At 42.5% G+C, this 72,089-nt stretch overlaps 6 pseudogenes; all 6 read right to left on the bottom strand.

The window, feature by feature from the left end:
- Positions 1-7,912: 7,912 nt before the first annotated feature.
- LOC147982414 (pathogenesis-related protein 1 pseudogene) lies at positions 7,913-8,764 on the bottom strand (annotated as a pseudogene).
- Positions 8,765-16,844: 8,080 nt separating this feature from the next.
- On the bottom strand, positions 16,845-17,694 carry LOC147982415 (pathogenesis-related protein 1 pseudogene; annotated as a pseudogene).
- Positions 17,695-25,820: 8,126 nt separating this feature from the next.
- On the bottom strand, positions 25,821-26,630 carry LOC147982416 (pathogenesis-related protein 1 pseudogene; annotated as a pseudogene).
- Positions 26,631-34,709: 8,079 nt separating this feature from the next.
- LOC147982417 (pathogenesis-related protein 1 pseudogene) lies at positions 34,710-35,561 on the bottom strand (annotated as a pseudogene).
- Positions 35,562-43,640: 8,079 nt separating this feature from the next.
- Positions 43,641-44,492, bottom strand: LOC147982418 (pathogenesis-related protein 1 pseudogene; annotated as a pseudogene).
- Positions 44,493-52,565: 8,073 nt separating this feature from the next.
- Positions 52,566-53,353, bottom strand: LOC147982419 (pathogenesis-related protein 1 pseudogene; annotated as a pseudogene).
- Between the last annotated feature and the right edge of the window lie 18,736 nt (positions 53,354-72,089).

Raw genomic sequence — 72,089 nt, forward strand, 5'->3', positions numbered from 1 at the left:
AAAATTCAAGCCACTCAGGAAGCGGAGACCTCATCAATTCGAACAAAAAAAATAAACGGACGCCTCATCGGTTTGAAAAAAGTAACCAACCTGTTGTTGGCTAATTTGGTCTGGCGGGCGGTAGGTATGGAAAAAAAAAAGAATATCCACTTGCCCGGTTGAAAACTTGAAGCCAATCAGTAAACGTAGACCTCGCCGGTTTGTAAAAAATAAGCCAAGACCGCACCGGGTCATAAAAAATAAGCGCATACCTCATTAATTTGAAAAAAGTAACCAACATGCTATGTCGCCTTGAACGCCGCGTCAGGCCCTGCACTAGTAAAAGCATCGATTCATGGATGCATACAAAAGCAAAGCAATGCATATTACACACGATACGCCACACACAACGACATTCCGAGGAGATGTGGATTAGCTTCTCAAGAGGCAGCCTGTGTAGCAGCAAATCGTGCCCTCTATTTGAAGCAGCAATACGTACGAGATTGAATATACCTATCATGTATGCATCCAATTGAATTAGTTAACGATTTCTCTCAAGTGGAAGAGAAACTGGAGAAACAGAGTTGGGGCCGCTAAACATGATGGGGCAATCCTAGCTTTAGTGATACTAGATGACTTGTTGTGCCAGTTGACGAAAATGGCGGAGTTACTCCAGAAGAAATGTATGGTAATCTATTCCCAAGGTTATCGACTTCAAAAGTAAGAAAGTTAGATCATCACAATATACATTTTAGGTGGTGAATTATCGACATATTTATTCCAGGTAAGAATTGAAGCGAATCAGTAAGTGGGTGAGGTCGTACAAAATAAGCGGAGACCTCACGGCGGAGTTACGCCAGAAGAAATGTATGTTAATCTATTCCCAAGATCATTGACGTCAAAAATAAGAAAGATAGATGATGTAATAGACGTTTTAGGTGGTGAATTATGGGCTTATTTAATCCAGGTAACAATTGCAGCCAATCAATAAGCAGAGACCTCACTGGGTCATAAAAATAAATAAGCGGAGACCTCACCGGGTCGTAAAAAATAGGTGGGGACCTCATCGGTTTGAAAAAATTAACCAACATGTTTTGTCACCGTGGATGTCTCGTCAGGCCTTGCTATAGAAAATGCATTGATTCATGGATGCATACGAAAGCAAGGCAATGCCTATTACACACGATACGCCACACAATGATTTTCCGAGCAGATGTGGATTAGCTTCTCAAGAGCAGCCTGTGTCATGTAGATCGTGCCCTCTATTTAGCTTCTCAAGAGCAGCCTGTGTCGTAGAAGATCGTGCTCTCTATTTGAAGCAGCAGTATGTACTAGAGTGAATATACCCATCATTTATGCATCCAATTGAATTAATTTACGATTTCGCTCAAGTGGAAGTGATAAGGGAGAAAGAGAGTGGTGGTCGCCAAATATGATGGGTGATCCAATCTTTTGTAATACTAGGTGACCCGTTGCGCCAATTGGCGCAAATGATGTAGTTATGCCATAAGGAATGTATGGTAATCGATTCCCAAGATCATTGCCTTAAAAAATTAGAAAGCGAGATCATCATAATATATGTTTTAGGAGGTAAAATGTCCACATATTTATTCCATGCAAAAAGTAATAAAAATATTGTGTCACGTTACATGCCTTGAAGTTTGAACACATAGCCATTGTCTATCAATTTCTCTATAGAGGAAGAGGATCACAATAAAAACATATGTGATAATAAAAATGAGAGACATAGGGAATTTGAAAGGATCAAAATAACACTGAGATACTAACATCACTAAGTCCATGGTCGGCAACAACACCTGACATGGAATCTAGTACATAACTTAGACATGTGATATGTTTGTAAGATGCTATGGCATGGCTCCCCGAGAAGCCAAAGTTTATAGTGTTAAAAGCATGCTCCCGAATCAGCATTAACTTGTACAAAATATAGGTATTGTCACAACCAGCATGCTCCCAAATCAGCATTAACTTGTAAAAAAATATAGGTATTGTCACAACCAGCATGTTGTCGAATCAGCATTAACTTGTACAAAATATAGGTATTGTCGCAACCAGCACCACAGGTCAGAACATCACGGATTCCGAGTGTCAAAACACGGATATTCGATAAAGAGGAATGCATATTGAGTCTTTTAAAATATGCTTAGAAAGCAAGAAGATACTTGGTGAAAGCCAGTGTATGCCAAGTATTCCTAGAACACACTTGGCAAAGATCATATACTCGTCAATGAACCTAAAAAACACTCAGGAAACCTCCAAACATGCCAAAGACGATGGCCACTTCCATGTATTCTGCCGAGAGAGAACAGAAGAATCTTTGACACCAAAAGCAAGAAAAAAATATCGTATCAAAATATCCATATGCGAGGCACACCTCAACGAGAAAGGGGCAAACTTCAGCACAAAGTACTATAATGACATTCTTCCCACTCGGTATAATCCCGTGGCTCGTTACAGTGCCGTCAACCCTGAAGAACTACCCCAGCTTAGCATTTTCACATGGCTGGGTGGAAGATCAAGTGGTCCAAATTTCAAGTCAATCCAACATATGAAGATGGAAGATATTATGTCGTATATACTGAAGAACATGACAGATATAACACCATACATAAATTAAGTGCTCACCATTTTTTTTTGCACACATTCCTACCCCAGTTTTTGTAACTCTTGTTCTTCTCATTGCCATAGATTCTAGCGTAAAACCTGAAAATGGAGAAGGCACCTTACCGACAAAGAATCTTAGGACCTTTTTAAAGAGGGTGGGGAAGTAGGCGGCGGTTGCATTTGCTAGTTCTCCACAAAATTACTTATCTATCTGTCATGGCTCCTAGTGAAAGCCATTTCAAGTTGACCTTACATTGAACTAATACACAAAGCTTTTCCTGTTAAACATGTAGGCAAGAACCGACATGGAAGCGAGTCGTGAATTGAGGCAAGTTTCCAAAGGCTATAACTATTCTGTCAAGACATTTGATTCTTATGGTGTGAATGGATATTGCTTACATAAAGATTTCATGATGAATCATTTATAATCTTCGTTGGCATGGTTCTTCTTTGGTTCTTTCCATCTACCCATCATCAAGATTCAACCCCAAGCCTCACTTGTACTATTGTACATGGTATTCGCTATATGTGTTGTTTAACAAAAATCGATTCAGACATACTCAATGTAAACATATAAGAAGACAATCTAGGACTCGTCAAGGTTATGTACCTAGCCTTATTTATACATGATTTTTATAAATAAATATTTATGGATTCAACTATAGCAATTGTAAAATATGAAAAAAATGCATGGGAAAAGAGAGGCAAAAGAGATAAACCAGATGACTCCAAATATAGTTTTACGAATTTATCCTTCTTAGAATAAGAAATAGGAACTAAGAATAAATCATCTTGCAAGTAGAATAGAGCTGAACAGGAAACAAACTGGAAGTTACTCTAGGGATGAAAGCACTTGAGTTAAACTAAAGAAGGTATAAAATTGGAGATGGTTCGTCGTGATGTTTTGGTTGATAACAAGAAATTATGGAAGCTCAAAATTCCTCTAAGAGTGAAGATTTTCCTCGCATTTTTAACACAGGGCTCATCTTGACTAGAGATAATCTGGCATGACGTAATTGGCAAGGTAGCAAGACATGTGTCTTCTGCCTTACGAGTCGATTGAACACTTACTTTTTAGTATAAATTCGCTCTGCGGTCTAGGCCATAGTTAAAGTAGTTTCAAATCTATACCCCCACATTGAGTACGTAACATGTTCGGCCATTTTTTGTGGGGCATTGATAAAAATTTGATGCACATATTATTGTGGGGCGGCTGCCTTTTGTCGGGCATTGTGGCTTATGATGTCTACTACACAACCTTCTTCTTGTAGACGTTGTTGGGCCTCCAAGTGTAGAGGTTTGTAGGACAGTAGCAAATTTCTCTCAAGTGGATGACCTAAGGTTTATCAATCCGTGGGAGGCGTAGGATGAAGATGGTCTCTCTCAAGCAACCCTGCAACCAAATAACAAAGAGTCTCTTGTGTCCCCAACACACCCAATACAATGGTAAATTGTATAGATGCACTAGTTCGGCGAAGAGATGGTGATACAAGTGGTATATGGATAATATATAAAGGTATTTGTAATCTGAAATTATAAAAACAGCAAGGTAACTAATGATAAAAGTGAGCGTAAACGGTATTGCAATGATAGGAAATAAGGCCTAGGGTTCATACTTTCACTAGTGTAAGTTCCCTCAACAATACTAACATAATTGGATCACATAACTATCCCTCAACATGCAACAAAGAGTCACTCCAAAGTCACTAATAGCGGAGAACAAACGAAGAGATTATGGTAGGGTACAAAACCACCTCAAAGTTATTCTTTCCAATCAATCCGTTGGGCTATTCCTATAAGTGTCACAAACAGCCCTAGAGTTCGTACTAGAATAACACCTTAAGACACAAATCAACCAAAACCCTAATGTCACCTAGATACTCCAATGTCACCTCAATTATCCGTGGGTATGATTATACGATATGCGTCACGCAATCTTAGATTCATCTATTCAACCAACACAAAGGACCTCAAAGAGTGCCCCAAAGTTCTACCGGAGAATCACAACGAAAACGTGTGCCAACCCCTATGCATAGGTTCATGGGCGGAACCCGCAAGTTGATCACCAAAACATACATCAAGTGAATCACGTGGTATCCCATTGTTCCCACAGATACGCACGACAAGACATACATCAAGTGTTCTCAAATCTTTAAAGACTCAATCCGATAAGATAACTTCAAAGGGGAAACACAATCCATTACAAGAGAGTAGAGGGGGAGGAGAAACATAAGATCCAACTATAATAGTAAAGCTCGCGATACATCAAGATCGTGCCAAACCAAGAACACGAGAGAGAGATCAAACACATAGCTATTGGTACATACCCTCAGCCCCGAGGGAGAACTACTCCCTCCTCATCATGGAGAGCACCAGGATGATGAAGATGGCCACCGGAGAGAGATTGCCCCCTCCGGCAGGGTGCCGGAACGGGTCTAGATTGGTTTTCGGTGGCTATGGAGGCTTCTGGCGGCGGAACTCCCGATCTAATATCTGTTCTGGAAGTTTTAGGGTACGTGAGTATATATGGGTGCAGGAAGTACGTCAGTGGAGCTTCGGGGGCCCCACGAGGCAGGGGCGCGTCGGGGGGGGGGGGGGAGGGCGCCCCCACCCTCGTGAGCACCTTCCTTGGCTCCTAACGTGGGGTCCAAGTCCATCCGGTAGCTTTCCTTCCAAAAATAACTTCTCCAGTTGATTTCGTTCCGTTTCGACTCCGTTTGATATTCCTTTTCTTCAAAACACTGAAATAGGCAAAAAACAGCAATTCTGGGCTGGGCCTCCGGTTAATAGGTTAGTCCCAAAAATAATATAAAAGTGGATAATAAAGCCCAATATTGCCCAAAACAGTAGATAACATAGCATGGAGCAATCAAAAATTATAGATACGTTGGAGACGTATCAGCTTACTAGGAACGATGTGGGTTTTTTAAATAAAGAGCTCCAGTGAGCTAGGGCTCCAATAGGACTTTTGGACTCTTTGAACTACTATATTTGTTTACCTTTTCATTCCTTTTTTCCCGAGCCAACTAATCAAGAAATACATCCACAACAAAGCCAAGATACAATGACAATAACATGATCAAATACAAGTGTTGCCGTGGTTTTGTCACGGCAGATGTCCTAGTGAAAGGACTTAGTCGTGAGGCCATCGCTGCCAGGTGATTGCTTGAACGGGGTTGATCGAAATCGAGAGACAAGGGTTTACCTAGGTTCGGCCCCTCGCGGTGGAGGTAAAAGCATACTCCTGCTTGATTGATATTGATGATGATGATGATATCGATTACAAAGGTGCGACTTGGCTAACCTAGTACTCGAGAGCTTGTAGCTTAATATTTTCGCGTCGGGGGCTCCTCTTTATATATAGGTTGAGACCCTGGGCTTACAACAGAGTCCGGGTTGCATTGTGATCCGTGATATAGTATGCTTCCTAGCTGTCTTGCTTCCTAAGTAAAGAAACTTTATATGGCAACTTGTACTTCTAGATGATGAGCGGGCGCCTACTGGTACTGGCCCATGAGTCTGCCCACTCCTTAAGCCGCCCTGTAGGCCTTAAGGTCTTGAACATCTTCAGCCCATCTTATGTCCTGCTCCGCAAGTCGCCAACAACATAACTAGGCCCAATTATGGCGGGTCATATCACGGGCTTATATCCCCAACAAGTGTCGTCACAAGACACATCACAAATAGAAAAACAATCAAAGCTCGGAACGATACAAGAATGAAATTGAGGAGGGATCTGACTCTCTCTCTCTCTCTCTCTCTCTGACACACACACGCACACACATGTTGGTGACATTAGTCGGCCCAGAATGAAATGAGTTCTCGGTCAGCCGAGCCCTAGGAGTATGCTTTAGTTGTTTATTTATGCAACACACTTCTATGTGTTATTCATTCTATGAGTCTTACTGTATGCAGGAGGTGACACGGGATGAGGCATTGCATACGGACATGGTTCTTGGCCATAATTTTGAGGGATATGGAACCTATCAGTTCAGGGGTCACTCTCTTGCCGATCCAAATGAGCTCATGAGGCTTGGTAAGATGACCTTCCTGCTAATAGTTTTTAGTTGACTTTTTGAGTGCCAATAGTAGCACTGCTTGCCAGTTCCTCTTTGCTAACTGTATAAACTAAAAATGGATGAAACATAATTTAATCATGATGACAAGTTCCAGTTGTCAATCGTAGCATGGCTATCTCTCCCTTGAGAGCCATCTATATACTAAATTCACCGAGGATTCCAAATTTAATTGTTCAAATTGAACCTCATATTATCTAATCAGCTTGAATTTTTATGTGGTTCGCTGAAACTAATTGTAATATTTCAAATCATGGGTAGACATGAAGATTCAATACATAAATTCATCTATACTTCCTGAGAGTCCATTGCTAATCAGCTTATGATATTAAATGTATTCATATTAAATTGTTTGAATGCCTAATGGCTAGCCTTGGGGATGCACTTAATTTTTTTTTCCTTTGTAGCCTGACATGTGCAAGGCATAGTAAGGCCATATTAGCTTCTCGTTTTTTTTGGAATATATGGTATAGTTACCTAATGCCTGGCCAGGTATCCATTGTATGGTAGGCATGATTTGGCTCATCAGTGCATTTGCTGTCGTTTGTGTATTCACAGTTGCTAACATGCACAGACACAAATGTTCCGGTGATAGAAGACATTGCCATTACTGGCAAGAATGCAGATATAATGTATGTGGTTTTTGAGTTGTTATCGTGAAAATAAAATATATTCTTCTGATATCTGCAAGTTCCGGTAATTATTGTGTAGGAAGGAGAAGATGATATAGGTCAGCGTGGAGGACGACAAGGACAGCTAGTGCGGCCGTGGTCATTCTGGTGTTTGAGTTGTTGTAGTATTCAGGGATGGAATTATTTTCTTGTCCCAAGCAGAACCTGTAATAGTGTAACCGTCTCATTTTGGAATCTTGGATCTTTAACTTGCATCTTGATTAAGTAGACCTTGTCATAAGAGCTGTGCTCTATTAATAAAGTAGTATATTATTATTTGCTCTGCTATCCAAATTAATGCCCATAAATCAGCGCATGTCATGTGAAAAAGTTTCATGCATTGTTGCTAAATAACCTTCGATAAGCTGCCACTAAAAACTTTTCTTTGTTCCCTAGAAGAAATTTTCTTATTTCATTTTTAAAATACATTGCTGAAATCAGATTATCTAAAGTATAAGAAAAATGTAAGTTTTGCTCTCTAGCAACACAACTTAAGATAAACGTGATATTGTGTTGGCTTTTATCTGGTTCCTACTAAACTAGAGACCCATCCACAGCAAATTAAGCCCGGATACAACCGGAATAATAAGCTCAAATACAAACAAATACAAGCCCAATCACAACTTGCGGGAAAAATACAATAACAATCAAAGCCCGGAACGATACAGGAGTGAAGGGAGGAGGGATTCTGGTCACACACACACACACACACACACACACACATATCGGTGACATCAATCGACCGAGAATTAGTGCCCAGCCCTAGGAGTATCCCTTAATTATTTATTTAAGCAACATGGTGCTACGTGCATGCATGCATAGCCGCATGCATATATACTTGGTACGTAGCCTAGTATGGAATCTGCCCGAGCACGGGGGGCGGGCTATAGCTGCAGATGACAAACACGCCAGCGTTGCCGTCACAGAGGACAGCGCCGCAGCCGATGGTCTTGGTGTCCCTCCACACCAACTGCAGGTATCCCATGCACGACTCACCCGTAGGTGCGGAGCAGGTGTTGGTGGCGTGGTCGTAGTACTGCTTCCCGGACGCCCAATAAATCACTGCGTCCACCGCATTCCATTCGGCCCCAGCGGCCCGAAAAAGGTTCTCTCCGTATGGGCGCACCTCCGGAGAGAGTAGTAGCTGGCAGTCGGCGCGGCGCTTCTCCGCGTACGACTGCGCGTACGCCGCCACTATGGGGTCCCACATCACTGGCCCCACACCGACGGTGGCGCGCACTTCATTGTGGGCGTTCAGCATGTCATCGGCCCCGTTCTGGGCGGTGACGATCATGGCGGACGCGAGAGCTAAGAGCAGTGCCGCCGCTAGCTTTGGCGAGTACTCCATCGTTAATGATGCCTTAGGAAATGGAGGAAAGATGTGCGTGTGTGTAATGATGGATGAGATTTGTTGTGTCAGCGTGAGTTGTGTATTTATACTAGTGCACAAGCTAGCTCGATGGGTTGCTTCTCTAAACACCTAATCTTAGAGTCATTATTATTCTCCTTTCAATAGGTAAACAAGAATATCCACTTTTACGTACTGGGCAAATTCCCATACATGTGCCTGGTCCAAAAATTCAAGCCACTCAGGAAGCGGAGACCTCATCAATTCGAACAAAAAAAATAAACGGACGCCTCATCGGTTTGAAAAAAGTAACCAACCTGTTGTTGGCTAATTTGGTCTGGCGGGCGGTAGGTATGGAAAAAAAAAGAATATCCACTTGCCCGGTTGAAAACTTGAAGCCAATCAGTAAACGTAGACCTCGCCGGTTTGTAAAAAATAAGCCAAGACCGCACCGGGTCATAAAAAATAAGCGCATACCTCATTAATTTGAAAAAAGTAACCAACATGCTATGTCGCCTTGAACGCCGCGTCAGGCCCTGCACTAGTAAAAGCATCGATTCATGGATGCATACAAAAGCAAAGCAATGCATATTACACACGATACGCCACACACAACGACATTCCGAGGAGATGTGGATTAGCTTCTCAAGAGGCAGCCTGTGTAGCAGCAAATCGTGCCCTCTATTTGAAGCAGCAATACATACGAGATTGAATATACCTATCATGTATGCATCCAATTGAATTAGTTAACGATTTCTCTCAAGTGGAAGAGAAACTGGAGAAACAGAGTTGGGGTCGCTAAACATGATGGGGCGATCCTAGCTTTAGTGATACTAGATGACTTGTTGTGCCAATTGACGAAAATGGCGGAGTTACTCCAGAAGAAATGTATGGTAATCTATTCCCAAGGTTATCGACTTCAAAAGTAAGAAAGTTAGATCATCACAATATACATTTTAGGTGGTGAATTATCGACATATTTATTCCAGGTAAGAATTGAAGCGAATCAGTAAGTGGGTGAGGTCGCACAAAATAAGCGGAGACCTCACAGCGGAGTTACGCCAGAAGAAATGTATGGTAATCTATTCCCAAGATCATTGACGTCAAAAATAAGAAAGATAGATGATGTAATAGACGTTTTAGGTGGTGAATTATGGGCTTATTTAATCCAGGTAACAATTGCAGCCAATCAATAAGCGGAGACCTCACTGGGTCATAAAAATAAATAAGCGGAGACCTCACCGGGTCGTAAAAAATAGGTGGGGACCTCATCGGTTTGAAAAAATTAACCAACATGTTTTGTCACCGTGGATGTCTCGTCAGGCCTTGCTATAGAAAATGCATTGATTCATGGATGCATACGAAAGCAAGGCAATGCCTATTACACACGATACGCCACACAATGATTTTCCGAGCAGATGTGGATTAGCTTCTCAAGAGCAGCCTGTGTCATGTAGATCGTGCCCTCTATTTAGCTTCTCAAGAGCAGCCTGTGTCGTAGAAGATCGTGCTCTCTATTTGAAGCAGCAGTATGTACTAGAGTGAATATACCCATCATTTATGCATCCAATTGAATTAATTTACGATTTCGCTCAAGTGGAAGTGATAAGGGAGAAAGAGAGTGGTGGTCGCCAAATATGATGGGTGATCCAATCTTTTGTAATACTAGGTGACCCGTTGCGCCAATTGGCGCAAATGATGTAGTTATGCCATAAGGAATGTATGGTAATCGATTCCCAAGATCATTGCCTTAAAAAATTAGAAAGCGAGATCATCATAATATATGTTTTAGGAGGTAAAATGTCCACATATTTATTCCATGCAAAAAGTAATAAAAATATTGTGTCACGTTACATGCCTTGAAGTTTGAACACATAGCCATTGTCTATCAATTTCTCTATAGAGGAAGAGGATCACAATAAAAACATATGTGATAATAAAAATGAGAGACATAGGGAATTTGAAAGGATCAAAATAACACTGAGATACTAACATCACTAAGTCCATGGTCGGCAACAACACCTGACATGGAATCTAGTACATAACTTAGACATGTGATATGTTTGTAAGATGCTATGGCATGGCTCCCCGAGAAGCCAAAGTTTATAGTGTTAAAAGCATGCTCCCGAATCAGCATTAACTTGTACAAAATATAGGTATTGTCACAACCAGCATGCTCCCAAATCAGCATTAACTTGTAAAAAAATATAGGTATTGTCACAACCAGCATGTTGTCGAATCAGCATTAACTTGTACAAAATATAGGTATTGTCGCAACCAGCACCACAGGTCAGAACATCACGGATTCCGAGTGTCAAAACACGGATATTCGATAAAGAGGAATGCATATTGAGTCTTTTAAAATATGCTTAGAAAGCAAGAAGATACTTGGTGAAAGCCAGTGTATGCCAAGTATTCCTAGAACACACTTGGCAAAGATCATATACTCGTCAATGAACCTAAAAAACACTCAGGAAACCTCCAAACATGCCAAAGACGATGGCCACTTCCATGTATTCTGCCGAGAGAGAACAGAAGAATCTTTGACACCAAAAGCAAGAAAAAAATATCGTATCAAAATATCCATATGCGAGGCACACCTCAACGAGAAAGGGGCAAACTTCAGCACAAAGTACTATAATGACATTCTTCCCACTCGGTATAATCCCGTGGCTCGTTACAGTGCCGTCAACCCTGAAGAACTACCCCAGCTTAGCATTTTCACATGGCTGGGTGGAAGATCAAGTGGTCCAAATTTCAAGTCAATCCAACATATGAAGATGGAAGATATTATGTCGTATATACTGAAGAACATGACAGATATAACACCATACATAAATTAAGTGCTCATCATTTTTTTTTGCACACATTCCTACCCCAGTTTTTGTAACTCTTGTTCTTCTCATTGCCATAGATTCTAGCGTAAAACCTGAAAATGGAGAAGGCACCTTACCGACAAAGAATCTTAGGACCTTTTTAAAGAGGGTGGGGAAGTAGGCGGCGGTTGCATTTGCTAGTTCTCCACAAAATTACTTATCTATCTGTCATGGCTCCTAGTGAAAGCCATTTCAAGTTGACCTTACATTGAACTAATACACAAAGCTTTTCCTGTTAAACATGTAGGCAAGAACCGACATGGAAGCGAGTCGTGAATTGAGGCAAGTTTCCAAAGGCTATAACTATTCTGTCAAGACATTTGATTCTTATGGTGTGAATGGATATTGCTTACATAAAGATTTCATGATGAATCATTTATAATCTTCGTTGGCATGGTTCTTCTTTGGTTCTTTCCATCTACCCATCATCAAGATTCAACCCCAAGCCTCACTTGTACTATTGTACATGGTATTCGCTATATGTGTTGTTTAACAAAAATCGATTCAGACATACTCAATGTAAACATATAAGAAGACAATCTAGGACTCGTCAAGGTTATGTACCTAGCCTTATTTATACATGATTTTTATAAATAAATATTTATGGATTCAACTATAGCAATTGTAAAATATGAAAAAAATGCATGGGAAAAGAGAGGCAAAAGAGATAAACCAGATGACTCCAAATATAGTTTTACGAATTTATCCTTCTTAGAATAAGAAATAGGAACTAAGAATAAATCATCTTGCAAGTAGAATAGAGCTGAACAGGAAACAAACTGGAAGTTACTCTAGGGATGAAAGCACTTGAGTTAAACTAAAGAAGGTATAAAATTGGAGATGGTTCGTCGTGATGTTTTGGTTGATAACAAGAAATTATGGAAGCTCAAAATTCCTCTAAGAGTGAAGATTTTCCTCGCATTTTTAACACAGGGCTCATCTTGACTAGAGATAATCTGGCATGACGTAATTGGCAAGGTAGCAAGACATGTGTCTTCTGCCTTACGAGTCGATTGAACACTTACTTTTTAGTATAAATTCGCTCTGCGGTCTAGGCCATAGTTAAAGTAGTTTCAAATCTATACCCCCACATTGAGTACGTAACATGTTCGGCCATTTTTTGTGGGGCATTGATAAAAATTTGATGCACATATTATTGTGGGGCGGCTGCCTTTTGTCGGGCATTGTGGCTTATGATGTCTACTACACAACCTTCTTCTTGTAGACGTTGTTGGGCCTCCAAGTGTAGAGGTTTGTAGGACAGTAGCAAATTTCTCTCAAGTGGATGACCTAAGGTTTATCAATCCGTGGGAGGCGTAGGATGAAGATGGTCTCTCTCAAGCAACCCTGCAACCAAATAACAAAGAGTCTCTTGTGTCCCCAACACACCCAATACAATGGTAAATTGTATAGATGCACTAGTTCGGCGAAGAGATGGTGATACAAGTGGTATATGGATAATATATAAAGGTATTTGTAATCTGAAATTATAAAAACAGCAAGGTAACTAATGATAAAAGTGAGCGTAAACGGTATTGCAATGATAGGAAATAAGGCCTAGGGTTCATACTTTCACTAGTGTAAGTTCCCTCAACAATACTAACATAATTGGATCACATAACTATCCCTCAACATGCAACAAAGAGTCACTCCAAAGTCACTAATAGCGGAGAACAAACGAAGAGATTATGGTAGGGTACAAAACCACCTCAAAGTTATTCTTTCCAATCAATCCGTTGGGCTATTCCTATAAGTGTCACAAACAGCCCTAGAGTTCGTACTAGAATAACACCTTAAGACACAAATCAACCAAAACCCTAATGTCACCTAGATACTCCAATGTCACCTCAATTATCCGTGGGTATGATTATACGATATGCGTCACGCAATCTTAGATTCATCTATTCAACCAACACAAAGGACCTCAAAGAGTGCCCCAAAGTTCTACCGGAGAATCACAACGAAAACGTGTGCCAACCCCTATGCATAGGTTCATGGGCGGAACCCGCAAGTTGATCACCAAAACATACATCAAGTGAATCACGTGGTATCCCATTGTCCCCACAGATACGCACGACAAGACATACATCAAGTGTTCTCAAATCTTTAAAGACTCAATCCGATAAGATAACTTCAAAGGGGAAACACAATCCATTACAAGAGAGTAGAGGGGGAGGAGAAACATAAGATCCAACTATAATAGTAAAGCTCGCGATACATCAAGATCGTGCCAAACCAAGAACACGAGAGAGAGATCAAACACATAGCTATTGGTACATACCCTCAGCCCCGAGGGAGAACTACTCCCTCCTCATCATGGAGAGCACCAGGATGATGAAGATGGCCACCGGAGAGAGATTGCCCCCTCCGGCAGGGTGCCGGAACGGGTCTAGATTGGTTTTCGGTGGCTATGGAGGCTTCTGGCGGCGGAACTCCCGATCTAATATCTGTTCTGGAAGTTTTAGGGTACGTGAGTATATATGGGTGCAGGAAGTACGTCAGTGGAGCTTCGGGGGCCCCACGAGGCAGGGGCGCGTCGGGGGGGGGGGGGGGGGGGAGGGCGCCCCCACCCTCGTGAGCACCTTCCTTGGCTCCTAACGTGGGGTCCAAGTCCATCCGGTAGCTTTCCTTCCAAAAATAACTTCTCCAGTTGATTTCGTTCCGTTTCGACTCCGTTTGATATTCCTTTTCTTCAAAACACTGAAATAGGCAAAAAACAGCAATTCTGGGCTGGGCCTCCGGTTAATAGGTTAGTCCCAAAAATAATATAAAAGTGGATAATAAAGCCCAATATTGCCCAAAACAGTAGATAACATAGCATGGAGCAATCAAAAATTATAGATACGTTGGAGACGTATCAGCTTACTAGGAACGATGTGGGTTTTTTAAATAAAGAGCTCCAGTGAGCTAGGGCTCCAATAGGACTTTTGGACTCTTTGAACTACTATATTTGTTTACCTTTTCATTCCTTTTTTCCCGAGCCAACTAATCAAGAAATACATCCACAACAAAGCCAAGATACAATGACAATAACATGATCAAATACAAGTGTTGCCGTGGTTTTGTCACGGCAGATGTCCTAGTGAAAGGACTTAGTCGTGAGGCCATCGCTGCCAGGTGATTGCTTGAACGGGGTTGATCGAAATCGAGAGACAAGGGTTTACCTAGGTTCGGCCCCTCGCGGTGGAGGTAAAAGCATACTCCTGCTTGATTGATATTGATGATGATGATGATATCGATTACAAAGGTGCGACTTGGCTAACCTAGTACTCGAGAGCTTGTAGCTTAATATTTTCGCGTCGGGGGCTCCTCTTTATATATAGGTTGAGACCCTGGGCTTACAACAGAGTCCGGGTTGCATTGTGATCCGTGATATAGTATGCTTCCTAGCTGTCTTGCTTCCTAAGTAAAGAAACTTTATATGGCAACTTGTACTTCTAGATGATGAGCGGGCGCCTACTGGTACTGGCCCATGAGTCTGCCCACTCCTTAAGCCGCCCTGTAGGCCTTAAGGTCTTGAACATCTTCAGCCCATCTTATGTCCTGCTCCGCAAGTCGCCAACAACATAACTCGGCCCAATTATGGCGGGTCATATCACGGGCTTATATCCCCAACAAGTGTCGTCACAAGACACATCACAAATAGAAAAACAATCAAAGCTCGAAACGATACAAGAGTGAAATTGAGGAGGGATCTGACTCTCTCTCTCTCTCTCTCTCTAACTCTAACACACACACGCACACACATGTTGGTGACATTAGTCGGCCCAGAATGAAATGAGTTCTCGGTCAGCCGAGCCCTAGGAGTATGCTTTAGTTGTTTATTTATGCAACACACTTCTATGTGTTATTCATTCTATGAGTCTTACTGTATGCAGGAGGTGACACGGGATGAGGCATTGCATACGGACATGGTTCTTGGCCATAATTTTGAGGGATATGGAACCTATCAGTTCAGGGGTCACTCTCTTGCCGATCCAAATGAGCTCATGAGGCTTGGTAAGATGACCTTCCTGCTAATAGTTTTTAGTTGACTTTTTGAGTGCCAATAGTAGCACTGCTTGCCAGTTCCTCTTTGCTAACTGTATAAACTAAAAATGGATGAAACATAATTTAATCATGATGACAAGTTCCAGTTGTCAATCGTAGCATGGCTATCTCTCCCTTGAGAGCCATCTATATACTAAATTCACCGAGGATTCCAAATTTAATTGTTCAAATTGAACCTCATATTATCTAATCAGCTTGAATTTTTATGTGGTTCGCTGAAACTAATTGTAATATTTCAAATCATGGGTAGACATGAAGATTCAATACATAAATTCATCTATACTTCCTGAGAGTCCATTGCTAATCAGCTTATGATATTAAATGTATTCATATTAAATTGTTTGAATGCCTAATGGCTAGCCTTGGGGATGCACTTAATTTTTTTTCCTTTGTAGCCTGACATGTGCAAGGCATAGTAAGGCCATATTAGCTTCTCGTTTTTTTGGAATATATGGTATAGTTACCTAATGCCTGGCCAGGTATCCATTGTATGGTAGGCATGATTTGGCTCATCAGTGCATTTGCTGTCGTTTGTGTATTCACAGTTGCTAACATGCACAGACACAAATGTTCCGGTGATAGAAGACATCGCCATTACTGGCAAGAATGCAGATATAATGTATGTGGTTTGTGAGTTGTTATCGTGAAAATAAAATATATTCTTCTGATATCTGCAAGTCCCGGTAATTATTGTGTAGGAAGGAGAAGATGATATAGGTCAGCGTGGAGGACGACAAGGACAGCTAGTGCGGCCGTGGTCATTCTGGTGTTTGAGTTGTTGTAGTATTCAGGGATGGAATTATTTTCTTGTCCCAAGCAGAACCTGTAATAGTGTAACCGTCTCATTTTGGAATCTTGGATCTTTAACTTGCATCTTGATTAAGTAGACCTTGTCATAAGAGCTGTGCTCTATTAATAAAGTAGTATATTATTATTTGCTCTGCTATCCAAATTAATGCCCATAAATCAGCGCATGTCATGTGAAAAAGTTTCATGCATTGTTGCTAAATAACCTTCGATAAGCTGCCACTAAAAACTTTTCTTTGTTCCCTAGAAGAAATTTTCTTATTTCATTTTTAAAATACATTGCTGAAATCAGATTATCTAAAGTATAAGAAAAATGTAAGTTTTGCTCTCTAGCAACACAACTTAAGATAAACGTGATATTGTGTTGGCTTTTATCTGGTTCCTACTAAACTAGAGACCCATCCACAGCAAATTAAGCCCGGATACAACCGGAATAATAAGCTCAAATACAAACAAATACAAGCCCAATCACAACTTGCGGGAAAAATACAATAACAATCAAAGCCCGGAACGATACAGGAGTGAAGGGAGGAGGGATTCTGGTCACACACACACACACACACACACACACATATCGGTGACATCAATCGACCGAGAATTAGTGCCCAGCCCTAGGAGTATCCCTTAATTATTTATTTAAGCAACATGGTGCTACGTGCATGCATGCATAGCCGCATGCATATATACTTGGTACGTAGCCTAGTATGGAATCTGCCCGAGCACGGGGGGCGGGCTATAGCTGCAGATGACAAACACGCCAGCGTTGCCGTCACAGAGGACAGCGCCGCAGCCGATGGTCTTGGTGTCCCTCCACACCAACTGCAGGTATCCCATGCACGACTCACCCGTAGGTGCGGAGCAGGTGTTGGTGGCGTGGTCGTAGTACTGCTTCCCGGACGCCCAATAAATCACTGCGTCCACCGCATTCCATTCGGCCCCAGCGGCCCGAAAAAGGTTCTCTCCGTATGGGCGCACCTCCGGAGAGAGTAGTAGCTGGCAGTCGGCGCGGCGCTTCTCCGCGTACGACTGCGCGTACGCCGCCACTATGGGGTCCCACATCACTGGCCCCACACCGACGGTGGCGCGCACTTCATTGTGGGCGTTCAGCATGTCATCGGCCCCGTTCTGGGCGGTGACGATCATGGCGGACGCGAGAGCTAAGAGCAGTGCCGCCGCTAGCTTTGGCGAGTACTCCATCGTTAATGATGCCTTAGGAAATGGAGGAAAGATGTGCGTGTGTGTAATGATGGATGAGATTTGTTGTGTCAGCGTGAGTTGTGTATTTATACTAGTGCACAAGCTAGCTCGATGGGTTGCTTCTCTAAACACCTAATCTTAGAGTCATTATTATTCTCCTTTCAATAGGTAAACAAGAATATCCACTTTTACGTACTGGGCAAATTCCCATACATGTGCCTGGTCCAAAAATTCAAGCCACTCAGGAAGCGGAGACCTCATCAATTCGAACAAAAAAAATAAACGGACGCCTCATCGGTTTGAAAAAAGTAACCAACCTGTTGTTGGCTAATTTGGTCTGGCGGGCGGTAGGTATGGAAAAAAAAAAGAATATCCACTTGCCCGGTTGAAAACTTGAAGCCAATCAGTAAACGTAGACCTCGCCGGTTTGTAAAAAATAAGCCAAGACCGCACCGGGTCATAAAAAATAAGCGCATACCTCATTAATTTGAAAAAAGTAACCAACATGCTATGTCGCCTTGAACGCCGCGTCAGGCCCTGCACTAGTAAAAGCATCGATTCATGGATGCATACAAAAGCAAAGCAATGCATATTACACACGATACGCCACACACAACGACATTCCGAGGAGATGTGGATTAGCTTCTCAAGAGGCAGCCTGTGTAGCAGCAAATCGTGCCCTCTATTTGAAGCAGCAATACGTACGAGATTGAATATACCTATCATGTATGCATCCAATTGAATTAGTTAACGATTTCTCTCAAGTGGAAGAGAAACTGGAGAAACAGAGTTGGGGCCGCTAAACATGATGGGGCAATCCTAGCTTTAGTGATACTAGATGACTTGTTGTGCCAGTTGACGAAAATGGCGGAGTTACTCCAGAAGAAATGTATGGTAATCTATTCCCAAGGTTATCGACTTCAAAAGTAAGAAAGTTAGATCATCACAATATACATTTTAGGTGGTGAATTATCGACATATTTATTCCAGGTAAGAATTGAAGCGAATCAGTAAGTGGGTGAGGTCGTACAAAATAAGCGGAGACCTCACGGCGGAGTTACGCCAGAAGAAATGTATGTTAATCTATTCCCAAGATCATTGACGTCAAAAATAAGAAAGATAGATGATGTAATAGACGTTTTAGGTGGTGAATTATGGGCTTATTTAATCCAGGTAACAATTGCAGCCAATCAATAAGCAGAGACCTCACTGGGTCATAAAAATAAATAAGCGGAGACCTCACCGGGTCGTAAAAAATAGGTGGGGACCTCATCGGTTTGAAAAAATTAACCAACATGTTTTGTCACCGTGGATGTCTCGTCAGGCCTTGCTATAGAAAATGCATTGATTCATGGATGCATACGAAAGCAAGGCAATGCCTATTACACACGATACGCCACACAATGATTTTCCGAGCAGATGTGGATTAGCTTCTCAAGAGCAGCCTGTGTCATGTAGATCGTGCCCTCTATTTAGCTTCTCAAGAGCAGCCTGTGTCGTAGAAGATCGTGCTCTCTATTTGAAGCAGCAGTATGTACTAGAGTGAATATACCCATCATTTATGCATCCAATTGAATTAATTTACGATTTCGCTCAAGTGGAAGTGATAAGGGAGAAAGAGAGTGGTGGTCGCCAAATATGATGGGTGATCCAATCTTTTGTAATACTAGGTGACCCGTTGCGCCAATTGGCGCAAATGATGTAGTTATGCCATAAGGAATGTATGGTAATCGATTCCCAAGATCATTGCCTTAAAAAATTAGAAAGCGAGATCATCATAATATATGTTTTAGGAGGTAAAATGTCCACATATTTATTCCATGCAAAAAGTAATAAAAATATTGTGTCACGTTACATGCCTTGAAGTTTGAACACATAGCCATTGTCTATCAATTTCTCTATAGAGGAAGAGGATCACAATAAAAACATATGTGATAATAAAAATGAGAGACATAGGGAATTTGAAAGGATCAAAATAACACTGAGATACTAACATCACTAAGTCCATGGTCGGCAACAACACCTGACATGGAATCTAGTACATAACATAGACATGTGATATGTTTGTAAGATGCTATGGCATGGCTCCCCGAGAAGCCAAAGTTTATAGTGTTAAAAGCATGCTCCCGAATCAGCATTAACTTGTACAAAATATAGGTATTGTCACAACCAGCATGCTCCCAAATCAGCATTAACTTGTAAAAAAATATAGGTATTGTCACAACCAGCATGTTGTCGAATCAGCATTAACTTGTACAAAATATAGGTATTGTCGCAACCAGCACCACAGGTCACAACATCACGGATTCCGAGTGTCAAAACACGGATACTCGATAAAGAGGAATGCATATTGAGTCTTTTAAAATATGCTTAGAAAGCAAGAAGATACTTGGTGAAAGCCAGTGTATGCCAAGTATTCCTAGAACACACTTGGCAAAGATCATATACTCGTCAATGAACCTAAAAAACACTCAGGAAACCTCCAAACATGCCAAAGACGATGGCCACTTCCATGTATTCTGCTGAGAGAGAACAGAAGAATCTTTGACACCAAAAGAAAGAAAAAAATATCGTATCGAAATATCCATATGCGAGGCACACCTCAACGAGAAAGGGGCAAACTTCAGCACAAAGTACTATAATGACATTCTTCCCACTCGGTATAATCCCGTGGCTCGTTACAGTGCCGTCAACCCTGAAGAACTACCCCAGCTTAGCATTTTCACATGGCTGGGTGGAAGATCAAGTGGTCCAAATTTCAAGTCAATCCAACATATGAAGATGGAAGATATTATGTCGTATATACTGAAGAACATGACAGATATAACACCATACATAAATTAAGTGCTCACCATTTTTTTTTGCACACATTCCTACCCCAGTTTTTGTAACTCTTGTTCTTCTCATTGCCATAGATTCTAGCGTAAAACCTGAAAATGGAGAAGGCACCTTACCGACAAAGAATCTTAGGACCTTTTTAAATAGGGTGGGGAAGTAGGCGGCGGTTGCATTTGCTAGTTCTCCACAAAATTACTTATCTATCTGTCATGGCTCCTAGTGAAAGCCATTTCAAGTTGACCTTACATTGAACTAATACACAAAGCTTTTCCTGTTAAACATGTAGGCAAGAACCGACATGGAAGCGAGTCGTGAATTGAGGCAAGTTTCCAAAGGCTATAACTATTCTGTCAAGACATTTGATTCTTATGGTGTGAATGGATATTGCTTACATAAAGATTTCATGATGAATCATTTATAATCTTCGTTGGCATGGTTCTTCTTTGATTCTTTCCATCTACCCATCATCAAGATTCAACCCCAAGCCTCACTTGTACTATTGTACATGGTATTCGCTATATGTGTTGTTTAACAAAAATCGATTCAGACATACTCAATGTAAACATATAAGAAGACAATCTAGGACTCGTCAAGGTTATGTACCTAGCCTTATTTATACATGATTTTTATAAATAAATATTTATGGATTCAACTATAGCAATTGTAAAATATGAAAAAAATGCATGGGAAAAGAGAGGCAAAAGAGATAAACCAGATGACTCCAAATATAGTTTTACGTATTTATCCTTCTTAGGATAAGAAATAGGAACTAATAATAAATCATCTTGCAAGTAGAATAGAGCTGAACAGGAAACAAACTGGAAGTTACTCTAGGGATGAAAGCACTTGAGTAAAACTAAAGAAGGTATAAAATTGGAGATGGTTCGTTGTGATGTTTTGGTCGATAACAAGAAATTATGGAAGCTCAAAATTCCTCTAAGAGTGAAGATTTTCCTCGCATTTTTAACACAGGGCTCATCTTGACTAGAGATAATCTGGCATGACGTAATTGGCAAGGTAGCAAGACATGTGTCTTCTGCCTTACGAGTCGATTGAACACTTACTTTTTAGTATAAATTCGCTCTGCGGTCTAGGCCATAGTTAAAGTAGTTTCAAATCTATACCCCCACATTGAGTACGTAACATGTTCGGCCATTTTTTGTGGGGCATTGATAAAAATTTGATGCACATATTATTGTGGGGCGGCTGCCTTTTGTCGGGCATTGTGGCTTATGATGTCTACTACACAACCTTCTTCTTGTAGATGTTGTTGGGCCTCCAAGTGTAGAGGTTTGTAGGACAGTAGCAAATTTCTCTCAAGTGGATGACCTAAGGTTTATCAATCCGTGGGAGGCGTAGGATGAAGATGGTCTCTCTCAAGCAACCCTGCAACCAAATAACAAAGAGTCTCTTGTGTCCCCAACACACCCAATACAATGGTAAATTGTATAGATGCACTAGTTCGGCGAAGAGATGGTGATACAAGTGGTATATGGATAATATATAAAGGTATTTGTAATCTGAAATTATAAAAACAGCAAGGTAAATAATGATAAAAGTGAGCGTAAACGGTATTGCAATGATAGGAAATAAGGCCTAGGGTTCATACTTTCACTAGTGTAAGTTCCCTCAACAATACTAACATAATTGGATCACATAACTATCCCTCAACATGCAACAAAGAGTCACTCCAAAGTCACTAATAGCGGAGAACAAACGAAGAGATTATGGTAGGGTACAAAACCACCTCAAAGTTATTCTTTCCAATCAATCCGTTGGGCTATTACTATAAGTGTCACAAACAGCCCTAGAGTTCGTACTAGAATAACACCTTAAGACACAAATCAACCAAAACCCTAATGTCACCTAGATACTCCAATGTCACCTCAATTATCCGTGGGTATGATTATACGATATGCGTCACGCAATCTTAGATTCATCTATTCAACCAACACAAAGGACCTCAAAGAGTGCCCCAAAGTTCTACCGGAGAATCACAACGAAAACGTGTGCCAACCCCTATGCATAGGTTCATGGGCGGAACCCGCAAGTTGATCACCAAAACATACATCAAGTGAATCACGTGGTATCCCATTGTCACCACAGATACGCACGACAAGACATACATCAAGTGTTCTCAAATCTTTAAAGACTCAATCCGATAAGATAACTTCAAAGGGGAAACACAATCCATTACAAGAGAGTAGAGGGGGAGGAGAAACATAAGATCCAACTATAATAGTAAAGCTCGCGATACATCAAGATCGTGCCAAACCAAGAACACGAGAGAGAGAGAGATCAAACACATAGCTACTGGTACATACCCTCAGCCCCGAGGGAGAACTACTCCCTCCTCATCATGGAGAGCACCAGGATGATGAAGATGGCCACCGGAGAGAGATTGCCCCCTCCGGCAGGGTGCCGGAACGGGTCTAGATTGGTTTTCGGTGGCTATGGAGGCTTCTGGCGGCGGAACCCCCGATCTAATATCTGTTCTGGAAGTTTTAGGGTACGTGAGTATATATGGGTGCAGGAAGTACGTTAGTGGAGCTTCGAGGGCCCCACGAGGCAGGGGGCGCGCCGGGGGGGGGGGGGGGGAGGGCGCCCCCACCCTCGTGAGCACCTTCCTTGGCTCCTGACGTGGGGTCCAAGTCCATCCGGTAGCTTTCCTTCCAAAAATAACTTCTCCAGTTGATTTCGTTCCGTTTCGACTCCGTTTGATATTCCTTTTCTTCGAAACACTGAAATAGGCAAAAAACAGCAATTCTGGGCTGGGCCTCCGGTTAATAGGTTAGTCCCAAAAATAATATAAAAGTGGATAATAAAGCCCAATATTGCCCAAAACAGTAGATAACATAGCATGGAGCAATCAAAAATTATAGATACGTTGGAGACGTATCAGCTTACTAGGAACGATGTGGGTTTTTTAAATAAAGAGCTCCAGTGAGCTAGGGCTCCAATAGGACTTTTGGACTCTTTGAACTACTATATTTGTGTACCTTTTCATTCCTTTTTTCCCGAGCCAACTAATCAAGAAATAAATCCACAACAAAGCCAAGATACAATGACAATAACATGATCAAATACAAGTGTTGCCGTGGTTTTGTCACGGCAGATGTCCTAGTGAAAGGACTTAGTCGTGAGGCCATCGCTGCCAGGTGATTGCTTGAACGGGGTTGATCGAAATCGAGAGACAAGGGTTTACCTAGGTTCGGCCCCTCGCGGTGGAGGTAAAAGCATACTCCTGCTTGATTGATATTGATGATGATGATGATATCGATTACAAAGGTGCGACTTGGCTAACCTAGTACTCGAGAGCTTGTAGCTTAATATTTTCGCGTTGGGGGCTCCTCTTTATATATAGGTTGAGACCCTGGGCTTACAACAGAGTCCGGGTTGCATTGTGATCCGTGATATAGTATGCTTCCTAGCTGTCTTGCTTCCTAAGTAAAGAAACTTTATATGGCAACTTGTACTTCTAGATGATGAGCGGGCGCCTACTGGTACTGGCCCATGAGTCTGCCCACTCCTTAAGCCGCCCTGTAGGCCTTAAGGTCTTGAACATCTTCAGCCCATCTTATGTCCTGCTCCGCAAGTCGCCAACAACATAACTAGGCCCAATTATGGCGGGTCATATCACGGGCTTATATCCCCAACAAGTGTCGTCACAAGACACATCACAAATAGAAAAACAATCAAAGCTCGGAACGATACAAGAATGAAATTGAGGAGGGATCTGACTCTCTCTCTCTCTCTCTCTCTCTCTGACACACACACGCACACACATGTTGGTGACATTAGTCGGCCCAGAATGAAATGAGTTCTCGGTCAGCCGAGCCCTAGGAGTATGCTTTAGTTGTTTATTTATGCAACACACTTCTATGTGTTATTCATTCTATGAGTCTTACTGTATGCAGGAGGTGACACGGGATGAGGCATTGCATACGGACATGGTTCTTGGCCATAATTTTGAGGGATATGGAACCTATCAGTTCAGGGGTCACTCTCTTGCCGATCCAAATGAGCTCATGAGGCTTGGTAAGATGACCTTCCTGCTAATAGTTTTTAGTTGACTTTTTGAGTGCCAATAGTAGCACTGCTTGCCAGTTCCTCTTTGCTAACTGTATAAACTAAAAATGGATGAAACATAATTTAATCATGATGACAAGTTCCAGTTGTCAATCGTAGCATGGCTATCTCTCCCTTGAGAGCCATCTATATACTAAATTCACCGAGGATTCCAAATTTAATTGTTCAAATTGAACCTCATATTATCTAATCAGCTTGAATTTTTATGTGGTTCGCTGAAACTAATTGTAATATTTCAAATCATGGGTAGACATGAAGATTCAATACATAAATTCATCTATACTTCCTGAGAGTCCATTGCTAATCAGCTTATGATATTAAATGTATTCATATTAAATTGTTTGAATGCCTAATGGCTAGCCTTGGGGATGCACTTAATTTTTTTTCCTTTGTAGCCTGACATGTGCAAGGCATAGTAAGGCCATATTAGCTTCTCGTTTTTTTGGAATATATGGTATAGTTACCTAATGCCTGGCCAGGTATCCATTGTATGGTAGGCATGATTTGGCTCATCAGTGCATTTGCTGTCGTTTGTGTATTCACAGTTGCTAACATGCACAGACACAAATGTTCCGGTGATAGAAGACATCGCCATTACTGGCAAGAATGCAGATATAATGTATGTGGTTTGTGAGTTGTTATCGTGAAAATAAAATATATTCTTCTGATATCTGCAAGTCCCGGTAATTATTGTGTAGGAAGGAGAAGATGATATAGGTCAGCGTGGAGGACGACAAGGACAGCTAGTGCGGCCGTGGTCATTCTGGTGTTTGAGTTGTTGTAGTATTCAGGGATGGAATTATTTTCTTGTCCCAAGCAGAACCTGTAATAGTGTAACCGTCTCATTTTGGAATCTTGGATCTTTAACTTGCATCTTGATTAAGTAGACCTTGTCATAAGAGCTGTGCTCTATTAATAAAGTAGTATATTATTATTTGCTCTGCTATCCAAATTAATGCCCATAAATCAGCGCATGTCATGTGAAAAAGTTTCATGCATTGTTGCTAAATAACCTTCGATAAGCTGCCACTAAAAACTTTTCTTTGTTCCCTAGAAGAAATTTTCTTATTTCATTTTTAAAATACATTGCTGAAATCAGATTATCTAAAGTATAAGAAAAATGTAAGTTTTGCTCTCTAGCAACACAACTTAAGATAAACGTGATATTGTGTTGGCTTTTATCTGGTTCCTACTAAACTAGAGACCCATCCACAGCAAATTAAGCCCGGATACAACCGGAATAATAAGCTCAAATACAAACAAATACAAGCCCAATCACAACTTGCGGGAAAAATACAATAACAATCAAAGCCCGGAACGATACAGGAGTGAAGGGAGGAGGGATTCTGGTCACACACACACACACACACACACACACACACATATCGGTGACATCAATCGACCGAGAATTAGTGCCCAGCCCTAGGAGTATCCCTTAATTATTTATTTAAGCAACATGGTGCTACGTGCATGCATGCATAGCCGCATGCATATATACTTGGTACGTAGCCTAGTATGGAATCTGCCCGAGCACGGGGGGCGGGCTATAGCTGCAGATGACAAACACGCCAGCGTTGCCGTCACAGAGGACAGCGCCGCAGCCGATGGTCTTGGTGTCCCTCCACACCAACTGCAGGTATTCCATGCACGACTCACCCGTAGGTGCGGAGCAGGTGTTGGTGGCGTGGTCGTAGTACTGCTTCCCGGACGCCCAATAAATCACTGCGTCCACCGCATTCCATTCGGCCCCAGCGGCCCGAAAAAGGTTCTCTCCGTATGGGCGCACCTCCGGAGAGAGTAGTAGCTGGCAGTCGGCGCGGCGCTTCTCCGCGTACGACTGCGCGTACGCCGCCACTATGGGGTCCCACATCACTGGCCCCACACCGACGGTGGCGCGCACTTCATTGTGGGCGTTCAGCATGTCATCGGCCCCGTTCTGGGCGGTGACGATCATGGCGGACGCGAGAGCTAAGAGCAGTGCCGCCGCTAGCTTTGGCGAGTACTCCATCGTTAATGATGCCTTAGGAAATGGAGGAAAGATGTGCGTGTGTGTAATGATGGATGAGATTTGTTGTGTCAGCGTGAGTTGTGTATTTATACTAGTGCACAAGCTAGCTCGATGGGTTGCTTCTCTAAACACCTAATCTTAGAGTCATTATTATTCTCCTTTCAATAGGTAAACAAGAATATCCACTTTTACGTACTGGGCAAATTCCCATACATGTGCCTGGTCCAAAAATTCAAGCCACTCAGGAAGCGGAGACCTCATCAATTCGAACAAAAAAAATAAACGGACGCCTCATCGGTTTGAAAAAAGTAACCAACCTGTTGTTGGCTAATTTGGTCTGGCGGGCGGTAGGTATGGAAAAAAAAAGAATATCCACTTGCCCGGTTGAAAACTTGAAGCCAATCAGTAAACGTAGACCTCGCCGGTTTGTAAAAAATAAGCCAAGACCGCACCGGGTCATAAAAAATAAGCGCATACCTCATTAATTTGAAAAAAGTAACCAACATGCTATGTCGCCTTGAACGCCGCGTCAGGCCCTGCACTAGTAAAAGCATCGATTCATGGATGCATACAAAAGCAAAGCAATGCATATTACACACGATACGCCACACACAACGACATTCCGAGGAGATGTGGATTAGCTTCTCAAGAGGCAGCCTGTGTAGCAGCAAATCGTGCCCTCTATTTGAAGCAGCAATACGTACGAGATTGAATATACCTATCATGTATGCATCCAATTGAATTAGTTAACGATTTCTCTCAAGTGGAAGAGAAACTGGAGAAACAGAGTTGGGGTCGCTAAACATGATGGGGCGATCCTAGCTTTAGTGATACTAGATGACTTGTTGTGCCAATTGACGAAAATGGCGGAGTTACTCCAGAAGAAATGTATGGTAATCTATTCCCAAGGTTATCGACTTCAAAAGTAAGAAAGTTAGATCATCACAATATACATTTTAGGTGGTGAATTATCGACATATTTATTCCAGGTAAGAATTGAAGCGAATCAGTAAGTGGGTGAGGTCGCACAAAATAAGCGGATACCTCACGGCGGAGTTACGCCAGAAGAAATGTATGGTAATCTATTCCCAAGATCATTGACGTCAAAAATAAGAAAGATAGATGATGTAATAGACGTTTTAGGTGGTGAATTATGGGCTTATTTAATCCAGGTAACAATTGCAGCCAATCAATAAGCGGAGACCTCACTGGGTCATAAAAATAAATAAGCGGAGACCTCACCGGGTCGTAAAAAATAGGTGGGGACCTCATCGGTTTGAAAAAATTAACCAACATGTTTTGTCACCGTGGATGTCTCGTCAGGCCTTGCTATAGAAAATGCATTGATTCATGGATGCATACGAAAGCAAGGCAATGCCTATTACACACGATACGCCACACAATGATTTTCCGAGCAGATGTGGATTAGCTTCTCAAGAGCAGCCTGTGTCATGTAGATCGTGCCCTCTATTTAGCTTCTCAAGAGCAGCCTGTGTCGTAGAAGATCGTGCTCTCTATTTGAAGCAGCAGTATGTACTAGAGTGAATATACCCATCATTTATGCATCCAATTGAATTAATTTACGATTTCGCTCAAGTGGAAGTGATAAGGGAGAAAGAGAGTGGTGGTCGCCAAATATGATGGGTGATCCAATCTTTTGTAATACTAGGTGACCCGTTGCGCCAATTGGCGCAAATGATGTAGTTATGCCATAAGGAATGTATGGTAATCGATTCCCAAGATCATTGCCTTAAAAAATTAGAAAGCGAGATCATCATAATATATGTTTTAGGAGGTAAAATGTCCACATATTTATTCCATGCAAAAAGTAATAAAAATATTGTGTCACGTTACATGCCTTGAAGTTTGAACACATAGCCATTGTCTATCAATTTCTCTATAGAGGAAGAGGATCACAATAAAAACATATGTGATAATAAAAATGAGAGACATAGGGAATTTGAAAGGATCAAAATAACACTGAGATACTAACATCACTAAGTCCATGGTCGGCAACAACACCTGACATGGAATCTAGTACATAACATAGACATGTGATATGTTTGTAAGATGCTATGGCATGGCTCCCCGAGAAGCCAAAGTTTATAGTGTTAAAAGCATGCTCCCGAATCAGCATTAACTTGTACAAAATATAGGTATTGTCACAACCAGCATGCTCCCAAATCAGCATTAACTTGTAAAAAAATATAGGTATTGTCACAACCAGCATGTTGTCGAATCAGCATTAACTTGTACAAAATATAGGTATTGTCGCAACCAGCACCACAGGTCACAACATCACGGATTCCGAGTGTCAAAACACGGATACTCGATAAAGAGGAATGCATATTGAGTCTTTTAAAATATGCTTAGAAAGCAAGAAGATACTTGGTGAAAGCCAGTGTATGCCAAGTATTCCTAGAACACACTTGGCAAAGATCATATACTCGTCAATGAACCTAAAAAACACTCAGGAAACCTCCAAACATGCCAAAGACGATGGCCACTTCCATGTATTCTGCTGAGAGAGAACAGAAGAATCTTTGACACCAAAAGAAAGAAAAAAATATCGTATCGAAATATCCATATGCGAGGCACACCTCAACGAGAAAGGGGCAAACTTCAGCACAAAGTACTATAATGACATTCTTCCCACTCGGTATAATCCCGTGGCTCGTTACAGTGCCGTCAACCCTGAAGAACTACCCCAGCTTAGCATTTTCACATGGCTGGGTGGAAGATCAAGTGGTCCAAATTTCAAGTCAATCCAACATATGAAGATGGAAGATATTATGTCGTATATACTGAAGAACATGACAGATATAACACCATACATAAATTAAGTGCTCACCATTTTTTTTTGCACACATTCCTACCCCAGTTTTTGTAACTCTTGTTCTTCTCATTGCCATAGATTCTAGCGTAAAACCTGAAAATGGAGAAGGCACCTTACCGACAAAGAATCTTAGGACCTTTTTAAATAGGGTGGGGAAGTAGGCGGCGGTTGCATTTGCTAGTTCTCCACAAAATTACTTATCTATCTGTCATGGCTCCTAGTGAAAGCCATTTCAAGTTGACCTTACATTGAACTAATACACAAAGCTTTTCCTGTTAAACATGTAGGCAAGAACCGACATGGAAGCGAGTCGTGAATTGAGGCAAGTTTCCAAAGGCTATAACTATTCTGTCAAGACATTTGATTCTTATGGTGTGAATGGATATTGCTTACATAAAGATTTCATGATGAATCATTTATAATCTTCGTTGGCATGGTTCTTCTTTGATTCTTTCCATCTACCCATCATCAAGATTCAACCCCAAGCCTCACTTGTACTATTGTACATGGTATTCGCTATATGTGTTGTTTAACAAAAATCGATTCAGACATACTCAATGTAAACATATAAGAAGACAATCTAGGACTCGTCAAGGTTATGTACCTAGCCTTATTTATACATGATTTTTATAAATAAATATTTATGGATTCAACTATAGCAATTGTAAAATATGAAAAAAATGCATGGGAAAAGAGAGGCAAAAGAGATAAACCAGATGACTCCAAATATAGTTTTACGTATTTATCCTTCTTAGGATAAGAAATAGGAACTAATAATAAATCATCTTGCAAGTAGAATAGAGCTGAACAGGAAACAAACTGGAAGTTACTCTAGGGATGAAAGCACTTGAGTAAAACTAAAGAAGGTATAAAATTGGAGATGGTTCGTTGTGATGTTTTGGTCGATAACAAGAAATTATGGAAGCTCAAAATTCCTCTAAGAGTGAAGATTTTCCTCGCATTTTTAACACAGGGCTCATCTTGACTAGAGATAATCTGGCATGACGTAATTGGCAAGGTAGCAAGACATGTGTCTTCTGCCTTACGAGTCGATTGAACACTTACTTTTTAGTATAAATTCGCTCTGCGGTCTAGGCCATAGTTAAAGTAGTTTCAAATCTATACCCCCACATTGAGTACGTAACATGTTCGGCCATTTTTTGTGGGGCATTGATAAAAATTTGATGCACATATTATTGTGGGGCGGCTGCCTTTTGTCGGGCATTGTGGCTTATGATGTCTACTACACAACCTTCTTCTTGTAGATGTTGTTGGGCCTCCAAGTGTAGAGGTTTGTAGGACAGTAGCAAATTTCTCTCAAGTGGATGACCTAAGGTTTATCAATCCGTGGGAGGCGTAGGATGAAGATGGTCTCTCTCAAGCAACCCTGCAACCAAATAACAAAGAGTCTCTTGTGTCCCCAACACACCCAATACAATGGTAAATTGTATAGATGCACTAGTTCGGCGAAGAGATGGTGATACAAGTGGTATATGGATAATATATAAAGGTATTTGTAATCTGAAATTATAAAAACAGCAAGGTAAATAATGATAAAAGTGAGCGTAAACGGTATTGCAATGATAGGAAATAAGGCCTAGGGTTCATACTTTCACTAGTGTAAGTTCCCTCAACAATACTAACATAATTGGATCACATAACTATCCCTCAACATGCAACAAAGAGTCACTCCAAAGTCACTAATAGCGGAGAACAAACGAAGAGATTATGGTAGGGTACAAAACCACCTCAAAGTTATTCTTTCCAATCAATCCGTTGGGCTATTACTATAAGTGTCACAAACAGCCCTAGAGTTCGTACTAGAATAACACCTTAAGACACAAATCAACCAAAACCCTAATGTCACCTAGATACTCCAATGTCACCTCAATTATCCGTGGGTATGATTATACGATATGCGTCACGCAATCTTAGATTCATCTATTCAACCAACACAAAGGACCTCAAAGAGTGCCCCAAAGTTCTACCGGAGAATCACAACGAAAACGTGTGCCAACCCCTATGCATAGGTTCATGGGCGGAACCCGCAAGTTGATCACCAAAACATACATCAAGTGAATCACGTGGTATCCCATTGTCACCACAGATACGCACGACAAGACATACATCAAGTGTTCTCAAATCTTTAAAGACTCAATCCGATAAGATAACTTCAAAGGGGAAACACAATCCATTACAAGAGAGTAGAGGGGGAGGAGAAACATAAGATCCAACTATAATAGTAAAGCTCGCGATACATCAAGATCGTGCCAAACCAAGAACACGAGAGAGAGAGAGATCAAACACATAGCTACTGGTACATACCCTCAGCCCCGAGGGAGAACTACTCCCTCCTCATCATGGAGAGCACCAGGATGATGAAGATGGCCACCGGAGAGAGATTGCCCCCTCCGGCAGGGTGCCGGAACGGGTCTAGATTGGTTTTCGGTGGCTATGGAGGCTTCTGGCGGCGGAACCCCCGATCTAATATCTGTTCTGGAAGTTTTAGGGTACGTGAGTATATATGGGTGCAGGAAGTACGTTAGTGGAGCTTCGAGGGCCCCACGAGGCAGGGGGCGCGCCGGGGGGGGGGGGGGGGAGGGCGCCCCCACCCTCGTGAGCACCTTCCTTGGCTCCTGACGTGGGGTCCAAGTCCATCCGGTAGCTTTCCTTCCAAAAATAACTTCTCCAGTTGATTTCGTTCCGTTTCGACTCCGTTTGATATTCCTTTTCTTCGAAACACTGAAATAGGCAAAAAACAGCAATTCTGGGCTGGGCCTCCGGTTAATAGGTTAGTCCCAAAAATAATATAAAAGTGGATAATAAAGCCCAATATTGCCCAAAACAGTAGATAACATAGCATGGAGCAATCAAAAATTATAGATACGTTGGAGACGTATCAGCTTACTAGGAACGATGTGGGTTTTTTAAATAAAGAGCTCCAGTGAGCTAGGGCTCCAATAGGACTTTTGGACTCTTTGAACTACTATATTTGTGTACCTTTTCATTCCTTTTTTCCCGAGCCAACTAATCAAGAAATAAATCCACAACAAAGCCAAGATACAATGACAATAACATGATCAAATACAAGTGTTGCCGTGGTTTTGTCACGGCAGATGTCCTAGTGAAAGGACTTAGTCGTGAGGCCATCGCTGCCAGGTGATTGCTTGAACGGGGTTGATCGAAATCGAGAGACAAGGGTTTACCTAGGTTCGGCCCCTCGCGGTGGAGGTAAAAGCATACTCCTGCTTGATTGATATTGATGATGATGATGATATCGATTACAAAGGTGCGACTTGGCTAACCTAGTACTCGAGAGCTTGTAGCTTAATATTTTCGCGTTGGGGGCTCCTCTTTATATATAGGTTGAGACCCTGGGCTTACAACAGAGTCCGGGTTGCATTGTGATCCGTGATATAGTATGCTTCCTAGCTGTCTTGCTTCCTAAGTAAAGAAACTTTATATGGCAACTTGTACTTCTAGATGATGAGCGGGCGCCTACTGGTACTGGCCCATGAGTCTGCCCACTCCTTAAGCCGCCCTGTAGGCCTTAAGGTCTTGAACATCTTCAGCCCATCTTATGTCCTGCTCCGCAAGTCGCCAACAACATAACTAGGCCCAATTATGGCGGGTCATATCACGGGCTTATATCCCCAACAAGTGTCGTCACAAGACACATCACAAATAGAAAAACAATCAAAGCTCGGAACGATACAAGAATGAAATTGAGGAGGGATCTGACTCTCTCTCTCTCTCTCTCTCTCTCTGACACACACACGCACACACATGTTGGTGACATTAGTCGGCCCAGAATGAAATGAGTTCTCGGTCAGCCGAGCCCTAGGAGTATGCTTTAGTTGTTTATTTATGCAACACACTTCTATGTGTTATTCATTCTATGAGTCTTACTGTATGCAGGAGGTGACACGGGATGAGGCATTGCATACGGACATGGTTCTTGGCCATAATTTTGAGGGATATGGAACCTATCAGTTCAGGGGTCACTCTCTTGCCGATCCAAATGAGCTCATGAGGCTTGGTAAGATGACCTTCCTGCTAATAGTTTTTAGTTGACTTTTTGAGTGCCAATAGTAGCACTGCTTGCCAGTTCCTCTTTGCTAACTGTATAAACTAAAAATGGATGAAACATAATTTAATCATGATGACAAGTTCCAGTTGTCAATCGTAGCATGGCTATCTCTCCCTTGAGAGCCATCTATATACTAAATTCACCGAGGATTCCAAATTTAATTGTTCAAATTGAACCTCATATTATCTAATCAGCTTGAATTTTTATGTGGTTCGCTGAAACTAATTGTAATATTTCAAATCATGGGTAGACATGAAGATTCAATACATAAATTCATCTATACTTCCTGAGAGTCCATTGCTAATCAGCTTATGATATTAAATGTATTCATATTAAATTGTTTGAATGCCTAATGGCTAGCCTTGGGGATGCACTTAATTTTTTTTCCTTTGTAGCCTGACATGTGCAAGGCATAGTAAGGCCATATTAGCTTCTCGTTTTTTTGGAATATATGGTATAGTTACCTAATGCCTGGCCAGGTATCCATTGTATGGTAGGCATGATTTGGCTCATCAGTGCATTTGCTGTCGTTTGTGTATTCACAGTTGCTAACATGCACAGACACAAATGTTCCGGTGATAGAAGACATCGCCATTACTGGCAAGAATGCAGATATAATGTATGTGGTTTGTGAGTTGTTATCGTGAAAATAAAATATATTCTTCTGATATCTGCAAGTCCCGGTAATTATTGTGTAGGAAGGAGAAGATGATATAGGTCAGCGTGGAGGACGACAAGGACAGCTAGTGCGGCCGTGGTCATTCTGGTGTTTGAGTTGTTGTAGTATTCAGGGATGGAATTATTTTCTTGTCCCAAGCAGAACCTGTAATAGTGTAACCGTCTCATTTTGGAATCTTGGATCTTTAACTTGCATCTTGATTAAGTAGACCTTGTCATAAGAGCTGTGCTCTATTAATAAAGTAGTATATTATTATTTGCTCTGCTATCCAAATTAATGCCCATAAATCAGCGCATGTCATGTGAAAAAGTTTCATGCATTGTTGCTAAATAACCTTCGATAAGCTGCCACTAAAAACTTTTCTTTGTTCCCTAGAAGAAATTTTCTTATTTCATTTTTAAAATACATTGCTGAAATCAGATTATCTAAAGTATAAGAAAAATGTAAGTTTTGCTCTCTAGCAACACAACTTAAGATAAACGTGATATTGTGTTGGCTTTTATCTGGTTCCTACTAAACTAGAGACCCATCCACAGCAAATTAAGCCCGGATACAACCGGAATAATAAGCTCAAATACAAACAAATACAAGCCCAATCACAACTTGCGGGAAAAATACAATAACAATCAAAGCCCGGAACGATACAGGAGTGAAGGGAGGAGGGATTCTGGTCACACACACACACACACACACACACACACATATCGGTGACATCAATCGACCGAGAATTAGTGCCCAGCCCTAGGAGTATCCCTTAATTATTTATTTAAGCAACATGGTGCTACGTGCATGCATGCATAGCCGCATGCATATATACTTGGTACGTAGCCTAGTATGGAATCTGCCCGAGCACGGGGGGCGGGCTATAGCTGCAGATGACAAACACGCCAGCGTTGCCGTCACAGAGGACAGCGCCGCAGCCGATGGTCTTGGTGTCCCTCCACACCAACTGCAGGTATCCCATGCACGACTCACCCGTAGGTGCGGAGCAGGTGTTGGTGGCGTGGTCGTAGTACTGCTTCCCGGACGCCCAATAAATCACTGCGTCCACCGCATTCCATTCGGCCCCAGCGGCCCGAAAAAGGTTCTCTCCGTATGGGCGCACCTCCGGAGAGAGTAGTAGCTGGCAGTCGGCGCGGCGCTTCTCCGCGTACGACTGCGCGTACGCCGCCACTATGGGGTCCCACATCACTGGCCCCACACCGACGGTGGCGCGCACTTCATTGTGGGCGTTCAGCATGTCATCGGCCCCGTTCTGGGCGGTGACGATCATGGCGGACGCGAGAGCTAAGAGCAGTGCCGCCGCTAGCTTTGGCGAGTACTCCATCGTTAATGATGCCTTAGGAAATGGAGGAAAGATGTGCGTGTGTGTAATGATGGATGAGATTTGTTGTGTCAGCGTGAGTTGTGTATTTATACTAGTGCACAAGCTAGCTCGATGGGTTGCTTCTCTAAACACCTAATCTTAGAGTCATTATTATTCTCCTTTCAATAGGTAAACAAGAATATCCACTTTTACGTACTGGGCAAATTCCCATACATGTGCCTGGTCCAAAAATTCAAGCCACTCAGGAAGCGGAGACCTCATCAATTCGAACAAAAAAAATAAACGGACGCCTCATCGGTTTGAAAAAAGTAACCAACCTGTTGTTGGCTAATTTGGTCTGGCGGGCGGTAGGTATGGAAAAAAAAAAGAATATCCACTTGCCCGGTTGAAAACTTGAAGCCAATCAGTAAACGTAGACCTCGCCGGTTTGTAAAAAATAAGCCAAGACCGCACCGGGTCATAAAAAATAAGCGCATACCTCATTAATTTGAAAAAAGTAACCAACATGCTATGTCGCCTTGAACGCCGCGTCAGGCCCTGCACTAGTAAAAGCATCGATTCATGGATGCATACAAAAGCAAAGCAATGCATATTACACACGATACGCCACACACAACGACATTCCGAGGAGATGTGGATTAGCTTCTCAAGAGGCAGCCTGTGTAGCAGCAAATCGTGCCCTCTATTTGAAGCAGCAATACGTACGAGATTGAATATACCTATCATGTATGCATCCAATTGAATTAGTTAACGATTTCTCTCAAGTGGAAGAGAAACTGGAGAAACAGAGTTGGGGCCGCTAAACATGATGGGGCAATCCTAGCTTTAGTGATACTAGATGACTTGTTGTGCCAGTTGACGAAAATGGCGGAGTTACTCCAGAAGAAATGTATGGTAATCTATTCCCAAGGTTATCGACTTCAAAAGTAAGAAAGTTAGATCATCACAATATACATTTTAGGTGGTGAATTATCGACATATTTATTCCAGGTAAGAATTGAAGCGAATCAGTAAGTGGGTGAGGTCGTACAAAATAAGCGGAGACCTCACGGCGGAGTTACGCCAGAAGAAATGTATGTTAATCTATTCCCAAGATCATTGACGTCAAAAATAAGAAAGATAGATGATGTAATAGACGTTTTAGGTGGTGAATTATGGGCTTATTTAATCCAGGTAACAATTGCAGCCAATCAATAAGCAGAGACCTCACTGGGTCATAAAAATAAATAAGCGGAGACCTCACCGGGTCGTAAAAAATAGGTGGGGACCTCATCGGTTTGAAAAAATTAACCAACATGTTTTGTCACCGTGGATGTCTCGTCAGGCCTTGCTATAGAAAATGCATTGATTCATGGATGCATACGAAAGCAAGGCAATGCCTATTACACACGATACGCCACACAATGATTTTTCGAGCAGATGTGGATTAGCTTCTCAAGAGCAGCCTGTGTCATGTAGATCGTGCCCTCTATTTAGCTTCTCAAGAGCAGCCTGTGTCGTAGAAGATCATGCTCTCTATTTGAAGCAGCAGTATGTACTAGAGTGAATATACCCATCATTTATGCATCCAATTGAATTAATTTACGATTTCGCTCAAGTGGAAGTGATAAGGGAGAAAGAGAGTGGTGGTCGCCAAATACGATGGGTGATCCAATCTTTTGTAATACTAGGTGACCCGTTGCGCCAATTGGCGCAAATGATGTAGTTATGCCATAAGGAATGTATGGTAATCGATTCCCAAGATCATTGCCTTAAAAAATTAGAAAGCGAGATCATCATAATATATGTTTTAGGAGGTAAAATGTCCACATATTTATTCCATGCAAAAAGTAATAAAAATATTGTGTCACGTTACATGCCTTGAAGTTTGAACACATAGCCATTGTTTATCAATTTCTCTATAGAGGAAGAGGATCACAATAAAAACATATGTGATAATAAAAATGAGAGACATAGGGAATTTGAAAGGATCAAAATAACACTGAGATACTAACATCACTAAGTCCATGGTCGGCAACAACACCTGACATGGAATCTAGTACATAACTTAGACATGTGATATGTTTGTAAGATGCTTTGGCATGGCTCCCCGAGAAGCCAAAGTTTATAGTGTTAAAAGCATGCTCCCGAATCAGCATTAACTTGTACAAAATATAGGTATTGTCACAACCAGCATGCTCCCAAATCAGCATTAACTTGTAAAAAAATATAGGTATTGTCACAACCAGCATGTTGTCGAATCAGCATTAACTTGTACAAAATATAGGTATTGTCGCAACCAGCACCACAGGTCACAACATCACGGATTCCGAGTGTCAAAACACGGATACTCGATAAAGAGGAATGCATATTGAGTCTTTTAAAACATGCTTAGAAAGCAAGAAGATACTTGGTGAAAGCCAGTGTATGCCAAGTATTCCTAGAACACACTTGGCAAAGATCATATACTCGTCAATGAACCTAAAAAACACTCAGGAAACCTCCAAACATGCCAAAGACGATGGCCACTTCCATGTATTCTGCTGAGAGAGAACAGAAGAATCTTTGACACCAAAAGCAAGAAAAAAATGTCGTATCGAAATATCCATATGCGAGGCACACCTCAACGAGAAAGGGGCAAACTTCAGCACAAAGTACTATAATGACATTCTTCCCACTCGGTATAATCCCGTGGCTCGTTACAGTGCCGTCAACCCTGAAGAACTACCCCAGCTTAGCATTTTCACATGGCTGGGTGGAAGATCAAGTGGTCCAAATTTCAAGTCAATCCAACATATGAAGATGGAAGATATTATGTCGTATATACTGAAGAACATGACAGATATAACACCATACATAAATTAAGTGCTCACCATTTTTTTTTGCACACATTCCTCCCCAGTTTTTGTAACTCTTGTTCTTCTCATTGCCATAGATTCTAGCGTAAAACCTGAAAATGGAGAAGGCACCTTACCGACAAAGAATCTTAGGACCTTTTTAAATAGGGTGGGGAAGTAGGCGGCGGTTGCATTTGCTAGTTCTCCACAAAATTACTTATCTATCTGTCATGGCTCCTAGTGAAAGCCATTTCAAGTTGACCTTACATTGAACTAATACACAAAGCTTTTCCTGTTAAACATGTAGGCAAGAACCGACATGGAAGCGAGTCGTGAATTGAGGCAAGTTTCCAAAGGCTATAACTATTCTGTCAAGACATTTGATTCTTATGGTGTGAATGGATATTGCTTACATAAAGATTTCATGATGAATCATTTATAATCTTCGTTGGCATGGTTCTTCTTTGATTCTTTCCATCTACCCATCATCAAGATTCAACCCCAAGCCTCACTTGTACTATTGTACATGGTATTCGCTATATGTGTTGTTTAACAAAAATCGATTCAGACATACTCAATGTAAACATATAAGAAGACAATCTAGGACTCGTCAAGGTTATGTACCTAGCCTTATTTATACATGATTTTTATAAATAAATATTTATGGATTCAACTATAGCAATTGTAAAATATGAAAAAAATGCATGGGAAAAGAGAGGCAAAAGAGATAAACCAGATGACTCCAAATATAGTTTTACGTATTTATCCTTCTTAGGATAAGAAATAGGAACTAATAATAAATCATCTTGCAAGTAGAATAGAGCTGAACAGGAAACAAACTGGAAGTTACTCTAGGGATGAAAGCACTTGAGTAAAACTAAAGAAGGTATAAAATTGGAGATGGTTCGTTGTGATGTTTTGGTCGATAACAAGAAATTATGGAAGCTCAAAATTCCTCTAAGAGTGAAGATTTTCCTCGCATTTTTAACACAGGGCTCATCTTGACTAGAGATAATCTGGCATGACGTAATTGGCAAGGTAGCAAGACATGTGTCTTCTGCCTTACGAGTCGATTGAACACTTACTTTTTAGTATAAATTCGCTCTGCGGTCTAGGCCATAGTTAAAGTAGTTTCAAATCTATACCCCCACATTGAGTACGTAACATGTTCGGCCATTTTTTGTGGGGCATTGATAAAAATTTGATGCACATATTATTGTGGGGCGGCTGCCTTTTGTCGGGCATTGTGGCTTATGATGTCTACTACACAACCTTCTTCTTGTAGATGTTGTTGGGCCTCCAAGTGTAGAGGTTTGTAGGACAGTAGCAAATTTCTCTCAAGTGGATGACCTAAGGTTTATCAATCCGTGGGAGGCGTAGGATGAAGATGGTCTCTCTCAAGCAACCCTGCAACCAAATAACAAAGAGTCTCTTGTGTCCCCAACACACCCAATACAATGGTAAATTGTATAGATGCACTAGTTCGGCGAAGAGATGGTGATACAAGTGGTATATGGATAATATATAAAGGTATTTGTAATCTGAAATTATAAAAACAGCAAGGTAAATAATGATAAAAGTGAGCGTAAACGGTATTGCAATGATAGGAAATAAGGCCTAGGGTTCATACTTTCACTAGTGTAAGTTCCCTCAACAATACTAACATAATTGGATCACATAACTATCCCTCAACATGCAACAAAGAGTCACTCCAAAGTCACTAATAGCGGAGAACAAACGAAGAGATTATGGTAGGGTACAAAACCACCTCAAAGTTATTCTTTCCAATCAATCCGTTGGGCTATTACTATAAGTGTCACAAACAGCCCTAGAGTTCGTACTAGAATAACACCTTAAGACACAAATCAACCAAAACCCTAATGTCACCTAGATACTCCAATGTCACCTCAATTATCCGTGGGTATGATTATACGATATGCGTCACGCAATCTTAGATTCATCTATTCAACCAACACAAAGGACCTCAAAGAGTGCCCCAAAGTTCTACCGGAGAATCACAACGAAAACGTGTGCCAACCCCTATGCATAGGTTCATGGGCGGAACCCGCAAGTTGATCACCAAAACATACATCAAGTGAATCACGTGGTATCCCATTGTCACCACAGATACGCACGACAAGACATACATCAAGTGTTCTCAAATCTTTAAAGACTCAATCCGATAAGATAACTTCAAAGGGGAAACACAATCCATTACAAGAGAGTAGAGGGGGAGGAGAAACATAAGATCCAACTATAATAGTAAAGCTCGCGATACATCAAGATCGTGCCAAACCAAGAACACGAGAGAGAGAGAGATCAAACACATAGCTACTGGTACATACCCTCAGCCCCGAGGGAGAACTACTCCCTCCTCATCATGGAGAGCACCAGGATGATGAAGATGGCCACCGGAGAGAGATTGCCCCCTCCGGCAGGGTGCCGGAACGGGTCTAGATTGGTTTTCGGTGGCTATGGAGGCTTCTGGCGGCGGAACCCCCGATCTAATATCTGTTCTGGAAGTTTTAGGGTACGTGAGTATATATGGGTGCAGGAAGTACGTTAGTGGAGCTTCGAGGGCCCCACGAGGCAGGGGGCGCGCCGGGGGGGGGGGGGGGAGGGCGCCCCCACCCTCGTGAGCACCTTCCTTGGCTCCTGACGTGGGGTCCAAGTCCATCCGGTAGCTTTCCTTCCAAAAATAACTTCTCCAGTTGATTTCGTTCCGTTTCGACTCCGTTTGATATTCCTTTTCTTCGAAACACTGAAATAGGCAAAAAACAGCAATTCTGGGCTGGGCCTCCGGTTAATAGGTTAGTCCCAAAAATAATATAAAAGTGGATAATAAAGCCCAATATTGCCCAAAACAGTAGATAACATAGCATGGAGCAATCAAAAATTATAGATACGTTGGAGACGTATCAGCTTACTAGGAACGATGTGGGTTTTTTAAATAAAGAGCTCCAGTGAGCTAGGGCTCCAATAGGACTTTTGGACTCTTTGAACTACTATATTTGTGTACCTTTTCATTCCTTTTTTCCCGAGCCAACTAATCAAGAAATAAATCCACAACAAAGCCAAGATACAATGACAATAACATGATCAAATACAAGTGTTGCCGTGGTTTTGTCACGGCAGATGTCCTAGTGAAAGGACTTAGTCGTGAGGCCATCGCTGCCAGGTGATTGCTTGAACGGGGTTGATCGAAATCGAGAGACAAGGGTTTACCTAGGTTCGGCCCCTCGCGGTGGAGGTAAAAGCATACTCCTGCTTGATTGATATTGATGATGATGATGATATCGATTACAAAGGTGCGACTTGGCTAACCTAGTACTCGAGAGCTTGTAGCTTAATATTTTCGCGTTGGGGGCTCCTCTTTATATATAGGTTGAGACCCTGGGCTTACAACAGAGTCCGGGTTGCATTGTGATCCGTGATATAGTATGCTTCCTAGCTGTCTTGCTTCCTAAGTAAAGAAACTTTATATGGCAACTTGTACTTCTAGATGATGAGCGGGCGCCTACTGGTACTGGCCCATGAGTCTGCCCACTCCTTAAGCCGCCCTGTAGGCCTTAAGGTCTTGAACATCTTCAGCCCATCTTATGTCCTGCTCCGCAAGTCGCCAACAACATAACTAGGCCCAATTATGGCGGGTCATATCACGGGCTTATATCCCCAACAAGTGTCGTCACAAGACACATCACAAATAGAAAAACAATCAAAGCTCGGAACGATACAAGAATGAAATTGAGGAGGGATCTGACTCTCTCTCTCTCTCTCTCTCTCTCTGACACACACACGCACACACATGTTGGTGACATTAGTCGGCCCAGAATGAAATGAGTTCTCGGTCAGCCGAGCCCTAGGAGTATGCTTTAGTTGTTTATTTATGCAACACACTTCTATGTGTTATTCATTCTATGAGTCTTACTGTATGCAGGAGGTGACACGGGATGAGGCATTGCATACGGACATGGTTCTTGGCCATAATTTTGAGGGATATGGAACCTATCAGTTCAGGGGTCACTCTCTTGCCGATCCAAATGAGCTCATGAGGCTTGGTAAGATGACCTTCCTGCTAATAGTTTTTAGTTGACTTTTTGAGTGCCAATAGTAGCACTGCTTGCCAGTTCCTCTTTGCTAACTGTATAAACTAAAAATGGATGAAACATAATTTAATCATGATGACAAGTTCCAGTTGTCAATCGTAGCATGGCTATCTCTCCCTTGAGAGCCATCTATATACTAAATTCACCGAGGATTCCAAATTTAATTGTTCAAATTGAACCTCATATTATCTAATCAGCTTGAATTTTTATGTGGTTCGCTGAAACTAATTGTAATATTTCAAATCATGGGTAGACATGAAGATTCAATACATAAATTCATCTATACTTCCTGAGAGTCCATTGCTAATCAGCTTATGATATTAAATGTATTCATATTAAATTGTTTGAATGCCTAATGGCTAGCCTTGGGGATGCACTTAATTTTTTTTCCTTTGTAGCCTGACATGTGCAAGGCATAGTAAGGCCATATTAGCTTCTCGTTTTTTTGGAATATATGGTATAGTTACCTAATGCCTGGCCAGGTATCCATTGTATGGTAGGCATGATTTGGCTCATCAGTGCATTTGCTGTCGTTTGTGTATTCACAGTTGCTAACATGCACAGACACAAATGTTCCGGTGATAGAAGACATCGCCATTACTGGCAAGAATGCAGATATAATGTATGTGGTTTGTGAGTTGTTATCGTGAAAATAAAATATATTCTTCTGATATCTGCAAGTCCCGGTAATTATTGTGTAGGAAGGAGAAGATGATATAGGTCAGCGTGGAGGACGACAAGGACAGCTAGTGCGGCCGTGGTCATTCTGGTGTTTGAGTTGTTGTAGTATTCAGGGATGGAATTATTTTCTTGTCCCAAGCAGAACCTGTAATAGTGTAACCGTCTCATTTTGGAATCTTGGATCTTTAACTTGCATCTTGATTAAGTAGACCTTGTCATAAGAGCTGTGCTCTATTAATAAAGTAGTATATTATTATTTGCTCTGCTATCCAAATTAATGCCCATAAATCAGCGCATGTCATGTGAAAAAGTTTCATGCATTGTTGCTAAATAACCTTCGATAAGCTGCCACTAAAAACTTTTCTTTGTTCCCTAGAAGAAATTTTCTTATTTCATTTTTAAAATACATTGCTGAAATCAGATTATCTAAAGTATAAGAAAAATGTAAGTTTTGCTCTCTAGCAACACAACTTAAGATAAACGTGATATTGTGTTGGCTTTTATCTGGTTCCTACTAAACTAGAGACCCATCCACAGCAAATTAAGCCCGGATACAACCGGAATAATAAGCTCAAATACAAACAAATACAAGCCCAATCACAACTTGCGGGAAAAATACAATAACAATCAAAGCCCGGAACGATACAGGAGTGAAGGGAGGAGGGATTCTGGTCACACACACACACACACACACACACACACATATCGGTGACATCAATCGACCGAGAATTAGTGCCCAGCCCTAGGAGTATCCCTTAATTATTTATTTAAGCAACATGGTGCTACGTGCATGCATGCATAGCCGCATGCATATATACTTGGTACGTAGCCTAGTATGGAATCTGCCCGAGCACGGGGGGCGGGCTATAGCTGCAGATGACAAACACGCCAGCGTTGCCGTCACAGAGGACAGCGCCGCAGCCGATGGTCTTGGTGTCCCTCCACACCAACTGCAGGTATCCCATGCACGACTCACCCGTAGGTGCGGAGCAGGTGTTGGTGGCGTGGTCGTAGTACTGCTTCCCGGACGCCCAATAAATCACTGCGTCCACCGCATTCCATTCGGCCCCAGCGGCCCGAAAAAGGTTCTCTCCGTATGGGCGCACCTCCGGAGAGAGTAGTAGCTGGCAGTCGGCGCGGCGCTTCTCCGCGTACGACTGCGCGTACGCCGCCACTATGGGGTCCCACATCACTGGCCCCACACCGACGGTGGCGCGCACTTCATTGTGGGCGTTCAGCATGTCATCGGCCCCGTTCTGGGCGGTGACGATCATGGCGGACGCGAGAGCTAAGAGCAGTGCCGCCGCTAGCTTTGGCGAGTACTCCATCGTTAATGATGCCTTAGGAAATGGAGGAAAGATGTGCGTGTGTGTAATGATGGATGAGATTTGTTGTGTCAGCGTGAGTTGTGTATTTATACTAGTGCACAAGCTAGCTCGATGGGTTGCTTCTCTAAACACCTAATCTTAGAGTCATTATTATTCTCCTTTCAATAGGTAAACAAGAATATCCACTTTTACGTACTGGGCAAATTCCCATACATGTGCCTGGTCCAAAAATTCAAGCCACTCAGGAAGCGGAGACCTCATCAATTCGAACAAAAAAAATAAACGGACGCCTCATCGGTTTGAAAAAAGTAACCAACCTGTTGTTGGCTAATTTGGTCTGGCGGGCGGTAGGTATGGAAAAAAAAAAGAATATCCACTTGCCCGGTTGAAAACTTGAAGCCAATCAGTAAACGTAGACCTCGCCGGTTTGTAAAAAATAAGCCAAGACCGCACCGGGTCATAAAAAATAAGCGCATACCTCATTAATTTGAAAAAAGTAACCAACATGCTATGTCGCCTTGAACGCCGCGTCAGGCCCTGCACTAGTAAAAGCATCGATTCATGGATGCATACAAAAGCAAAGCAATGCATATTACACACGATACGCCACACACAACGACATTCCGAGGAGATGTGGATTAGCTTCTCAAGAGGCAGCCTGTGTAGCAGCAAATCGTGCCCTCTATTTGAAGCAGCAATACGTACGAGATTGAATATACCTATCATGTATGCATCCAATTGAATTAGTTAACGATTTCTCTCAAGTGGAAGAGAAACTGGAGAAACAGAGTTGGGGCCGCTAAACATGATGGGGCAATCCTAGCTTTAGTGATACTAGATGACTTGTTGTGCCAGTTGACGAAAATGGCGGAGTTACTCCAGAAGAAATGTATGGTAATCTATTCCCAAGGTTATCGACTTCAAAAGTAAGAAAGTTAGATCATCACAATATACATTTTAGGTGGTGAATTATCGACATATTTATTCCAGGTAAGAATTGAAGCGAATCAGTAAGTGGGTGAGGTCGTACAAAATAAGCGGAGACCTCACGGCGGAGTTACGCCAGAAGAAATGTATGTTAATCTATTCCCAAGATCATTGACGTCAAAAATAAGAAAGATAGATGATGTAATAGACGTTTTAGGTGGTGAATTATGGGCTTATTTAATCCAGGTAACAATTGCAGCCAATCAATAAGCAGAGACCTCACTGGGTCATAAAAATAAATAAGCGGAGACCTCACCGGGTCGTAAAAAATAGGTGGGGACCTCATCGGTTTGAAAAAATTAACCAACATGTTTTGTCACCGTGGATGTCTCGTCAGGCCTTGCTATAGAAAATGCATTGATTCATGGATGCATACGAAAGCAAGGCAATGCCTATTACACACGATACGCCACACAATGATTTTTCGAGCAGATGTGGATTAGCTTCTCAAGAGCAGCCTGTGTCATGTAGATCGTGCCCTCTATTTAGCTTCTCAAGAGCAGCCTGTGTCGTAGAAGATCATGCTCTCTATTTGAAGCAGCAGTATGTACTAGAGTGAATATACCCATCATTTATGCATCCAATTGAATTAATTTACGATTTCGCTCAAGTGGAAGTGATAAGGGAGAAAGAGAGTGGTGGTCGCCAAATACGATGGGTGATCCAATCTTTTGTAATACTAGGTGACCCGTTGCGCCAATTGGCGCAAATGATGTAGTTATGCCATAAGGAATGTATGGTAATCGATTCCCAAGATCATTGCCTTAAAAAATTAGAAAGCGAGATCATCATAATATATGTTTTAGGAGGTAAAATGTCCACATATTTATTCCATGCAAAAAGTAATAAAAATATTGTGTCACGTTACATGCCTTGAAGTTTGAACACATAGCCATTGTTTATCAATTTCTCTATAGAGGAAGAGGATCACAATAAAAACATATGTGATAATAAAAATGAGAGACATAGGGAATTTGAAAGGATCAAAATAACACTGAGATACTAACATCACTAAGTCCATGGTCGGCAACAACACCTGACATGGAATCTAGTACATAACTTAGACATGTGATATGTTTGTAAGATGCTTTGGCATGGCTCCCCGAGAAGCCAAAGTTTATAGTGTTAAAAGCATGCTCCCGAATCAGCATTAACTTGTACAAAATATAGGTATTGTCACAACCAGCATGCTCCCAAATCAGCATTAACTTGTAAAAAAATATAGGTATTGTCACAACCAGCATGTTGTCGAATCAGCATTAACTTGTACAAAATATAGGTATTGTCGCAACCAGCACCACAGGTCACAACATCACGGATTCCGAGTGTCAAAACACGGATACTCGATAAAGAGGAATGCATATTGAGTCTTTTAAAACATGCTTAGAAAGCAAGAAGATACTTGGTGAAAGCCAGTGTATGCCAAGTATTCCTAGAACACACTTGGCAAAGATCATATACTCGTCAATGAACCTAAAAAACACTCAGGAAACCTCCAAACATGCCAAAGACGATGGCCACTTCCATGTATTCTGCTGAGAGAGAACAGAAGAATCTTTGACACCAAAAGCAAGAAAAAAATGTCGTATCGAAATATCCATATGCGAGGCACACCTCAACGAGAAAGGGGCAAACTTCAGCACAAAGTACTATAATGACATTCTTCCCACTCGGTATAATCCCGTGGCTCGTTACAGTGCCGTCAACCCTGAAGAACTACCCCAGCTTAGCATTTTCACATGGCTGGGTGGAAGATCAAGTGGTCCAAATTTCAAGTCAATCCAACATATGAAGATGGAAGATATTATGTCGTATATACTGAAGAACATGACAGATATAACACCATACATAAATTAAGTGCTCACCATTTTTTTTTGCACACATTCCTCCCCAGTTTTTGTAACTCTTGTTCTTCTCATTGCCATAGATTCTAGCGTAAAACCTGAAAATGGAGAAGGCACCTTACCGACAAAGAATCTTAGGACCTTTTTAAATAGGGTGGGGAAGTAGGCGGCGGTTGCATTTGCTAGTTCTCCACAAAATTACTTATCTATCTGTCATGGCTCCTAGTGAAAGCCATTTCAAGTTGACCTTACATTGAACTAATACACAAAGCTTTTCCTGTTAAACATGTAGGCAAGAACCGACATGGAAGCGAGTCGTGAATTGAGGCAAGTTTCCAAAGGCTATAACTATTCTGTCAAGACATTTGATTCTTATGGTGTGAATGGATATTGCTTACATAAAGATTTCATGATGAATCATTTATAATCTTCGTTGGCATGGTTCTTCTTTGATTCTTTCCATCTACCCCTCATCAAGATTCAACCCCAAGCCTCACTTGTACTATTGTACATGGTATTCGCTATATGTGTTGTTTAACAAAAATTGATTCAGACATACTCAATGTAAACATATAAGAAGACAATCTAGGACTCGTCAAGGTTATGTACCTAGCCTTATTTATACATGATTTTTATAAATAAATATTTATGGATTCAACTATAGCAATTGTAAAATATGAAAAAAATGCATGGGAAAAGAGAGGCAAAAGAGATAAACCAGATGACTCCAAATATAGTTTTACGAATTTATCCTTCTTAGGATAAGAAATAGGAACTAATAATAAATCATCTTGCAAGTAGAATAGAGCTGAACAGGAAACAAACTGGAAGTTACTCTAGGGATGAAAGCACTTGAGTAAAACTAAAGAAGGTATAAAATTGGAGATGGTTCGTTGTGATGTTTTGGTCGATAACAAGAAATTATGGAAGCTCAAAATTCCTCTAAGAGTGAAGATTTTCCTCGCATTTTTAACACAGGGCTCATCTTGACTAGAGATAATCTGGCATGACGTAATTGGCAAGGTAGCAAGACATGTGTCTTCTGCCTTACGAGTCGATTGAACACTTACTTTTTAGTATAAATTCGCTCTGCGGTCTAGGCCATAGTTAAAGTAGTTTCAAATCTATACCCCCACATTGAGTACGTAACATGTTCGGCCATTTTTTGTGGGGCATTGATAAAAATTTGATGCACATATTATTGTGGGGCGGCTGCCTTTTGTCGGGCATTGTGGCTTATGATGTCTACTACACAACCTTCTTCTTGTAGACGTTGTTGGGCCTCCAAGTGTAGAGGTTTGTAGGACAGTAGCAAATTTCTCTCAAGTGGATGACCTAAGGTTTATCAATCCGTGGGAGGCGTAGGATGAAGATGGTCTCTCTCAAGCAACCCTGCAACCAAATAACAAAGAGTCTCTTGTGTCCCCAACACACCCAATACAATGGTAAATTGTATAGATGCACTAGTTCGGCGAAGAGATGGTGATACAAGTGGTATATGGATAATATATAAAGGTATTTGTAATCTGAAATTATAAAAACAGCAAGGTAACTAATGATAAAAGTGAGCGTAAACGGTATTGCAATGATAGGAAATAAGGCCTAGGGTTCATACTTTCACTAGTGTAAGTTCCCTCAACAATACTAACATAATTGGATCACATAACTATCCCTCAACATGCAACAAAGAGTCACTCCAAAGTCACTAATAGCGGAGAACAAACGAAGAAATTATGGTAGGGTACAAAACCACCTCAAAGTTATTCTTTCCAATCAATCCGTTGGGCTATTCCTATAAGTGTCACAAACAGCCCTAGAGTTCGTACTAGAATAACACCTTAAGACACAAATCAACCAAAACCCTAATGTCACCTAGATACTCCAATGTCACCTCAATTATCCGTGGGTATGATTATACGATATGCGTCACGCAATCTTAGATTCATCTATTCAACCAACACAAAGGACCTCAAAGAGTGCCCCAAAGTTCTACCGGAGAATCACAACGAAAACGTGTGCCAACCCCTATGCATAGGTTCATGGGCGGAACCCGCAAGTTGATCACCAAAACATACATCAAGTGAATCACGTGGTATCCCATTGTCACCACAGATACGCACGACAAGACATACATCAAGTGTTCTCAAATCTTTAAAGACTCAATCCGATAAGATAACTTCAAAGGGGAAACACAATCCATTACAAGAGAGTAGAGGGGGAGGAGAAACATAAGATCCAACTATAATAGTAAAGCTCGCGATACATCAAGATCGTGCCAAACCAAGAACACGAGAGAGAGAGAGATCAAACACATAGCTACTGGTACATACCCTCAGCCCCGAGGGAGAACTACTCCCTCCTCATCATGGAGAGCACCAGGATGATGAAGATGGCCACCGGAGAGAGATTGCCCCCTCCGGCAGGGTGCGGGAACGGGTCTAGATTGGTTTTCGGTGGCTATGGAGGCTTCTGGCGGCGGAACTCCCGATCTAATATCTGTTCTGGAAGTTTTAGGGTACGTGAGTATATATGGGTGCAGGAAGTACGTCAGTGGAGCTCCGAGGGCCCCACGAGGCAGGGGGCGCGCCGGGGGGGGGGGGGGAGGGCGCCCCCACCCTCGTGAGCAACTTCCTTGGCTCCTGACGTGGGGTCCAAGTCCATCCGGTAGCTTTCCTTCCAAAAATAACTTCTCCAGTTGATTTCGTTCCGTTTCGACTCCGTTTGATATTCCTTTTCTTCGAAACACTGAAATAGGCAAAAAACAGCAATTCTGGGCTGGGCCTCCGGTTAATAGGTTAGTCCCAAAAATAATATAAAAGTGGATAATAAAGCCCAATATTGCCCAAAACAGTAGATAACATAGCATGGAGCAATCAAAAATTATAGATACGTTGGAGACGTATCAGCTTACTAGGAACGATGTGGGTTTTTTAAATAAAGAGCTCCAGTGAGCTAGGGCTCCAATAGGACTTTTGGACTCTTTGAACTACTATATTTGTGTACCTTTTCATTCCTTTTTTCCCGAGCCAACTAATCAAGAAATACATCCACAACAAAGCCAAGATACAATGACAATAACATGATCAAATACAAGTGTTGCCGTGGTTTTGTCACGGCAGATGTCCTAGTGAAAGGACTTAGTCGTGAGGCCATCGCTGCCAGGTGATTGCTTGAACGGGGTTGATCGAAATCGAGAGACAAGGGTTTACCTAGGTTCGGCCCCTCGCGGTGGAGGTAAAAGCATACTCCTGCTTGATTGATATTGATGATGATGATGATATCGATTACAAAGGTGCGACTTGGCTAACCTAGTACTCGAGAGCTTGTAGCTTAATATTTTCGCGTCGGGGGCTCCTCTTTATATATAGGTTGAGACCCTGGGCTTACAACAGAGTCCGGGTTGCATTGTGATCCGTGATATAGTATGCTTCCTAGCTGTCTTGCTTCCTAAGTAAAGAAACTTTATATGGCAACTTGTACTTCTAGATGATGAGCGGGCGCCTACTGGTACTGGCCCATGAGTCTGCCCACTCCTTAAGCCGCCCTGTAGGCCTTAAGGTCTTGAACATCTTCAGCCCATCTTATGTCCTGCTCCGCAAGTCGCCAACAACATAACTAGGCCCAATTATGGCGGGTCATATCACGGGCTTATATCCCCAACAAGTGTCGTCACAAGACACATCACAAATAGAAAAACAATCAAAGCTCGGAACGATACAAGAGTGAAATTGAGGAGGGATCTGACTCTCTCTCTCTCTCTCTCTAACACACACACGCACACACATGTTGGTGACATTAGTCGGCCCAGAATGAAATGAGTTCTCGGTCAGCCGAGCCCTAGGAGTATGCTTTAGTTGTTTATTTATGCAACACACTTCTATGTGTTATTCATTCTATGAGTCTTACTGTATGCAGGAGGTGACACGGGATGAGGCATTGCATACGGACATGGTTCTTGGCCATAATTTTGAGGGATATGGAACCTATCAGTTCAGGGGTCACTCTCTTGCCGATCCAAATGAGCTCATGAGGCTTGGTAAGATGACCTTCCTGCTAATAGTTTTTAGTTGACTTTTTGAGTGCCAATAGTAGCACTGCTTGCCAGTTCCTCTTTGCTAACTGTATAAACTAAAAATGGATGAAACATAATTTAATCATGATGACAAGTTCCAGTTGTCAATCGTAGCATGGCTATCTCTCCCTTGAGAGCCATCTATATACTAAATTCACCGAGGATTCCAAATTTAATTGTTCAAATTGAACCTCATATTATCTAATCAGCTTGAATTTTTATGTGGTTCGCTGAAACTAACTGTAATATTTCAAATCATGGGTAGACATGAAGATTCAATACATAAATTCATCTATACTTCCTGAGAGTCCATTGCTAATCAGCTTATGATATTAAATGTATTCATATTAAATTGTTTGAATGCCTAATGGCTAGCCTTGGGGATGCACTTAATTTTTTTTTCCTTTGTAGCCTGACATGTGCAAGGCATAGTAAGGCCATATTAGCTTCTCGTTTTTTTGGAATATATGGTATAGTTACCTAATGCCTGGCCATGTATCCATTGTATGGTAGGCATGATTTGGCTCATCAGTGCATTTGCTGTCGTTTGTGTATTCACAGTTGCTAACATGCACAGACACAAATGTTCCGGTGATAGAAGACATTGCCATTACTGGCAAGAATGCAGATATAATGTATGTGGTTTTTGAGTTGTTATCGTGAAAATAAAATATATTCTTCTGATATCTGCAAGTTCCGGTAATTATTGTGTAGGAAGGAGAAGATGATATAGGTCAGCGTGGAGGACGACAAGGACAGCTAGTGCGGCCGTGGTCATTCTGGTGTTTGAGTTGTTGTAGTATTCAGGGATGGAATTATTTTCTTGTCCCAAGCAGAACCTGTAATAGTGTAACCGTCTCATTTTGGAATCTTGGATCTTTAACTTGCATCTTGATTAAGTAGACCTTGTCATAAGAGCTGTGCTCTATTAATAAAGTAGTATATTATTATTTGCTCTGCTATCCAAATTAATGCCCATAAATCAGCGCATGTCATGTGAAAAAGTTTCATGCATTGTTGCTAAATAACCTTCGATAAGCTGCCACTAAAAACTTTTCTTTGTTCCCTAGAAGAAATTTTCTTATTTCATTTTTAAAATACATTGCTGAAATCAGATTATCTAAAGTATAAGAAAAATGTAAGTTTTGCTCTCTAGCAACACAACTTAAGATAAACGTGATATTGTGTTGGCTTTTATCTGGTTCCTACTAAACTAGAGACCCATCCACAGCAAATTAAGCCCGGATACAACCGGAATAATAAGCTCAAATACAAACAAATACAAGCCCAATCACAACTTGCGGGAAAAATACAATAACAATCAAAGCCCGGAACGATACAGGAGTGAAGGGAGGAGGGATTCTGGTCACACACACACACACACACACACACACATATCGGTGACATCAATCGACCGAGAATTAGTGCCCAGCCCTAGGAGTATCCCTTAATTATTTATTTAAGCAACATGGTGCTACGTGCATGCATGCATAGCCGCATGCATATATACTTGGTACGTAGCCTAGTATGGAATCTGCCCGAGCACGGGGGGCGGGCTATAGCTGCAGATGACAAACACGCCAGCGTTGCCGTCACAGAGGACAGCGCCGCAGCCGATGGTCTTGGTGTCCCTCCACACCAACTGCAGGTATTCCATGCACGACTCACCCGTAGGTGCGGAGCAGGTGTTGGTGGCGTGGTCGTAGTACTGCTTCCCGGACGCCCAATAAATCACTGCGTCCACCGCATTCCATTCGGCCCCAGCGGCCCGAAAAAGGTTCTCTCCGTATGGGCGCACCTCCGGAGAGAGTAGTAGCTGGCAGTCGGCGCGGCGCTTCTCCGCGTACGACTGCGCGTACGCCGCCACTATGGGGTCCCACATCACTGGCCCCACACCGACGGTGGCGCGCACTTCATTGTGGGCGTTCAGCATGTCATCGGCCCCGTTCTGGGCGGTGACGATCATGGCGGACGCGAGAGCTAAGAGCAGTGCCGCCGCTAGCTTTGGCGAGTACTCCATGTTAATGATGCCTTAGGAAATGGAGGAAAGATGTGCGTGTGTGTAATGATGGATGAGATTTGTTGTGTCAGCGTGAGTTGTGTATTTATACTAGTGCACAAGCTAGCTCGATGGGTTGCTTCTCTAAACACCTAATCTTAGAGTCATTATTATTCTCCTTTCAATAGGTAAACAAGAATATCCACTTTTACGTACTGGGCAAATTCCCATACATGTGCCTGGTCCAAAAATTCAAGCCACTCAGGAAGCGGAGACCTCATCAATTCGAACAAAAAAAATAAGCGGACGCCTCATCGGTTTGAAAAAAGTAACCAACCTGTTGTTGGCTAATTTGGTCTGGCGGGCGGTAGGTATGGAAAAAAAAAGAATATCCACTTGCCCGGTTGAAAACTTGAAGCCAATCAGTAAACGTAGACCTCGCCGGTTTGTAAAAAATAAGGCAAGACCGTACCGGGTCATAAAAAATAAGCGCATACCTCATTAATTTGAAAAAAGTAACCAACATGCTATGTCGCCGTGAACGCCGCATCAGGCCCTGCTGTACTAAAAGCACCGATTCATGAATGCATACAAAAGCAAAGCAATGCATATTACACACGATACGCCACACAATGACATTCCAAGCAGATGTGGATTAGCTTCTCAAGAGGCAGCCTGTGTAGCAGCAAATCGTTCCCTCTATTTGAGGCAGCAAGTACGTACGAGATTGAATATACCTATCATGTATGCACGCAATTGAATTAATTAACGATTTCGCTCAAGTGGAAGAGACACTGGAGAAACAGAGTTGGGGTCGCTAAACATGCCTAGCTTTAGTGATACTAGATGACTTGTTGCGTCAATTGACGAAAATGGCGGAGTTACTCCAGAAGAAATGTATTGTAATCTATTCCCAAGAATATCGACTTCCAAAATAAGAAAGTGGCGATCATCACAACATACATTTTAGGCGGTGAATTATCGACATATTTATTCCAGGTAAGAATTGAAGCCAATCGGTAAGCCGGTGAGGTTGTACAAAATAAGCGGAGACCTGACCGGGTCGTAGAAAATAAACGAAGACCTGATCCGTTTGAAAATGTAACCAACATGTTGTGCCACCATGGATGTCGCGTGAGGCCCTCCTGAGAAAAAGCATCGATCCATGGATGCATACAGAAGGAAAGAAGTGCCTATTACACACGATACGCCAGCCACACAACCACCTTCCGAGCATATGTGGATTATCTTCTCAAGAGGCAGCCTGTGTCGCAGCAGATCATGCCCTCTATTTGAAGCAGCAGTACATACTAGAATGACTATACCCATCATATATGCATCCAATTGAATTAATTCACGATTTCTCTCAAGTGAAGCGACATGGGGGAAAGAGAGTTGGGGTCGCCAAATGCGAGGGGGCGATGCTAGCTTTAATGATACGAAATGACCCGTTGCGTCAATTGGCGCAAATGGAAGAGTTTCGTCAGGAGAAATGTAGTGTAATATATTCCCAAGATCATTGACTTCAAAAAGAAATAGGCGAGATCATCGTAATATACGTTTTTGGTGGTGAAGTATTAGCATATTTATTCCAAGTAAAAATTGAAGCCGATCAGCAAACTAACACCTCACCAGGTCGTATAAAATAAGCGAAGACCTCACCGGATCGTTAAAAATAGGCGGAGACCTCATTGGTTTGAAAAAAGAATAGCCACATGCCCGGTTGAAAACTTGAAGCCAATCAGTAAACATAGACCTCACCAGTTTGCAAAAACTAAGCCAAGACCGCACCAGGTCATAAAAAATAAGCGTATACCTCATCAATTTGAAAAAAGTAACCAACATGCAATGTCACCGTGAACGCCGCGTCAGGCCCTGCTGTAGTAAAAGCATCGATTCATGGATGCATACAAAAGAAAAGCAATGCATATTAGACACGATACGCCACACACAACGACATTCCGAGCTGATGTGGATTAGCTTCTCAAGAGGCAGCCTGTGTAGCAGCAAATCGTGCTCTCTATTTGAAGCAGCAGTACGTACGAGATTGAATATACCTATCATGTATGCATCCAATTGAATTAGTTAACGATTTCTCTCAAGTGGAAGAGAAACTGGAGAAACAGAGTTGGGGTCGCTAAACATGATGGGGCAATCCTAGCTTTAGTGATACTAGATGACTTGTTGTGCCAATTGACGAAAATGGCGGAGTTACTCCAGAAGAAATGTATGGTAATCTATTCCCAAGGTTATCGACTTCAAAAGTAAGAAAGTTAGATCATCACAATATACATTTTAGGTGGTGAATTATCGACATATTTATTCCAGGTAAGAATTGAAGCGAATCAGTAAGTGGGTGAGGTCGTACAAAATAAGCGGAGACCTCACGGCGGAGTTACGCCAGAAGAAATGTATGGTAATCTATTCCCAAGATCATTGACGTCAAAAATAAGAAAGATAGATCATGTAATATACGTTTTAGGTGGTGAATTATGGGCTTATTTAATCCAGGTAACAATCACTAGTAGAAAACGGAGCTTTAAAACCGGTTTGTAAGGACCTTTACTGCCGGTTATGGAACCGGCACTAAAGCCCCCCCCCCCCTCCTTTAGTATCGGTTCGGCACGAACCGGCGCTAAAGTGCCACCACGTGGCGTGAGCTCACGCCCTGGTATGGGGGACCTTTAGTACCGGCAACCGGTACTAAAGGTTTTTTTTTTGAATTTTTTTTTTGAAAATTTTGGAATTTTTTTTTGATTTTTTTTCGATTTTTAATTTTTCTGAATTATTTGATGATTTAGTCTCTAATCACCTCTCTTAACTGCTCAAGTGTGGATCACTCATTCGAAATCATCTAACTTCCAGACCGGTCACCCATCCCTCTCACTACTCCAGCCCGAGCACGCTTAACTTTCGGATTCTATTCTCCTTCGTTTCCAAGTCTGCACTTGTTGTTTTCTTGACAATAGTAAGATGTTAATCCTATTAACCCTTAGGAGTTTAGCTTGAGCATGAAGTCACACATTTCACCATTTGAGTTTGAAACTATTATTCTAAAAAAACAGTAATTATTTAGTAACGCTAATATTTCTTGAATAAGTTTGACCACAGTTTGACCAGATTTGACCAAAATTCAAAAAATTGAAATAATTATTTAGTAACACTAATATTCTTGAATAATTATGTAGTAACATTAATACTTCTTGAATAAGTAGTTTGACCAGATTTAACCAAATTTTTTTAAAAAAACTGAAATTTGACCATATCTTTTTTTCTTTTTGGAATTTGAGGATTCTAAAAAATTCCAAACAGGCCGTAGGCGGTCTCCATCGGATGCGGATTTTCGTGCTGAATTTTTTGATATATTATACGTTTTTTCTGACATCGTATGAAAAAGTTATAGCCATTTTACATTTTCCCTACACTTTTTGCAAAACATGTCCAAATTTAAGTTTTCAAATTTTCCTAACTGGTAGATGTAGTATTATAACTACCTCTCGAAGGATTTTATTTTTTGAAGTTTTTATCATTTTCTTTTGATTTTTTCAGAACTGAAATGGCGACACGGGGGGGGGGGGGGGGGGGGGGTAGAGTTTGAAAATTGCCCTATAGTGCCGGTTTGTGTCACAAACCGGTCCTATAGGTCAGACCCCTTTAGTACCGGTTCGTGGCACAAACCGGTACTAAAGGTTAGCCCTTTAGTACCGGTTTGTGACACGAACCGGTACTAAAGGTGATCGTGGGGCCCCGGCCTGACGCCAGCCTGCCATCACCCCTTCAGTACCGGTTCGTAGCACGAACCGGTACTAAAGGTTCAACACGAACCGGCATTAATGCATAGCCGTTCGAACCGGCACTAATGGTACAATTAGTGCTAGCTCAAATTCAAACCGGCACTAATTTGCTTCACGTTTGTCCCTTTTTTTACTAGTGAATTGTAGCCAATCAATAAGCGGAGACCTCACTGGGTCATAAAAAAATAAGCGGAGACCTCACCGGGTCGTAGAAAATAGGCGGGGACTTCATCGGTTTGAAAAAAGTAACCAACATGTTTTTTCACCGTGGATGTCTCATCGGGCCTTGCTATAGAAAATGCATTGATTCATGGATGCATACGAAAGCAAAGCAAGCCTATTACACACGATACGCCACACAACGATCTTTCCAGCAGATGTGGATTAGCTTCTCAAGAGCAGCCTGTGTTGTAGTAGATCCTGCATTCTATTTGAGCTTCTCAAGAGCAGCCTGTGTCGTAGTAGATCACGCCCTCTATTTGAAGCAGCGGTATGCACTAGAATGAATATACCCATCATTTATGCATCCAATTGAATTAGTTTACGATTTCGCTCAAGTGGAAGAGACAGGGGAGAAAGAGAGTGGTGGTCGCCAAATACGATTGGTGATCCTATCTTTAGTAATACAAGGTGACCCGTTCCGCCAATTGGCGCAAATCATGGAGTTATGCCATAAGGAATGTATGGTAATCGATTCCCAAAATCATTGGCTTCAAAAATTAGAAAGAAAGATCATCATAATATATGTTTTAGGAGGTAAAATATCCAGATATTTATTCCATGCAAAAAGTAATAAAAATATTGTGTCACGTTACATGCCTTGAAGTTTGAACACATAGCCATTGTTTATCAATTTCTCTATAGAGGAAGAGGATCACAATAAAAACATATGTGATAATAAAAATGAGAGACATAGGGAATTTGAAAGGATCAAAATAACATTGAGATACTAACATCACTAAGTCCATGGTTGGCAACAGCACCTGACATGGAATCTAGTACATAACTTAGACATGTGATATGTTTGTAAGATGCTTTGGCATGGCTCCCCGAGCAGCCAATGTTTATAGTGTTAAAAGAACACTCCCGAATCTGCATCAACTTGTACAAAATATAGGTATTGTCACAACCAGCATCACATGTCACAACATCACAGATTCCGAGTGTCAAAACACGGATACTCGATAAAGAGGAATGTATACTGAGTCTTAAAAAAATGTTTAGAAAACAAGAAAATACTCAGTGAAAGCCAGTGTATGCTGAGTATCCCTAAAACACACTTGGCAAAGGTCATATACTCGTCCATGAACCAAAAAGAAAACACTCAGAAAACCTCCACACCCGCCAAAGACGATGGCTACTTGGATGTATTCAACTGAGAGAGAACAGAAGAATCTTTGACGCCAAAAGCAAGAAAAAAATGCCGTATCGAAAAATCCATATGCGAGGCACACCTCAACGAGAAAGGGGCAAACTTCAGCACAAAGTACTATAATGACATTCTTCCTACTCGGCATAATCTCGCGACTCGTTATAGTGTCACAGTGCCGTTGTAACACCCACAATGCCGCTATATCTCCCACGTGTCAGGGCACAACTTAGAGGCATAGCCGCATGGTAGGTTTGTCACAAGAGGGGTAATCTTCACACAATCCCATGTACTGAATAAGAAAGGGGTAAAGAGTTGGCTTACAATCGCCACTTCACATAAATACAAGTTAAACATATATCATCCAGAATACAATCAAGGTCCGACTATGGAACCAAAATAAAAGAAGACAACCCCAAATGCTAGATCCCCGATCGTCCCAACTGGGCTCCACTACTGATCAACAGGAAACAAAACAAAACAATGATCAAGATCTTCAACGGGCTCCCACTTGAGCTGGGTTGCGTCACCTGCACTGGTATCATCGGCACCTGCAACTGTTTGGAAGTATCTGTGATTCACAAGGACTCAGCAATCTCACACCCGGGAGATCATGACTATTTAAGCTTATAGGTAGGAGAAGGTAGTGAGGTGGAGCTGCAGCAAGCACTAAGCATATATGGTGGCTAACATACGCAAATAAGAGCGAGAAGAGAAGCAACGCAACGGTCGTGAAGCTATAAGTGATCAAGAAGTGATCCTGAAACTACTTACGTTCAAGCATAACAAAAGAACCGTGTTCACTTCCCGGACTCCGCCGAAAATAGACCATCACGGCTACACACGCGGTTGATGCATTTTAATTACGGTAAGTGTCAAGTTCTCTACAACCGGACATTAACAAATTCCCATCTGCCACATAACCATGGGCACGGCTCTCGAAAGTTTATACCCTGCAGGGGTGTCCCAACTTAGCCCATCACAAGCTCTCACGGTCAACGAAGGATATTCCTTCTCCCGGGAAGACCCGATCAGTCTCGGAATCCCGGTTACAAGACATTTCGACAATGGTAAAACAAGACCAGCAAAGCCACCCGATGTGCCGACAATCTCGATAGGAGTCGCACGTACCTCGTTCTCAGGGCAACACCGGATAAGACAAGCTACGAGTAAAACCAGACCTCGAGTTTCCCCGAGGTGGCCCCGCAGACGGCTCGGTTCGGACCAACACTTAGAGAAGCACTGGCCCGGGGGGTAAAAATAAAGATGACCCTCGGGAGCGCGACTCCCAAGGGAAAAGTATAGGTGGTGGTGAGGCAAATGGTAAAACCAAGGTTGGGCCTTGCTGGAGGAGTTTTATTCAAAGCGAACTGTCAAGGGGTCACTAGTAGAAAAAGGGTCAAACGTGAAGCACATTAGTGTCGGTTTGTAAAAAAACCGGCACTAATGTGATCAATAGTGTCGGTTCGAATGGCTATGCATTAGTGCCGGTTCGTAATGAACCTTTAGTACCGGTTCGTGCGACGAACCGGTACTAAAGGGGTGGTGGCAGGCTGGCGTCAGGCCAGGGCCCCACGAGCCCCTTTAGTGAAGGTTTGTGACACAAACCGGTATTAAAGGTCTAACCTATAGTACCGGTTTGCGTCACCAACCGTCACTACAGAGTCTTAACCTATAGTCCCGGTTGAAGACACAAACCGGCACTATAGGGCAATTTTCAAACTCTACCCCCCCCTTGTATCGCCATTTCAGTTTTGAAAAAATCAAAAGAAAATGATAAAAATTCAAAAAATAAAATCCTTCGAGAGGTAGTTATATTACTACATCTACTAGTTAGGAAAATTTGAAAACTTAAATTTGGACATGTTTTGCAGAAAGTGTAGGGAAAATGTAAAACGGCTATAACTTTTGCATACGATGTCGGAAAAAAACGTATAATATATCAAAAAATTCAGCATGAAAATCCGCATCCGATGGAGACTGTCTATGGCTTGTTTGGAATGTTTTAGAATCCTCAAATTCTAAAAGGAAAAAAAGATATGGTCAAATTTCAGTTTTTTTAAAAAAATTGGTTAAATCTGGTCAAACTACTTATTCAAGAAGTATTAATGTTACTACATAATTATTCAAGAATATTAGTGTTAATAAATAATTATTTCAATTTTTTGAATTTTGGTCAAATCTGGTCAAACTATGGTCAAACTATGGTCAAACTTATTCAAGAAATATCAGCGTTACTAAATAATTACTGTTTTTTTTAGAATAATAGTTTCAAACTCAAACGGTGAAATGTGTGACTACATGCTCAAGCTAAACTCCTGAGGGTTAATAGGATTAACATCTTACTATTGTCAGGAAAACAACAAGTACAGACTTGGAAACGAAGGAGAATGGAACTCGAAAGTTAAGCGTGCTCGGGCTGGAGTAGTGAGAGGGATGGGTGACCGATCGGGAAGTTAGATGATTTAGAATGAGTGATCCACACTTGAGCAGTTAAGAGAGGTGATTAGAGACTAAATCATTAAATAATTCAGAAAAATCAAAAATAAAAAAAATCAAAAAAAAATTCCAAAATTTTCAAAAAAAAATTCAAAAAAAACCTTTAGTACCGGTTGGTAACACCAACCGGTACTAAATGTCCCCCATACCAGGGCATGAGCTCACGCCACGTGGTGGCACTTTAGCGCCGGTTCGGGGGGGCCTTTAGTGCCCACACTTTAGTGCCGGTTCCATAACCGGCACTAAAGGCCCTTACAAACCGGTTTTAAAGCTCCGTTTTCTACTAGTGGGTTCCCATAACACCCAACCGCGTTAGGAACACAAAATCAAGGAACATAACACCGGTATGACGGAAACTAGGGCGGCAAGAGTGGAACCAAACACCAGGCATAAGGCCAAGCCTTCCACCCTTTACCAAGTATATAGATGCATTAATTAAAAATAAGAGATATTGTGATATCCCAACATATCCATGTTCCAACATGGAACAAACTTCATCTTCACCTGCAACTAGCAATGCTATAAGAGGGGCTGAGAAAAAAGCGGTAACATAGCCCAAACAACGGTTTGCTAGGAAGGTGGGTTAGAGGCTTGACATGGCAATATGGGAGGCATGATATAACAAGTGGTAGGTAGTGCGACATAGCGATAGAGCGAACAACTAGCAAGCAAATATAGAAGTGATTTCGAGGGTATGGTCATCTTGCCTGAGATCCCGTAAGGAAGAAGAACGAGTCCATGAAGAAGACAAACAGACGTAGTCGAACGGATCCTCACAACTCCGGAACGAAGCCAAAGCTAACGAGAAGCAACCCGGAAAGAAGCAAGCAACATGGTAAACAACCATCACATAAACATGGCATGATGCACAACCAAGTATGATGCATGTCCGGTTTAATGAGGCATGGCATGACAAAGTGCACAAACAACACTACAAGTTAAGTGGAGCTCAATATACAACGAGTTGCATATTGAAGAAACACCACATGTCTTATTTAGTTCTCTCTCGGTTATGTACCCAACAATATTAAATGTTGTTAAACATGGCAAGAGGTGAGGCATATGAAAACTACCTATGTAGGCAAGTTTAAATGAGGCCGGAACAACAAACAACAAGTCCGGAAAATCCTCATATGCAAATTATTGATTTGGTATTGTTCTGCCCTGAATCATATTTTAGAGTTGTTAACCATGCAAAGCTAGTACACCATGTTAACCCTAGAAATCACTGAGTGTTAATCACATGGTGATGTGAACTATATTATTGACTCTAGTAAACTCTTCGGGTGTTAGTCACATGGCGATGTGAAATATGAGTGTTAATCACATAACGATGTGAACTAGATTATTGACTCTAGTGCAAGTGGGAGACTGTTGGAAATATGCCCTAGAGGCAATAATAAAATGGTTATTATTATATTTCCTTGTTCATGATAATTTTCTATTGTTCATGCTATAATTGTACTAACCGGAAACTGTAATACATGTGTGAATACATAGATCGTAATAGGTCCCTAGTAAGCCTCTAGTTGACTAGCTCGTTGATCAATAGATGGTCATGGTTTCCTGACCATGGACATTGGATGTCATTGATAACATTATCACATCATTAGGAGAATGATGTGATGGACAAGACCCAATCTTAAGCATAGCACAAGATCGTGTAGTTCGTTTGCTAAAGCTTTTCTAATGTCAAGTATCATTTCCTTAGACCATGAGATTGTGCAACTCTCAGATACCGTAGGAGTGCTTTGGGTGTACCAAACGTCACAACGTAACTGGGTGGCTATAAAGGTGCACTACAGGAATCTCCGAAAGTGTCTGTTGGGTTGGCACGAATCGAGACTGGGATTTGTCGCTCCGTATGACGGAGAGGTATCTCTGGGCCCACTCGGTAATGCATCATCATAATGAGCTCAATGTGACTAAGGAGTTGGTCATGGGATCATGCGTTACGGAACGAGTAAAGAGACTTGCTGGTAACAAGATTGAACGAGGCATGGGGATACCGGCGATCGAATCTCAGGCAAGTAACATACCGATAGGCAAAGGGAATTGCATACGGGATTGATTGAATCCCCGACATAGTGGTTCATCCGATGAGATCATCGTGGAACATGTGGGAGCCAATATGGGTATCCAGATCCCGCTATTGGTTATTGGTCGGAGAGATGTCTCGGTCATGTCTGCATGGTTCCCGAACCCGTAGGGTCTACACACTTAAGGTTCGGTGACGCTAGAGTTGTTATGGGAAATAGTATGTGGTTACCGAAGGTTGTTCGGAGTCCCGGATGAGATCCAAACGTGACGAGGAGTTCCGGAATGGTCCGGAGGTGAAGATTGATATATTGGACGAAGGGTATTGGAGTCCGAAATTGTTCCGGGGGTATCGGGTGACGAACAGCGTGTCCGAAAGGGGTTTCGGAGGCCCCGGCAAGTGTTGGGGGCCTTATGGGCCAAGGGGAGGGGGCACATCTGCCCACTAAGGAGCTGAGCGCCCCTCCCACCCCATCTCACGTAACTTGTAGAGCTGGGGGCGCCTTCCCTAGGGCAGCCACCCCTCCCGGCTTGGGAGGCAAATTTCCTAGGGATGGGGGCGCCCAAACCCATCTAGGGTTTCCCCTGTGGCCGCCGCCCCTACCCTAGGGGAATCCTAGTGCGCCTCCTCCTCCCCCCTTGCCCCTATATATAGTGAGGGAGAGAGAGGGCAGCCGCGAACCCTTCCCCTGGCACAGCTCCTCCCCCTCTCCTACACCTCCTCCTCCTCCGTAGCGCTTGGCGAAGCCCTGCCGGAGAACCGCAAGCTCCACCACCACGTCGTTGTGCTGTCGGAGCTTTCCCTCAACTTCTCCTCTCCCCTTGCTGGATCAAGAAGGAGGAGACTGTAACACCCCGGATGTAACTTTCCCAATTTGTACTCCAACTCTTGCCGTTTCCGGCGTTAAGTTATTTTATTTTCTCGGGTTCGGGTCTTTGTCTCCGTGTGTTGTTATCATTGTCATGCATCTCATATCATGTCATCATGTGCATTGTATTTGCATACGTGTTCATCTCATGCATTCAAGCATTTTCCCCGTTGTCCGTTTTGCATTCCGGCGCTTCGTTCTCCTCCGGTGGTCATTTCTAGCTTTCTTTCATGTGTGGGGATTAAACATTTCCGGATTGGACCGGGACTTGCCAAGCGGCCTTGGTTTACTACTGGTAGACCGCCTGTCAAGTTTCGTTCCATTTGGACTTCGTTTGATACTCCAACGGTTAACCGAGGGACCGAAAAGGCCTCTTGTGTGTTGCAGCCCAACACCCCTCAAATTTGGCCCAAAACCCACCTAACCCTTCTCCATCATCTAGAGCGTTCGATCACGATCGCGTGGCCGAAAACCGCACCTCATTTGGACTCTCCTAGCTCCATCCAACTCTATTTAAAGATCACTCCCCGAAATTTTCGGGGTAAACCCTAGATCTCTCCCTCTCCTCGCGATCGGACAAAAATCCCGCCGCTGGACATGTCCATTTCCACCCCGCCGCTGCCACTTGTCGCCCTCTGATTCGCCCGCCCGGGCGCCCACTCCGCCGCCGCCGCCAGGGCCCGCGGGGCCCGCGTCCGGCCCTCCCGGCCCGAAGAGCCAGCGCCGCCCCACGCCTTCTCTTCCCCGTCGCCGGTCCCTTGCGCCGCCGCCGCCATCGTCGCACCCCTCGCCGGCGTCGACGCCGCCGCCTCGCCCGGCCTTCGCTCCGGCCGCCGCTGCCGCACCGCAGCGCGCCCCCGCCGGCGCCTCTCACCGCCGCCGTCGCCTTAGCGCCGCCCCGGCCCGGATCCGGCGAGATCCGGCCGACCCCCGCTTCTCCGGTGAGCTTCGTCAACTCCGGCGAACAGGGACCCCGTCGAACCTCGGGAAGCGTGCAGGTCTCAGATCCGGAGTGATTTGGGTTGACTTTCTCCCAAAACCCTAATCCATGTGCTCATATTCATAGCATCGTATCTCCGCATCCGTAGCTCCGTTTTTGGCATATAGCATATCAAAATGTTCGTCTCAAAGAGTACATCATTTCATTCCATTGCATCATTTTCATTTGAGTTCATCTTGACGCCCGAAATGCTGTTAGAAGAGGGCTACTAGAGATAATTGTCAGATCTGCTACTCCATTTAGACATTTGTCATTTTTGCCATGATTATTGTGTGCATGATATGCCCTGATGCTCTACATATGTTTTGTTAAGGGTTTTGTCATCTTTCCAGAGGTGCAACCCATGTATTTTTGTGATGTGTGTGGTGACTAGCACAAGCTTGCCAAGTGAGGCACTTGGTAATTCTGTTTTCAGGGACTTAGCAATTCCACTAAGTCCTTGAGCGGTTTATCCCATGTTGTCATATGTTCATGTTGTTTCCTAGTGATCCGTGCCTCTTTTGGGGATGATCAGTAAGGATGTTTTATTAATATTGTAGTGCTCTATCCATCCATGTCTTTGTTTGCAATTATGGAGCACCCTAGATTGAGTCAATCGAGCTCTACTTTCGCTACTTTGTGAATCTGGGCAGATTGTCAACTTGTTTGCAATTTTGCCGATGATGTTGTAGTTGATCCGTGCATGCTATGTTATTGTTCTTGCCATGTCTAGCTTGCATTTTGTGTGTTACTGATAGATGTATGCTTAGCTTATCATGACTTGCTCTGTAGTGAGTGCATCGAGCTCGTAAACATGCCTACTTGAGTTATGTTTCAGCATGTGCCAGTTTTCACAAAGTCTGAAAACTGATTATGCTTTTGCTATGTTCACATGCTTGCAATTGAGTTTTTTGATCCCTTTTGGCTCAAGGTCACTAAGGGACTTTTTTTAAGCTTTTTGAGTAGCTCCATGCCATGTTTTACTTTGCCATGTTCAGATCCTGTAGCATGTAGTTTTGTTGCTCCGAAGAGTGCTACCTGATCTGAAATTTCAGACAAGTGTTAATTTCACTAAGTCTGAGATCTGTTTACCATATGCATTTTTGCCATGCTTGTTTGAACCTGTTAATGGATGAATTGGCCGTAGCTCAGTGCTAGACTTTTGTTAAGCATCTTGAATGCATCCCTGCCATGTATTTTGTTGTCATGTTTGTTTACTGTAGCATGTTCATCTTATTCCATTTAGATGGCTACTTGCTGTAAATCGCAGATCGTGGTCATATTTGAATCGCTTGCGGTTTCCAAACCGTAACTCCGATTCCAGCGTTCTTTATATCGTTTTCAAGCGATTTCATCTCATCTTTCCAGTGGAACACTTGGATTCCCAAGTTGAGGCCAGGTTCATGCATTACTTGTCACATCTTGCATATGCATCCCGCATCGCATCCCGCATAGCATATCATCATTGCATCATATTGTTTGATCCTTGCACGTGGTTGATTGTGTCCTTGTTGCTTGTTTGTCTTATTTGGGTAGAGCTGGGAGACGAGTTCGCTAACGAGGAGACCGTTGAGTTTGCTTTCGAGGATCCAGTCAACTCTGACAGCTTTGCAGGCAAGATGATCATACCCTCGAAATCACTACTATCTTTGCTATGCTAGTTTGCTCGCTCTTTTGCTATGCCAATGCTACGATGCCTACCATTTGCTTTCAAGCCTCCCAAATTTCCATCTCAAAACTCTAACCCACCTTGTCCTAGCAAACCATTGATTGGCTATGTTACCGCTTTGCTCAGCCCCTCTTATAGCGTTGCTAGTTGCAGGTGAAGATTGGAGGCCGTTCCTTGTTGGAACATTTATTTACTTGTTGGGATATCATTATATTGCCATGTTATCTTAATGCATCTATATATTTGGTAAAGGGGGGAAGGCTCGGCCTCTCTCGCCTAGTGTTTTGTTCCACTCTTGCTGCCCTAGTTTCCGTCATATCGGTGTTATGTTCCCGAATTTTGCGTTCCTTACGTGGTTGGGTTATAATGGGAACCCCTTGATGGTTCGCCTTGATTAAAGCTTTTCCAGTAATGGCCAACCTTGGTTTTACCATTTTCCACCTACCCCTTTTTCCTTGGGTTTCACGGACTCAAGGGTCATCTTATTTTAAAACCCCCACCCGGGCCAGTGCTCCTCTGAGTGTTGGTCCGAACTGAGCTGCCTGCGAGGCCACCTCGGGGCAACTTGAGGGTTGGTTTTACTCGTAGCTAGGCTCATCTAAGTGTGCCCTGAGAACGATATATGTGCAGCTCCTATCGGGATTTTTCGGCACATTCGTTCGGTGTTGCTGGTCTTGTTTTAACTTGTCGAAGTGTCTTGAAGAACCGAGATACCGAGTCTGATCGGAACGTCTCGGGAGGAGGTCTATTCCTTCGTTGACCGTGAGAGCTTGTCATGGGCTAAGTTGGGACTCCCCTGCAGGGATTTGAACTTTCGAAAGCCGTACCCGCGGTTATGGGCAGATGGGAATTTGTTAATGTCCGGTTGTATATAACTTGAACCTTAATTTAAATAAAATGAACCAACCGAGTGTGTTACCGTGATGGCCTCTTCTCAGCGGAGTCCGGGAAGTGGACACGGTGTTGGAGTAATGTTTGTGCAGGTTGTCCTCTAGTTTCTCGCTCGCGCTTTGCCTCCTCTTCTCGCTCTCTTTTGCGAATAAGTTAGCCACCATATATGCTAGTCGCTTGCTACAGCTCCACATATATATTTACCTTACCTTACCTATTAAGCTTAAATAGTCTTGATCGCGAGGGTGCGAGATTGCTGAGTCCCTGTGGCTCACAGATTACTATTACACCAGATGCAGGGCCTGATGATTCCGCTCCAGGTGACGCGCTCGAGCTCAAGTGGGAGTTCGACGAGGACTCTCAATGTTACTATGTTTCCTTTCCTGATGATCAGTAGTGGTGCCCTGTTGGGGGTGATCGGGACCGTGTCGCATGTTGGGTTATCTTTTATTTTGGCGCCGTAGTCGGGCCATGAGTGTTTGGTTGATGTAATGTTATTTATGTACTTGATTGACGTGACGAGTGTAAGCCAACTATGTTATCCCTTTTATTATCTATATTACATGGGTTGTTTGTGATGATTACCTGACTTTGCAACATATGCCTTCAATGCGATTATGCCTCTAAGTCGTGCCTCGACACGTGGGAGATATAGTCGCATCGAGGGTGTTACAAGTTGGTATCAGAGCCTTCCCCGACCTTAGGAGCCCCATTGCTTGATCGTTTCTAGCGACCGAGTTGTGTCTAGAAAAATGTTTTGAGTCACTTAGGAATTATATATCGGAGAGTTAGGAATTCTTTTTACTTCCCAGTCTCCTCATCGCTCTGGTAAGGCATCCTGACGTAGAGTTTTGACTCTTCTCTTCTCAAATTTCACTAAAAAAATTTTAGGATCACGCGGGTATCTTGGAATCGTTCCGATGGTTTTATGATGAGAACATTGTCTTGGTGCCTCCTGTCAGGGGTTTTGTGGAAGTGTCCCGGGGAGTTGAGCTCTGAGGTGTTGTCGTCATAATTTTATCGTTGCAATTCTGGAATACCTGGGTTTAGTACGCCGACATCGAAAATCTCTTTTATGCAGTTCGTTGGTGAGATAACCTCGATGCCACCCAGTACTGGGGCGGGAGTTCGGGAGTATCGCCATAACTTGTATAACGGATGCTTTTCGAAGGTTGAGGTAGATGGTTTCCGAAGTTTTTTCTCGGTTATGTGTTGAAGGATGGATACAGCTGGATGTAGGATTTGCTAGATTTGGGTGAGATATTATGCTTCCCCTGTATCCCCAACACCTGATTGCATAACCGGAAAGGTTCGGGAGTTTCATAGGTGGGAATTCTTGTAGCTCTAGTTCTTCTTCCACGGATATTGGTTTGAGATTGGGATTTCTTACCGATTATTCGTTCTTGATCCGTACCTTGTTGATTTATTTCTCTATCTGAATTCTACGTGGCTTCTCAATTTATGGATATGTGACCATTTCAAGAGGAATGCATTCGTTCATTTTGTTCGGATGTGAAGACTTTATGTTGCAATTTTCATTCCTTTGGATTCAGCTTCATTTTATCTGTCTATGTGCTAACGGTGGTCAACCTCTTCAGGATGGCTCCCGCTAAGAGCACCAATCAGAATCAGAATCAAGATCCGCCACCACCTCCACCTCCTCCGGAGGCATGGCAAGCCGTGATGGCCGCAACCAATGCAAACACACAGTTGATCATGCAAATTCTCCAAGAGCGCAATCAAGGCAACCAAGGGAATCAAGGCAACAATTAGAATCACTTTGCTACACTCAACCAGTTCCTTGCTAATGGGCCAAAGACTTTCAGCAATTGTGTTGAGGCAACCGATGCTGACGATTGGCTCGTGGATCTGTGCAAGCATTTCGAGTGCAGTAACGTCAGGCCTGAAGATTTCGTCAAGTTCGCTTCTTTCAAACTCAAAGATCAAGCTGCAGAATGGTTCCAGCAGTACAAGGATTCCAGAGGTGGACGTGTGATCACTTGGGATGAATTCTGTCAAGATTTCAGAGCTCACCACATCCCTCAGAGCGTGGTTGAAAGTAAGTGTGAGGAATTCCGCAACCTGAAGCAAGGCTCTTTGTCTGTCTATGACTACAACAAGTTGTTTCAAAAGCTTGCCTGCTTTGCCAAGCACGACGTCCCTGATGAGAAGAGCATGATATACTAGTTCAGGGGTGGTCTCAGAGAAGAAATTCAGCTAGCTCTTGTTCTCTTTGAGCCCTTGAGGTGCGATGAGTTCTACAACATGGCAATGAAGCAAGAGGCCGCTCAATTGAGGTGTGATGCTTCCAAGAAGCGACTCAGAGATGCTACTCCATCTTCCTCTACTCAAGTGGCCAAGCAGCAGAAGTATTAGCTTCCTCCTCCTTCGTTCCGTCAGCCATATCAGCAGAAGAGCAAAGGTGGCAGTGGTTCTTCCCACCCACCCAACCCTGGCTTTCAGAACAAGACTTCGTCTCAAGCTACAAGATCAAGTGCTCCGTACCACCGTCCGCTTTCAGAGGTCACATGCAACAAGTGCCAACAGAAGCGTCACTATGCCAACAAGTGTCTCAACCAGAGGCATCTTCCTCCTCCTGTGAGATCGGCAAGTACAGCTGTGGTCAAGCATAACCCCAAGCATGCCAAGGTCAACTTGATGAATGCAGCTCAGGCAGAGGATTCATCAGATGTCATCATGGGTAACCTTCCTGTTAATGATATTCCTGCAAAAGTACTTTTTGACTCTGGTGCATCGCATTCCTTCATGTCATTCCCATTTGCATCGGAGAACAATTTTAGTACTAAGGCTTTACCTAGAGCTATGCAAGTCGTCTCTCCGGCTAAGCGTCTAAGTTCAAGTATGATGGTTCCGGATATTTCTATCATGATGGATGATTTCAAGTTTCTGGCATCTCCAATGGTTCTTGGTAACTCGGATATTGATCTTATTCTCGGGATGGATTGGCTTTCTAAGCACAAGGCTCAGCTTGATTGTGCAGCCAGGCAGATTCAGTTGACTCATTCGTCTGAGGATGTAATTGTCTTTGCCGCTCGGGATAATACCATCCGTCTGTTTTCTCTCAATGAGAAGGGTGAACAGGATGCTATCTCGCAAATTCCAGTCGTTTGCGAATATCAAGACGTCTTTCCAGAAGAGCTTTCAGGAATGCCTCCGCACCGGCCAGTTGAATTCGTTATTGATCTTGAGCCCGGTACGGAACCAGTGTGCAAGCGCCCTTACAAGCTCGGACCTGAAGAGTTGAAGGAGCTGAAGAAGCAACTCGATATTCAAGAGAAAATGGGTCTCATTCAGCCTAGTTCTTCTCCATGGGGTTGTGGTGTTCTTTTTGTGAAGAAGAAGGATGGAACGGACCGACTTTGTGTCGATTACCGTCCATTGAACAAGAAGACCATCAAGAACAAATACCCACTTCCCAACATCAATGAGCTGTTCGAACAACTCAAAGGTGCCCAAGTATTCTCCAAGCTTGATCTCCGTATGGGTTATCATCAGATTCGAATCCGTGAGCAAGATATTCCCAAGACGGCTTTCAGGACAAGCTATGGTTCATATGAATACACTGTCATGTCTTTTGGCCTCGTCAACGCTCCTCCGACGTTCTCTCGCATGATGAACTTCATCTTCAACGCCTACACCAATGACTTTGTTTTGGTCTATCTCGACGACATTCTGGTTTTCTCAAAGAACAAGGAAGATCATGCCAAGCACTTGCATTTGGTACTCGATAAGCTCAGAGAACATCAGTTCTACGCCAAGTTCTCCAAGTGCGAATTTTGGCTCGATGAGGTTCTTTATCTTGGTCATATCATCTCTGCCAAGGGAATTGCCGTGAATCCTGAGAAGGTGTCTGCAATTGTGAATTGGGAACCTCCTCAGAACGTGAAGCAACTCCGTAGCTTCCTCGTACTCGCAAGCTACTGTCGAAGATTCGTTGAAAACTTTTCTAAGATCGCGAAGCCTCTCTCTAATCTCCTCCAGAAGCACGTCAAGTACGTTTGGTCTCCGGAGTGTGACATTGCTTTCAACACTTTGAAAGAGAAATTGATCACTGCTCCAGTTCTGACTCCGCCTGTTGAATCCAAACCGTACGAGGTCTTTTGTGATGCCTCTCTCCAAGGTCTTGGCGCAGTGTTGATGCAAGAGAAGAAAGTTGTGGCTTATACCTCTCGCCATTTGAAGCCTAATGAGAAGAACTACCCCACTCATGATCTCGAGTTGGCGGCAGTTGTGCATGCTCTTTTGACTTGGAGACATCTCTTATTGGGAAGAAAAGTGGACATTTTCACTGATCACAAGAGTCTCAAGTACATCTTCACTCAGCCTAATCTCAACCTCAGGCAAACTCGATGGGTCGAAATGATTCAAGAGTATAATCCGAGTATCGAGTATACTCCAGGCAAGGCCAATGTGATTGCTGACGCTTTGAGCAGGAAGGCTTACTGCAATAGTCTGATTCTTAAGCCTTATCAACCCGAGCTTTGTGAAGCTTTCCGCAAACTCAATCTGCAAGTTGTTCCTCAAGGTTTCCTCGCCAACCTTCAAGTCTCTCCTACCTTGGAAGACCAGATTCGCCAAGCCCAGCTTCTTGATGCTATGGTGAAAAAGGTGAAGATTGGGATTGCCAAGAGT

The sequence above is a fragment of the Triticum urartu genome, chromosome 3A, assembly GCF_056163025.1.
Source record: "Triticum urartu cultivar PI428250 chromosome 3A, HENAU_Tu73, whole genome shotgun sequence".
Taxonomy (NCBI): domain Eukaryota; kingdom Viridiplantae; phylum Streptophyta; class Magnoliopsida; order Poales; family Poaceae; genus Triticum; species Triticum urartu.